We start from the raw sequence: 72,089 nt of genomic DNA, 5'->3' as shown, positions 1-72,089 counted from the left end.
AATCAAAATTACATGTATAAAGCATGAAGTGGTTAAATTCAGTGCACAGCATATAAATGATAAAATAAAATCTAATTTATGTTAAGAGTTGTTGGTCTACAAACAGTTCAGCTGCAAAATGTTTTTTTTGCACTGAACCTTCAATTCAGTTTTATAGTTTAAATGTGACTACAGGTTGCGACTATAGTTGTTGCTTTACACAAGTCAAAACAAATCAAAGAGTGAGTTCAATCTGTCCATCCATCACATTGACATGATATGGCAGTCTAAGAAATCACAAAAAACCTTTAAATAAAGCCAAAAGAGCTGATGAGACTAATAAAAAAAGACCGCAGCGATGATTTTACCTTCAAAAGGCAAAAAAAAACCAATAGGTTCCTTTACATACAATTCAAAGATATAACCTATAAACACTTCAAAAATAATTTAGCTGAATATCTCAATCAGCTGCTGAAAATAGAAGAGAAAGTATGAACACAAGAGCAGTTTTTCAAAAACAAGTAAAGCTCATCATGCATCTACTCACATGTAACCATTTTGTCAGATGTGTTCACAGCATCTTACATTAAAACTTAGTTACTGATGTCTGCATTGAAGTTGTTGACATGTGAGTGAGAAACTCAACACTGAAGGATATGAAGGAAAAAACAAACCTCTCTGAGTTCACGTCTGCTAAATACAGAAGCAAGCAATAAAACTGTCAGTGTCAGTCTTTATTCATGAGGGACTAAAACGCAATGGCAGTCGTTGATTCTGTGTTATTTTTTATTTCAGGGACCTTTTAAAGAATTGTATGGAATATTAAAACCCCAGTAAGACCATCACCAAGGAACAGAAATGTGTTGTTGTTGTTGTTGTTTTTTATAAGTTATAATTAGAATTTTTTTTTAATTTACTTACTCAGCTCCCCAGGTGTTGTCAGTTGGTGGCATTGCAGAGATGAAGTTGTGTTCGTTTTAACTAAGCTTTTATTTATGCGTTCATATCTACTCAGAGTTGACTATTGTTCTGGTTAACAACCTTTCTTTTTATGCTGGTTGAAAAGCAACATGTTGTGCTCAGACTTCCCCTAACATTCCAGGAATATTCCAAGCTGCTGAATCCTGACTCCATCAGAACCCCTTGACTCTGACTATAGGAGGTTAAGACAAAAAATGATGAAAATGGTTTAAAAAAGTCTTTATTATTGATTTACATTGATCTTGACTCATCCTTTGTTTGATTTTTCTGTACTGGTTGTCATGCTGGTGGTGAATAAAATCATTCCTACATGTATTATTGCTAAATATGCTCAAGGAAACGAATTTTAAACTTTTATTTTGTTTCACTAATGAAAAAATTAGTCTTTGACATTGTGGTTAAAACTGACCCCACTTGGTCCTGCATGCAGCATTTCTGTACTTACTTTTAGTTTTTAGGTCTTGATGAGGAATCTTACCATGTAATCCCATGCCTTAACTGATGATTGCTCACAAGTAGTGGTGATAAATGAGCTTCAGTGAATCATGGTTTTACCTTTCACAGCTCTAATTCTTTCTATCCATGCTCTGCACTTCCTCAGGGTTTTCATTTTTGCTTGTGTTATTGCAATAACAAATCTAACATGCCGCCTAGTGATTACAGCCATCATGTGATTTTGTGTTACTGAGCCTAAGCTATGAATAAGCAATGCATTTCATCCTTTTATCAGACTAACAAGCTGTAGACTAGAGGAGAAAAAGACTAAAGCCTTAGAAATCCCTAGATATTGGTCAGTGATTGAATGACCTCATAACAGGTATTCCTGCTTAGAAGCCAATATGCTCCTACCAAGAAAATGAATTACTTTAATACATGTAGTCAGTCTTTGCATCTGACCTGGTCAAATTGCTTTAAGTAAGGCAGCTCAGCTAGCATGTTCTAATAAATCCACAAGTTAGACTCCACATCCCAGCAGATGTCAGAAGGAAGGAGAGTTTTTGTTTGAAGATCACCTACACAGAAAATGACTTTTAGAGCAAACAGCAGAATGGCACCATTGGCAATGGCAAAGAACTTTACCTTCTCTGTCATGTAATGTCCTAGCCATTTAGCAAAGATAAAATGAAATATTGACATTTTTTTTTATCATTATGAATAGGTATCCTCAACAGTTTGCTTTCTGGCCTATCACCCCCCCCACACACACACACTCCCCACTTCCCATACTTTCTCTGTCTTTGCTGCATTCTGCACCACTGGTAGACGTGTTCTTTACAGATGATCTCCTCCGGATTTCCAATTTGCAGCACTTTGACTGCTGCAGGCAGCTGCAGCGCTTCAGCAACACGGTCAAAGCCAAAATGCCCTATCTACTTTGCACAAGTGTGACACCAGCATTCACGCACTTGTCAGTTTGTTGAAAAAGAAGTAGATTAACGCTGTTCAAGGAGCCTTACAGAATCTAATAGAAGCTTCAGAGTCCGGTTTAAATGGTGGTCAGCTGCATCTGTCAGAAGGGAGAAAGAGACAGAGCACCAGTGCAGATAAGCTGCATTTATTGACAGGCTTACCAAACCATGCACTTCAGAATCATAAACCTAATAAGCAGCATCAGAGAAGTCATAGTTGATATGTTTTGGAAATGTAATTCCTCTGGCTGTTTTCTACTGCAAGCTTCCGTTTTGCCTTTTCTTCCCTATGATTTTCCCAGAGAAACCCCACTGGGCAAACCAAGGGGCTGCAAAAATGTACAAAACAAGCTCCCTGCAGGGTTTGAACTACCTTTCTCTGCTTGTAACGTATGTGTCTTTGCTAAGAGAAAGAAAAGAGAAAAAAAAAAAAAGACTGTGACAAGTCGTGATCTTTTAGTCACACAAAAAAAATATGACAAAATCATTGATGCTGTTATCAACACATAATGAGTTTGTTTCTAAAAGGTTCAATCATTCATTTCATTCATCTACTTTGGTTTATTCCCTTTCGGGGTCACAGGGCTGCCGGAGCCACTTGTGGGCGAAGGCAGGGGGCACCCTGGGGTCGCCAGTCTGTCGCAGGTTCTAAAAGGTTTTTAAATAGTTTTCTCTGAAACACAAACCTGTGCAAATGTTTTCTTCCTCAGTTACTGCAAATTGCAAAACAAAAAAAGAAAAAGCATTTCAAATTAAAAGGGTAAAAGTAAACATTTCAATGCTCCTTTTAAATCTTTTGTCCTTTAAACATCTTCAGTCATGAGTCAAATCGTTCCACAAACAGACAGACTGGTTTAACTTGCTATTTCTGGTCACAAATGGGTTCAGACTCCCTTTTCAATCATTTGCATGAAAGAAATGGCATTTGAAGCACAAATAAACAGATTTGACTGTAAAAAAAATGGAAATTTTGAATATATATTTTTTTCTTTTACCAAATTACAATTTACATAGCTATTGGAAAAGGTTACAAAATGGACCAACTGTTTGAGTTTGGCACAAAGAATTTTTGAAGGTTAAAAAAATACCAGTTGTTAGAAAAAAATACAGATGTAAATAGGCATATATATGCCTATTTTGGACTTTTGAGTTCAAAACTCTCGTGTTCACGCAAGTTTCCTTTTCAAGCAAAACGGATGGTGTCCATTTTCTTTAATGGAAGTGCCAACTGTTTGAAAATTGATCATGGAGGAGACTTTATTAATTGTGGGTCAAATTAAATGACATTAAGTCTTTCATACTGGAATAGAGCTGTGAAGGAAAAAGCCTGGAGCAAGATTCACAAGATTTGCACCACTTTGACATTTCGCCCCAGGGCTCTTCCAACTGTAGGCGGTGGACCTGCGCTAGTAGCAAAAGAAAACAAAGAAGCCCCCCCCTGCTTGTCCAGTGCAAACACCATATGCTATTCGTCCCTTGCGACGAATAGCAATGGTGTGAATGTTGCATCAGAGATATGGTGAGAAGCTCAGTCAGCCAGGAGGAGTTCAGAGTCCTTCATATAGGAAGAGGGTACTTAAAATGGTTCGGTCTCGTTGAGAGGCCTACTGAGTGCCTCCCTCAAGAGGGGTTCATGTTCTCCTGGGATGAACTCCTGGGGAGGGACAATCTTTCTCTGCTAGGAGAACCTCAGGGTTTCACTTGCATAACTGAAATGTCTGTGGAGACCAGTGAAATAAAGGGCAGTATAATCTGAAAAAAATCCATATAGCATATATGTAAACATTTAAAAACAAACGTGATTATTATATTCCTCTTACAAATGCATTTTTGTCAAGTCACAAAAACGAAAAACAATCTGCACACCTTTAGCTTCTATCTTTACTTCCCTATATCTTTTTGACCACCACAAAATCTACATTTGTCAATTAAAAATAAAAGGATTTAAAAATAGACACCACAATATGAGTTTATTTTTTGATTATGCAATTTTCTTTACAAACATCTAAGGCCTGAGCCTTCAATATCGTCAAGCCTAAAAAGATTGATAGTGGTTGAGACTTCTGTTCAGCAAGAGGTGAAATGTGACAATAAATATGTATAAGACTTTGCTGCTCTGCAGCAGCCCGTTTGTGTTTGGGCCCTTCTCCTTGATGGTGCACCACATGACCAAGCTATTTATAACCCCATACTCAGAGATTTGTATGGCATCAGTGACAGCTGTGCAAAAATGACTGTTAATCTGTTTCATGAAAAAAAGAAAATCTGTTGCCGAATACATCCTCAATACATTTTTAAAGCTGCAATCTATTTATATGTTGTGTCTATAAATTAAAATGAGATATTTTTATATAATTTTTGTTAAAAAAATTAAACATGTTTTTCTCTTTCTTTGTCACAGTACAATAAAGCATATATTTTTGCTTTATTAACTTCATGTTTTAAAAAATGTCTGAAAAAGAATTTTGCAGATCTCATTCCTAAATTGAAATTTTGTTTTTTGTTTTTTTCTATTAACTTGCTTGCTTTTTAAGGACAGGCACACTGCATGGAACCATTAGAGGTGGTTGTCGTGAAGTTGTGACAGTTCAAGGGTACCAACAATAATATATTCAGAATGGTCATTGTCAAGGTCGATGCTTTACTACCTTGCCCATTGTCTATGCACTGAGGCATACAAGGATGCAGCACATTTCATCAGGGACCTCCAGGGAACAAAATGTAGAGCCATGACTTGTCTAGACGCCTGCTACTCATCCTTTGCATAGCAGCTTTGAAACTCAGTCTGCCTGTGAATTGAAGAACTGCCTAAGTCCTTGCATCCCCCAACTAAGCAATACACCTCATCTGCTTTGTAATGCATGCACTTTACATTGCAAAATGTAGCGCTGGCTCAGGCTTCCCTGATTGACCTGCATTCCACAGCCAGCTCGCTCTTTGCTCACCACACCTGGGGCCTGTGGCTGGTGTGCGGCTGTCACCGGCCATCGCCATGCCATGCGATTGATGACAGCTATTCACTGATGAAGCTGTATTCATCATTCCTGTCCAGGGCTGCACTGACCAGATGGACCCTGACCATCCATCCACTGTCAGGGACACATCTGTTCCCGTTGTTGTTTAGAGTACTAACAAGTCACCTGCTCCCTGAAAGGCTGGTGTCAGCCATATCGGCATGAAGGCGCTACACGACGCCTGTTAGAAAGTGAGAAAAATCCCCAGAATACTGTCTTACTTTCACTCTTGCAGCCATATTTACTCACCATGTTTGATACTTGGTAATTTTACTTTGCTTTGGTTTACTTGTATCAGGCTGTGGACACTTGACCTTGTTGGCGAATATGATGAGCCAAAGGAAAGATGGTCAATGAGTAGACAATTAAAAAGAGGATAAACAATGCAGCAGATTCTTTTGAATCGCACTTTTTTTCCCAAATCCCAACAATTTTCTCATCTAAATATTTTTCAGAATCCAAATATTGTCATTGTATATATTTATACAATGAAATTGTAGCAACCTTGGAGTGGTAAAAATACTTTAAATAATAAAAATATGTACAACAATTAAATACAAGTATGAAAAGAAAATAGAATAAAGTGGAGTGCAATAAAGTGCAGAATAATAAGTATTGTGTGTAGAGGTAGATGAAAAGTCAGTTATTGCACAGAAAGTCACTTAATATTAATATTTTTCTATGTGACTTGTTTACTAATCTTATACAAGTTTCATGGTAGTTTTGTCCCAACCAAGAACTTTCTTCTACTACAGTAAACCAAGGTTTACCTTCATCCACGATTGCTTTTACACCTTTGGATAACTTACTTACAATTTTCCCATAGATTAAAGCAGTTACATAATCGGAAAAGATTACACTCTAATACATCATACATCATAATAACGAACAAAATAGCTTTTCAGGGGGCTGCACGGTGGCACAGTGGTTATTGCTCTTGCCTCACAGCAAGAAGGCCCCTGGTTCAAGCCCCAGCTGGGGGACCTGAAACAAAACATCAGCTGGGGACTCCCCATACACACATGGGCTCTCTCCAGGGTCTCCTTCCTTCCACCATCCAAAAACATGCTTCATAGGTTAATTGGCAACTCTAAATTGTCCATAGGTGTGAATGTGAATGTGAGTGTGAATGGGTGTGTGATTGTGGCCCTGCAACAGACTGGCGACCTGTTCAGGGCGTTCCCTGCCTTTGTCCAGGATAGGCTCCAGCAGCCCCATGACCCCAAAAGGGAACAGACAGAAGAAGATGAATGAATACCTTTTTGGTCCGACAAATTAAACATTGTGTTTATAACAGCAACACACACAATGATTTATGATTCCTAAACTTAATATATTGAAGTTTCTGTTCTTTAAGTAACTTTTATGCCATTTGTGTGTTTAACCTTTTCTGCCACAATTCTGTAATGTGTGCAATAAAAACCTCTAAGTATCGTTTTAATGCTTTATGCTAATCCAAGACAACATTTACTGTATAATGCGTTCCTAATTGCATCTTAAATGTCTTCAATTTAATGAGTCAATGCAGTAATGAATAAAATCTGGCATGAAAAGAAGACTGAATAAAATATCCCAAAATGACTCTGCTTTAAGTTAATATCAGAATATTAGTATTTTCTCCATTTTGCTTTTGAAATCTTTTTAAAATCACGAACATAAAAACGTTCACAGTTCAAGTGGGAGCAGATGTGTTTACACCTGAAGTTATTCAAATGTACGGAGCCTGTGTCCCGACATGAAAAAATTAAATATATCTCATTCCCACAAATTAATATCTTGTTCCCACAAATTAATATTCCGTCCCCACGAAATACTATTCCATTCCCACGAAATACTATTTCGTTCCTTCGAAATAATTAATTTGTGCGAAAGAAATAATTATTCACGTCATAAATCATTCATAAACACGGATTGCTGCTTCGCCTTAGCTCCTAGCTTCATAAACACGGATGTTAGCAATAGTTAGATTTTCAGCAGATACCTACGTCTGTGTGTGTCTCATTACATTGCATGGAAGACACGGATGATGTTTAGAGATCAGATTTATTTATTTTAAAAAGCACAGAAGTATCGGTAATCACGTTTTCATGTCTGGGTTCATTCACATCCTGGTGCGCTCTCCAGCTGCAAAAGCCGTTTTCTGCCGCTGCTTCCGTGTCTCTGTGACCCACGTTTGTTCAAGACGGGGAAGATAAAAACAAGAATGATCGATCTATTATTGTCTCGATGAAAATCAGAAAAATATAATAAGATTTAGGATGCCCAAGCTTGCTCCTTAGCCAAACACTTATGACGTGAATTCGGTCGGCATAAATTAATTAGTTTGTTGGCACTAATTAATTATTTCGAGGGAACTAAATAGTATTTCGTGGGAACAGAATATTATATTGTGGGAACGGAATATTATCTTGTGGGAAAGGAATATTATATCGTGCGAACAAGATATTAATTTGTGAGAACAAGATATTAATCTGTGGGAGCGAGATCTATTTTAGTTTTTTAATGTCAGGACACAGGCTCCGTTCAAATGAGAGCAAATTCTAAAAAAAAAGAACAGACATGGAAAATAAAGTCACAAAATGAATACCTCGCATTCATATCTCTGGACTCAGATAAGTAAATACAGGGACAATGTTTGCTCCTAATACTTTTCGTTTATGTGTTCTATATTTTATGCTGAAAAAAGGTGTTTAACAGCAGCCAATGAAACTTTGTGACTTCAGGCAAGAAGAAAAAACAAACCAAAACAAAAAAGCACAAATGGCTGTCACATCCACCCACACACATACATACAATCTTTGTCAAAAGAAAGTGGACTTTCATACAAAAATCAGCAGATACAGGATCTTCCAATGGGATTGTGTGGGAGGAGTGGGCTTGTTTTTGTGTTTAATTTAACTGTGGTAAAAAAAAAACAATGTTGTAAATTACACTTTATCTGTCTGTTTTATTAAGTTGTTCTGTGAATGACAGCAACATATTTCCAAACTTTCACAAATTGACTAAAATCTACACGATGGAAAGTACACCAATCTAAAAGTAGAAAAGAATTTTAAAATATTTTTTATTTTTATCAGCACAATTTAAAACAAGCTCATCTGAAGGGATTGGAAAGACTTGATTAGCAGGTTCATTAAAACACATGAGAGTAGTCCAAGTGTGGTGAGGGATACTATGACGCTTCTCGTTGTCTAAAGACTCAGTTGTAATCACCCCTTCTCAGCGTGAGCAACAGAAAGCCTCTCTGACTTGATTGAAAGTATTGATCTTTTGGTATGTCTCTTCAGGTGACTTGGAGATGCAAAGTCCCAGCTTTAACTTTCAAAAAATAAAATAAAATCCTTCATCTGCCTTAATCGTCTAGTCAATAACTTGCATCAGGATAGCGGATGTTTTAGACAGACGCAGGGTTGGATAGCTTTCAGCCTCCTGCTGTCTTTGTGTTTCCCACAGGAGAGGAATCTGCTGAGTAAAGCTAATCTGGCGGGCTGGGGCCATAAGGGCAGGGCGGGAGCCTAAACAGCAATGACTTTCAGTTTTACAAGCTCCACCCAGCCAGCTCCGTCAACCCCCGCCGTTTGGTGCCGTGCAAGATCGGCAAGATTTCTGTCACCTTCAGCTGTGGCAAATTGCCAAATGCAGAAGGAACCAAAACTCCTTTTCAGCATGGCAGCTTGAGTTAATCTATTGATAAGTGCAGTTTCAATTAAGCAAAACTCTAAATATATAAAATTCCCATTTAAAGCTGCACTTATCAAAAGATTACCAAGTTTGTATGCATTGATACCTATTATGTATTTGATTTACCCTCAAGGAAAATTGACAAGTGAGAGTAAGTGTTACTCTAAATAAGATCAAATCTTAAAGTCATAACCACAAGTCCTACACTGACTAAAACTGTCAGTGAAGATGGCCTCTGTTCCATTCCCATACAAACTCTAAATTGCCTGTTTCGACTATAATGAGGATAGACTGTCTGTTGTTCTTTGAACTCTTTTGACCAACATTTCTTTTTCTGCTTAGGGACCATTATCAGGTTGCAAAAGACAAAAAAAACAACCCTTTAGCAGCAAATTGATACATTTATTTTGGCCACTGCAACATATTAAAAAAAGTCCATTTTGATCTGTCTTTTGGAAATCTCACTTTAAAAATTGTACAAACAAAGTCAGGATATTATGGAATTTGGGTGCACCTTCATTATGTGGTCTTTGCTTTTGTGTTGTTGCATTTGTTTTCAGAGGAAGACATTAGAAAAATCAATTTCAGCAAAACAACAGTGTGCTGTTTTTAAGGTGTTTTGTTTTCAAACCATTTTTTAAATAATCAGTTTCATTGTCTTTCTTCATAAATCCTTATTGTTTTCACCTACAAACTACAAAAAGCAAGAATTGTAAAAAGAAAAGTAAAACGAATACCTTTCGGTGTGCATGCTGATCCTATTTCCACTATAAATCTTGAAACTGGGTTAGGGGTAGTACTCACAGCATGACTGTGTCATGGCACAATTATTCAAGTGTAGACAAGACATTCCAAAGATTAATCGGCACTTTTGTCTTCTTTTTCTCATCCATGAAAGGCTATATAGGCAGCCCAAGTTGTTGAAGTCAAACATTTTTTTATTTCATACGTAAGTTACATTGAATTTTGTATCTTCTGGAGAAATTTCCTACAAATGATGGGTAGAATAGATGTAATTAGTCATCTGCACATAGAATTTATGGGTCACAACCTGCACTTATGATGAGTCTGCCCACAGGTGCAGCAAACAGCAACTTGGGGGCATAAACTGGAGGATGCACTTAACAAGACTCTTTTACAAAGCATATTAAAAAGCTCACCAACCTGTGGACAATGTCATACCTGGTACCTGTGCCACAGGAAACAAAGCCAGCAAAGGTTAGTGACTGTAGAACCGATTGCACCATCTTAATGAAGAACGGGGACAAGTGGGACGTCTAATTTAAAATTCTTGAAGCCTTTAACCAACTTGGAGCAGGATCTCCTTTAAATTGCACACAGGTAAAAAAACTGGATGAGCATTCATATACTGTACCTAGTACATGGTGTTCACAGCCACATGATCTTGCTGGAGAAAATTTTAGAATCTCGTTCTATGACTTTTCAAATGCAAAAGAAGGAGGCTCGAAAGACTGATAAACTGAGTCGGTTCTGTTCTGGGGGGGTATAGTGAGCTTGCTAGATGTAATGGTGGATCAGAAACCAGCACACAGGCTGACTGCTATAATGAACAATATACAGCCCGCCTTTCACAAAGCACTGAGTAAACAGGAGAGCAGTCTCAGCAAAAGGTTCCTGTCACTGAAGTGATGGACCTTTGTGCGGTGGTCATTAGAATTTTTCATATAATTTTTACTGCTAAAAGTTCCACTTGAATTTGTTTTTGTGTATGCATGGTTTTAATCTATATTTTATCATTTTTATGAATGTACAGTATTCCCTCATTTATTGCATGGGTCACATTCTAAAAATAACCTGCAATAGGTAGATGTTTTAAGGTTGTGAAACTCCTCACTACACACTTTTCTCATTTAGGCATGAACAATTTCATACTTTTTTCTCTTGTTTAAACTCTCAAAGTTCAAACCTTCATGAGCAGCGGTTACATGGACAAAAATAATCGGAATAAACGCCTGATTAGAATAAAACTGTGTCATGTGAACACACCGTTTGGAATACTCTGCCTCGATCAGACTCATTCGGATCAAAATTTCTTTCCGTTCGAGATAGGTGGGTTATGCCGATTTTTGATGCGGTTGAGGTCCATATAAACAGTTTGTCATTACTGTGCTGGCTTTATGTCATGCGTAGTCGAAGGGGCGCTCCAGAGAAGGCTTTGGAGCGCCAACAGGACAGACCATCTGCACCTGCTCTAAAAAGAGCAGCTGGACTTGTAGCTCAGTGTAGCGGGCAGTGGCAGGTGCTTTGGTACGGTGTGCGCTTCAGAGGAGGCTTCGGACCGTAGTCCGTCCGGCTGCTCTGCATGACCAAGCTTCAGAACTCCAAAAAACCATGTCTCCCGACAGAACTGTATCTTCGAGCAGAGGAGCAGCTTTGGAACGGTGTGTGATCTGGCGGAGGCAGCTATAGAGTTGAGAAATGCCACTCCACGTAGTTCTGAAAAACCGTGCAAATAAACAAGTGAACATGTGTTATCAGTCGTGTCCAGACAAAATAAAGGCTGACGTCATTCCCACAGAATGACGTGCAGCCAAGATGCACATTGTGGCATTGACTGCACAGATTTTAAGTTAATCCGAAGAGGTAAATGTTGTTGTTGGCACGTATTGTCCTAATTCTAACCCTTCTTCTGTCGGCCAAAAATAAAGTACTGGCTGCACAGATTTAGAAAATTATGAGCAAACAAGCACTTTATAATAATAATAATGATAATAATAATAAAAGCACAATTAAAATATAATCTAGCTCTATATCGCAGCTCTGTTCGTTTTCAATGGAATTTTCTATTTCTTCTTCTACGGTTATTTCCAGTATTTTAGAGAGTTCTACACATGTCCAAATGCAAAAATATTGCATTTTAAAAAATTCCACATAAAGTAATCTGCAAGACCTCGAAATGTAAACTGCGATATAGCAAAGGATCACTGTACTTTCTGATTGTTTTTTGTTGTAGTGTGCTATCACAGACACAAAACTTCTGGGATAAACAACGTGTTTTCTTCTTTTTCTCAACAACAAACACGGAAAGAATATCCAGTGTATTTTAGGAGTAATTAACACCACTCGAGTTATCATCTACTGAATTCTTGCACACATGTCTTTTTCTCATAATTGCCAAGTTTCACACTGACTTCTGGTTTTCTGCACATTCCACACACACTTTTTTGGCTTTCCAAGTTTCACACTTAATCTTGTTTGGTTCATAATGATCTGATTATCGTTTTGTAATCAATTGAACTTCCATTTCTTAATAGTCTCTTTGTGTTTGTGTTGATCGTAACACAGCTTTACAGACAAGTGGCCACAAACTCGTCAGCTAAGTGCAGGGATATGTAGAAGGTTACAGAATAATTAAGAGTAATTTGAGAGAGAGAGACTGAAAACAAAGACAACACACTGCTATCTTGCGCTCTTGCCCACACAGACAGGAATAATCCATGAACTTGAAAACTAACACAGAAAAGATGATTACGAAGGGAAAAAATGGACAAACAGATTTCTATTATCTAATTTTGCAATCAATTTGTGCTACCAAGGACCAAATACATACCTAGACATTTTAAGAGTCTCTGAAAGGCTTTGTCTTAACTGTTTTTCTACAAAAAAAGTAAAATAAATAGAAGCGTATTGTAGTGGTTTGGATTAATCTGCCCAAAAGCCTTTGTTCCTCATCACCTGCTTGGGATTTGAAGGTGTTGATACTTCCTGATGTGTATCCAGATTCTGAATCACCTCCCCACAGGGCTATTGAGGGCTTTATTGTGAGTTTGCTGATAAGAACAGAGATGATAAAGTGAAGGAATTGCAGCTCTTATAAACCAACCTTCAGTGTTTCACATGGAGAATCTTTCACCTTCAGTTGGTTGTTGCAAAAAAAAAGAAGTGTTTCTGCATTTTGTCAGTATAGCTGCAGTTTTTAAAAAGCTATAAAACTAAAAATGTGTACATGTTATGACATACATTTGTTTTTTTTTTATATTTCTTGCACAAAAAAATCATTTTAAATATACATTTATTGTTGCCATGTTTCTTTCATATTTGTACAAATAACATTAACACAATACATGGCTGAATGGTAAAATAAAAGTATGGATTCAATTTATGTTTTTTGGATTAAGAACAATTAAAATATCTGTATGTGATGTTTTTCCATAGGAAAACATTTAGCATGGTGTCTTTATGTTTGCAGAATTGCTAAGCTTCTGTTACACAGCTTCTCTCAAGGCCACATCTTGTTGGAAATATGCCAATTGTGTTGCACTTGTTGAGTCCATTATAAAGGCAGGCAATAAAACACAGATGCAGTCACCCGAACACACACACAGAGCCGCTCCAGAGACTGCATAGATGACTGCATTTTTGTTTTCATGGAAAGGAAGCCTGTCAAAGAAGTTGTGTGCTTCTGGCTATTTGTTTATTGTTGTTTTTTTTTTTTGCAGTTGCATGAAGAAACTTGTTAGGATCCCAACCAGTGGCAAATTTTTACCAAGCAAAATAAAGAAAATTAAAAAAATCTTATGAAGTCTGCCTATGGAAACAGAGTAAGAAAAAATCGAGTATGTTTAAAACCGTTTTTTTGGTTAATTTTAGAGTTAAAAAAAACAACAAGGATGAATCAGAGCATCTGTTGTTGCATCATTTTAAAGACCCACTCCTATGAAAATTCTGTTTTTGGTGTTTTTAACATGTTCTTGTAGTATTGTTCTCATGATGGAGGACAAATATAAAGAAAAAGAAGATTAAAACTGCATTTCTGAGTATTCAAATTGAGGTGACTCAGGAGCTGACGCAAAAATGCTGTTTGAAAAAGCTTGTAGATCTTACATAAAATCTATAACTAGCAAGCCAGAAGGTTCCTGCTTCACTCCATTCCGATGCATCCACTTGCAGACAAATACAGTAGATCCATGTTTGTTTTCTTCGTATGAGCTGGTATCTGGTTCAAAATTTACGACTGGATGGCTCTGATATTGCTCACCATTTTTGTTGCACCAACAATTTTAGGTGTGAGAGGCTGTAGGCTAGCGGAGAGAGTCTAAACAAAAGGATGATGGGAAATGATGGCAGGCTTAACCCAACGGTCCCGCCAACGGTCCCGCCTACAACTCAGGGGCAAATTTCTGATGAACTCCTGCCGCTCTGCAGAAACTATGTCCTAGAAAACAGGACAGTTTTTTTATTATGTTTTAAGCTAAAAACAGCATCATAATTAAAAGACCACTGGGAATGCTTTTACAATAGAAGATGGCAGGAGTGGGACTTTTACATCAAGCATAAAACTATAATGTATATAAACATACCATGTGTGTTGCCTAAACTGTGTCAGTGTCCATCTGTCAACATGTGGGAGTAGAAGCTTCAAGTACTAGCACTAGGAGCTACAAGCATGAGCTTGAATATATGTTTGCGTGTACGGCTGCTGATGTGTTTTTTGATACCTTGTCTGTGCTCCTCTGCTCATGCACAGGCACTCAAGAGATGCTTGCACTAATGGAAGCTGAAGCTGTCGTCTCCGTATTGATTGCTCAGGCCTGCAGATTATTGCTCTGAAGAGTGACCAACAACAATCCACTGAGGTGGAAAAAAAACTCCTCTGACCAACCAGGGTGCAGCTGCTACCCTAACATGTTTAATTGTTTGCGGTGTTTTCCAGCACCTACTGCTCAGCGCCCTCGGGGAAAAAGGCAAGTCCGGGGCCTGACCTTTCCTTTCCATTGCAAGCTTCATTCACATATAGGCTGGGAAATGTATTAGTGTTCCCTGTCTCAAAATTGCTCCAATTACCAGATACAAACAAAATTGGAGCCCTTATCAACCGATATAAGAACACTGCATCCACTGGAGACCATGAAGCAGAGAAGGCATGAAGTTCCACAAAGATGAGTCAAATCAATAGCATTTTAAGGATTACTCACAATGCATTCTTAGGGAATATAGACCATGTGATCAGACCCAGTCAGTTATGACTATTGTTTATTCATTTATACTTCCCACAAAGGTTTTATGATCTCACTGATTAGAAGTCAGGTTGTGTTACAGAAACCTTCTTAAACACTTACATTGATTGCTGTACAAATGAGGTGAGAGATGCATAAGGAGAGGCAGGCCTGTGTTGGCAACAGCACACACTCCATCAGCATTAATCTCAGTAGATTGCAATTATAATGAATATTAATGACTGTTTTCTCATACATAATATTTTCATTATGACTCTACAAAGTAGAACAGGCCTCCTAAAACAACCATTTATCATAACTATGCACCACAGTGGTATGACTGTCAAACAGTGCGAAAATGAAGCCATCAGAGGGTTTTTTACACCTAAAAGCTGCTGCTTTGATGAAGACATTTTTTTAATGTTTAATCATCGTTTATAGCAAATATTCTGGATTTTTAATAGATCTGCTCTTTGTTAAATCTGATGGCAAAAAATGTTTCTCAACATAAACATCCCTGCCCAACAGACGTGTGTATCATCAGGTAACAAAGTGAAATTCAGAGCTGTATTGTGCTGAAGCAGACCACTTCTTTACTTGCATCAAGAAAACCCATCCCGAGGGCCATTAAAACAGCAGTGGAGCTGGGCTCAAACCACACAGACATTATCTCTGAGCGACTGAACTCTGTTTGGGAATTGGTAAAGTGTGCAAAGAAATAGGCTTGGGAGAGAACACCCTGGTAAATTCCATTTCACATCTGAAGTGGTCTACTTGTGCAAGATCATTTGGGCTGGAGTGAGTAAACAGAGAGGACTCCATCGCTCTCAATGACTTATGTGTGAAAGCAGGGGATTACAGCAGATCAGGAAGTCTTGGAAAAGCATTGCCTTGTAAAATGAATCAAACCAGGCAGTATGTTCAAGCAACTGCTGCTCTCAAATTGCCTGATCTGTGCAAAGCCTGTAAAACTGACGCATCGAAACATCTAGAATTAGAACATGTAAAGTCTATTCAATATTTGTTATCATTTAAAAAAAATGTGTATGAATCAATGTATTAAATATTTTTAAGGTTCTTTTCTCAAATCAATTTTTATATATATACATATATGTATATTTATTTTTATATATATATATATATATATATATATATATATATATATATATATATATATACACACATACATATGTGTGTATATATATATATATATATATATATATATATATATATATATATATATATATATATATATATATATATACACACATACATATGTGTGTGTGTGTGTGTGAGTATATATAAAGAGAGAGAGAGGGAGCTGAGGACAAGCTTATTCCATTAAAGGAGATCATTAAATATAATGATCTGACTCCGCCCACATGAATCTTTCTAACAGGTGACCTGCTTTACCTTCTGTCAACTGTGCAAATCTGACTACTGTGCTTTGTTTTTTTCTAGTGTGGAGACAATTCAGCTATGAATGATTAAATCTTGTAGAAATTATTAAAGCATTCAGGTTTTTCTTACATTGCTTACTTTTTGCAATACCTATGCAGAGCCTGTGCACATGGGATTCGAGTTGTGGTTGGGGTTTGTACTTGTACACTGACAATACTGTTCAGACACTATGTTTTCCAGATGGTTTTTATAGAGCAATGAAACGGACGAAGTGGCATGGCTGAACCTAGGTGTGGTGATAACCGCATCACCGCACGTTTTTTATTTTCAAAAGTTTTTGTTTTTTTTAAAGCTCTGCATATGGTGCGTGATTGGAACTTTTATAAACACATTAAACAGATTCATCTTTGCTGATAATTTACTTTTTCTGCTAGTCCTATGTTCAGACTTCAAGGGCTTCTGGGGGAAACCTTTTATGAGTGTTCTCCTTCACTCCCTGCGCCACGCCTCTCACTCCGTCTTGTGCTGCACACGCTCCCTCTTCTTACACATAAGTGTGCAGTTTCAGCAGCACACACACATCCTCATTCTACACAGAAGTTTCCGTCTCGCAAGCAAATACGACTAATTTACTGCGGTCTAACTATTAATTTCCATTGTATTCATTTCCATTACAAGCTGCATGCGTTCTTGAGTGCGCGACACGGCGGCCCGCCTGAGGATTTTGTGTTGGCGGGGGTTAACTACTGTTCTCCTTTACTCCGTAACACCGAACATGAACGCGCACTGTTAAGGCCCGTACACACCAGGACGAATATTCGCCAGGCGTTATTCGCCAGCGTTTTTCGCCACGTTTTTTGTGTTCACACCCAGGCGATTTTCGCTGACGATGAGTGGAGTGAACATGCAATTTCATTCCCTGACATTAGATGGCGCTTAATGTAAAACAGAAATACTCCTGTACACAAGGTGGCGCTGCGCAACTTTACGCTTCTTAAAGTCGCTTTTCACTCAGAAGAAGAGAGCAAGTATTTACACGCTTGTCAGAATCAAACAAAGAAAACATGAATATTTCAAGCACCAGTAGCTCCAACTGGTGCTTGGTTCGGGGATATTTTAGAATGTCCGTCATTATTGCTTCGCGGCAGTGTAGACGCTACTTGGCGTCTATCTTCTTCGCTGGTATGTGTGCTCAGCAAGGCAGTTTTGTGTTTGAGCGCCCCCAAGTTGTGTTTTACTGTAACTTCAGAAGCTCCAGACACGTGAGCAAAAGCGCCATTCTCATTGGTCGAGTAGATTTCGACGCGACGCGTCGAAAAAAAAAAACGAACCCGAGGTGTTTTTTTTTTTTGACGCTTTAACGCGTGGCGTTTTTTCGCGTTGGTGTGCACACTCTCGTTGGTGCCCTTTGTTTAGTCACGAGGCGTTAAACGTCGGCGAAAATCGCCGGCGAAATTCGTCCCGGTGTGAACAGGCCTTTAGAGTGCGATGAATATCACTACATGTTTTGTTTGGGAACTATTTTGTGCAGCGCAAAGTTACTTGTCTGTAATAAAGGCGGAGCCTCCTACCCCGCGTTCTTCATGGGTATCAGGGTTTAGGGCTTCTGGAAAGGTGACAAAGTGTCTGCAGTCTTGTTTATTACTGGGCAATATATAATATTCTGAGAAGATGTCGGTACCAGAGAGCACAGGTGAAGCCTCGCGTGCTGCTCTAGAGCGGTCAGCTGCAGAAGAATCAACACGCACCCCCAACATACGTGTGTGCGCTCCTTCCTCCTACACACGCACAGGCTGACACACATACACATAGTCATTCTACAACACCTATATAGTTAATTCATTAGTTAGATAGGTAGTTGTTACTGTTATTTGTTAATAAAGAATACTGCGTTGTAATTGTATTCCTTTGCGACGCAGCCGCCGGGGGATTTTGGGTTTGGCGGGGGGGGTAATCACGCCCCCTGCTGGTTCATCACCGCGGTGACCAAAAATCCCACACCGTCACAGCTCTAGGTGAACCCTTCTTTTGGCCGACTGTAGCTCCGGCAACCCAGTGAGTCCAAACAGGAAGTAGCATGCAGGATTGGAAGATGGATGGATAGTTTGTGTAGAGCAGGAGCTGACTTTGGTACAATGACAACAAATTTTGAGTTTACTTGTTAGTGCGTGTTTAAGTTTCATTTATTTTTGCTAATTTAGCCAATTCCTGCACACAATTCCATACACATCAACTTTGGCCAGTTGCTTTTCTTTTGAACAAGTTTCACCAATCAAATGGTCCTCGCCAATCAAGTTTAGAGCGCCCTGTTACCTTTATGAACAGTTTAAGGCTTTAACACAGGAGCTTTAGATCCAGTATTTACATTCTTTCCAGTAGCTTAGCTCTTCAACCGTTTATGCTACTGACATAGTTCGAGCGGATTCCGACGCAGAGAAAAATAGTCTTGTGTTGATATGCAACACTTTACAGTAGTGTTAAGCAATGCGATCAATGTGAAGCAGCTGATTCTGTCATGGAGAAAAGTGGCTTTTCTCAGAGTCAGAATTCTCTGATTCACATTGATCGCATAAATGGTAAAGAGTTATGTTATGTCAAAGCATGTATCTAATATAGGTGTTAAAGGTGTTAACCAATAAACTACACCCTTAATGTCTCCACTTCCATGAAAGTGATGCTAATGGTGGTTATAAAGTCTCACAGTTACCAACAATAATCCCAGGTTGTGCTCGGCAATCTGCAAACATTTATCATTAAAGTGGAGCGTCTTGTGTTGTAACAATCACAAACAGAAATCCCGGCAAGATCAATGAACTATTGGTGTGTGCAAGTAGTGTCTAAAGTGAAGCAGCAGCTGACCACTCCTATATATATCTGAGTCCACTATAGTAAGCACCATACAGGGATATGCAAGGGCATGCTGCACATTTAGAAAGAAATTGCAGATATATAAAGTTACCAAACGGACCAATCACAGTTGCAGTTTGTGTTGCCCTGATTTGTGCACAGTCTCTATTCAATCACAAACTGCAATGATGGTTTGACAAGAAAATATTGATTTCTCAGATTTTTATCTGACTAAACCTTAATGTCAGGAGCTTTTTATACTTATTCAAAAAAATGAAACACACGGAATTTGTTTATCCTACGGATTAATTAAGTCACTTTCACCTCTAACGCTTACCCAGTATACAACCAGATTGATCAAAACACAATCATTTATGACAGAAATTCTTGTGTATAAGATAAATAATATAAGAGATGTTCACCGTTTTGTATTTTAACTTGTATTTTTATTTGCCATTGCTTGAACTATGGTGGTTTATAAACGTTGTGGATGTATGTGCTGCTGTCAGACCTGTGTGTAACAATAAGGACCAGCGCACAGATTTATTACCAAGATTTTTTTCATGTGGGAATTCAAAGAAGAAGGGACTGTGACTGTAGTTTTCATCAACATTATGTTCACATTTAGGTTTAAATTTTGCAAACCCATTTATGTTTTTTATTTTTTATTTTTTTGTAAGTGCAGGTGAAAGTGTGCATGAGACTCCTAAGATATAGGAGTTTTCGTTTTTACCAAGGTAGCCATAATTGGGTTTACTATTCCTGTTTGTTTTATTGTTTTTTTTGTTTTTCTTGCTTTGCGCTTTGTAAACTCAGTCATAAAAGGTTTTTCAACAACAAACTTAAAACATAGGTCACAAAAATTATAATAAAGAACAAAACAACAAACAACTCCCATTTCAAGCAAATACAAACAAGATTATTTTAAAATCAAAAGATCTGACCTCAAACAGGGTTAATTTCTTATTTACAAGAGTTAATATTTTCTGATGTGCAATATTCTCATCCAAGACACTTTGAAGGATCCAACTAACCACAACTTTAACAACATTTGCATTAATAAATAGTTTTAATAGGTTTTTGTTTTTCTTAAAAAAAAATAAAGCTGTATTCTTTTACCAATAAATAATAGGTTAACTAGGTTTAATTTGGCAGCAGGATTTCCATATACTCTGTCTGTGGTTTTACTTTAACCCCATGATGTTGTTTATGTGATCTTTGGTGCCTTTTTGTTTAGTTTTCTGGGTTTTCTTACCTTAAATTATCCTAATTTCTTTAGATACGTTCTGTTTTTTTTAGACTGCATTTCCTCCCAGTCCCATCACACCAGGTCTTCAGTTGTCAATTTCCCACATCTGTTTCTGTTTCTGTTAATTACCCGTGGTATATATTTAAGCCTGTTTTTCAGGGGTCGGGGGTTTCTCAGATCCTTGTGTGTTGTGTCATGCGTCAAGGTTTTATTTTAGCATGCCTTTAAAAAAATAAAAATAAAATAAAACTTAAAAAAGTCTTTGTGCTTCAGTTCCTTGAACATATTTAGTCATTGCTCAACAAAAACTTCTACTGAATAAAGAGTCACAGATGTCTATTATTGACCTAAAAAACAACAGCAATTGTGTGATTATTTTTTTTCATTTATTTTTTATTTTAATCTATATGTCATACTTTCAGGTTAAAAGGTCATAGGCGTTTAAAAATAACAGTAGAAATTCACGGTTAGTCATGCTCTTACTTAAATCTTTCAGATGTTTGTTTGAAATTTGTTTGCAATTTCTTTTAAAGAGAAGACTCTTTAAATGAAAATGTCTTGGTCATCTGCTTTTCAAAGGTTCTCATATTTGATTAAATCATTTGAAATGAACAGATTGCTGATCTGAAGAACTGAACGGAGACAGTCTTGCATGGGACAGAATCAGGTTATTTGTTGGTGAATACCTTGGCTCCTGCTGAGGGCGCACACTGGCTGCTATGGCAGATCCATCAAAGCAGCAGAAGCCGTCTCTCCTGACGTGAACGTCGGCGTGGGCTGCATGCTGGTGAGAGCCGAGGCCAGCTTTGCCTTGCTCACTGGCTTCAAGCCAGAGAAGTCCCACTACCATTGTCCTTCACCTTTTCCATTCTCAACCCCTTTATTTAGTTATGAGACTACGACTTTGTGATGCACGCCACAGCCGTTGAGTCAATGTGGAGGTTTTTTTTTTTAAAGTTAATCTGGAAGCAGAAGTGAGCCTATATGAAAGTGTTTTTGTAAAGCCTGTTGCAGACCATATGACACCATGCTGTACAGTTTGACTTGGACCAGACTTGCAAGCATTCCCTGTATCATCTGGTGTCACATCCACAATTACATTATTGCTGTTTTGCTCACACGAGCCACTGTGTCAGAGCTCTCAAAACCAAGCAGATGGAGCTCGTTGGCAACAGAAGGCATGCAAATCATGGATCATTTGATTGGAGATCTTATTTAATTATTCAACCAAGTGGCCGTCTTGGATACAAATCAATACATGCTCCCCACTGTACAATATGTGTAAGCAACTGTTGCAGTTTTAAACTAATAATTAAAAATTGAAAGATGAAAACTTATTGTCTTTTGTGCTGAAGGATTAAAAAAGAAAAAAGAAAATCTAGAAGATAAAAGACAATTTTTCTGACCATGTAATGTGAACATTTTTCCGAGTTTGAACCAAAACCCATTTCTGTTCAGATTTACTTTTACTTTGTGAAACATAATACTGCAATCATGAGACGAGGAGGAGGGGACGTCATTTTCCAGTGTGGCTCTGTGTGCATATATCAAACGCGGTGTATCCTCAAAGCCACATTCAGATTTGCTGTTCATTTTACACGAGCGTTATAGAAAACCCGGCTTGGAGAAATAACACGCTCACAGTTGTGACAATGAAGCCAAATTACAATCACGTCAAACAAGACAAGGATTTCAAGCAGTGAAGTAAATTAAATGAAAATGTGATGTTGGCCGAACTAGTTTGCAGAAAAACAAAATAAGCTGTATTTAACATTCAGGCGCACTGTTGAAGTGACAATTGCTTATCTCCATGGAGATCAATAATGGCTGCAGGATCATTGTGTAAAGTGTCTGCAGGTTTAATGCAGATAGGATGTCATTATTATTTCTTTCTCCTAATGACCATCATTATGCATGGACACTGATTGAATTCCATTTGTTACCTACGTTTGAGCCTGAGTGGAATAATTACCATTTAAGTATGTCCATTAAAATTCATGCACGGATGTTCATACTCAAACCTTCTTTAAAAATAACTAAAGTATTTTCTGAATGCACAAGATAACAAAAAAACCTTTCTTGCTTTTATATTTCAAGAATAATTACACCTGAGTGGTAAAGCAGGTCTCTTTTTTTGAGTTTGTCCTTTTTTTCCCCATTAATGACGACCAAATAAAAGCAGTTGCTGCTCAGTTGCTATCAATATAAGACGCTCTCTTAATATTTAATTAAAATGGATTGCTGGTAAGTGCGCTCAATATTCTGCACCTTTTTTAAATTGCTTTTTCAGCCTCTTGAGTCATGTAAAAAATAAATATGTTTACATGGCTATATGCATATCTGTTATATTCTGACTTTAAATCCTGGCATGGGTGGTGATTGTTGTTCGGGTGGATATGTGTGAATCTTTTCCTGCTTTTCAAACACAAACCACAGCTTTAAATAAAATGTATTCCCAAAGCAACTCTTTCCAAGGCCTACATGTCTGTTTTTTTTTTTATTCAGCAGTGAATGGACCCAGCTAAAATAGATGCAATTCTCTACTTAAACTTGTGGCCATCCAATATTTTAGTGTGTATACACACAAATAAATATAAGTGGATTTGTTCCTTAAAAAGGCCATCTTTCTGTTGGTACACAGCTCTCTGGTCAAACAAGCCAGCAGAGGAGAAAGGAAGCTCGTCCGCAAACGAATCAATCACTGACAGATTACGGCTATAACCACTTTCATACACATTAGGGAGGACAAATGCAGAATTGCAACTGTACAAGTTCTAGTTTTAAGCCAACAGTGGGACTTCCTGGTGATTTATCAAAGTCAGACGCTGAACAGCATGCATGTGTGATTGTAGTTCACGGCACACAGAAGTGAGGAGCGCCACTGAAAGGAGTGTTTATGCCCTCAGCTGTGGCACTGTCAGCCTTGTGGAGTTTATTGTAAATCACATTGCTTTTATTGCAAGATTTAGTAGCTTATCCTCCTGTGGGCTCGATTCACTTCATGCTTATCCCTATTTGGACTGTAGCCGGGACCTGTACAAGAACCTGGATGCACATTATAGAATATTGTGCAAAATCAAGTCTGTAAATTACTGTTTGCGTATATTTGTCACCATAAAAGCTAACATTCTTGTAGAAAAGTGCTTTATTGGATTTGGTGAGTGTTCACATAAAGATCTCTGTTACTGATGAAAAACCAGAGACTTTAAATGTTTAAAATTTGGGGTTCAGCCTCTCAGCAAAACATGTCACTCCTTCAAAATCTACAAATCAAAACCAACGAGACTACATAGAATTTTTGAAAATGTGAAAGTTTGAAAAAATTATTTTATTATTATAGATTTTAAAAACTGTAAAAATCTGATTTTTTTAATATACCAAATTAATGACAAGTCCTGATCTATAGTGTAAACTATGGCGTTTCATGGTTGCCATTAATTGAACGAGTGCAAAGATAATTGAGCGAGTGTATTAGTGAACTGAGTGAGCGAACCTTACAACTTTGCAGGCACAATGCTGACCGAGTGACCATGAATTTTACAACTGCACGGTTGCAATCCTAACTGAGCGACTGTTTTTAGGAACAGAAAGAGCGTAAAGGCCCGTACACACCGGGACGAATATTCGCCAGGCGTTATTCGCCAGCGTTTTTCGCCACGTTTTTTGTGTTCACACCCAGGCGATTTTCGCTGACGATGAGCCGAGCGAACATGCAATTTCATTCCCTGACGTTAGATGGCGCTTAATGTAAACAGAAATTCTCCTGTACACAAGGTGGCGCTGCGCAACTTTACGCTTCTTAAAGTCACTTTTCACTCAGAAGAAGAGAGCAAGTATTTACGCGATTGTCAGATTCAAACAAAGAAAACATGAATATTTCAAGCACCAGTTGCTCCAACTGGTGCTCAGTTCGGGGATATTTTAGAATGTCCGTCATTATTTCTTCGCGGCAGTGTAGACGCTACTTGGCGTCTATCTTCTTCGCTGGTATGCGTGCTCAGCAAGACAGTTTTGTGTTTGAGCGCCCCCAAGTTGTGTTTTACTGTAACTTCAGAAGCTCCAGACACGTGGGCAAAAGCGCCATTCTCATTGGTCGAGTAGATTTCGACGCGACGCATCGAAAAAAAAAAATGAACCCGAGGCGTTTTTTTTTTGACGCTTTGACGCGTGGCGTTTTTTCGCGTCGGTGTGCACACTCTCATTGGTGCCCTTTGTTTAGTCACGAGGCGTTAAACGTCGGCGAAAATCGCCGGCGAAATTCCTCCCGGTGTGAACAGGCCTTAAAGCTCGGACATTGCGCTCCTGCATGCTAGCTCGGTTTGCGAGCTGTTTTCAGGGGGTGTGTTTGTCACTTGGGGGCGGTAACCATTCTGGTTGATCTAATTGGCTGAAATTTGTCAACTCCGCCGAGGCAGCAGGACGGGACTTTCATTTTTTAGAGCAGGGGTCCCCAAATCCAGGCCTCGAAGGGCCGATGTCCTGCTGGTTTTCCAGAAACCCTACCTGATTTGCTGCCGATTACCTTAATCAGGTGTGTATAGCCAATAAGGGGCTTCAATGGCAGGTTGGTTGGAAAACGTGTAGGACACCGTCCCTCGAGGCCTGGATTTGTTTTAGAGGCTTTAATAGAAAGAAAACGGTGGATGGAACGTGGATTAAAACGTTAACCTATGTCCAAGTATAGCGGGTCTTTCTCATTTGAAAAACCATCTCACAAGATCAGTTATTCAGTGATTAAGGGATTTCAGATGGATTAAAATAAAAAGCAGTTAGAATGGGTCCAGAATTGAGAAAATTTAATCTCAGAAAATACTTGTCTTAAATTAACTAGAGGTACAAAAGAAAATTAAGCAGTAAAACGAAGATTCATTTTATACTACAAGGGTGAGATGCTGCTCCATTGTTAGCATTTTTTAAGCACACATACACATGTTGAACACTGTTTGCTAAATGAGCTAGCGCGCAGGAGCACGGATTGCAACCGTGCAGTTGTAAAATTCATGGTCACTCGGTTAGCCTTGCACTTGCGCAGTTGTAAGTTTCGCTCACTCAGTTCATGAATACACTCACTCAGTTATCTTTTGCGCTCATTCAGTTAACAGCAGCCATGAGATTTTTTATTTCTTGCTCTTCCACATGAGGCTGTTTTTTTCCACAGTCAGTGTTTTATAGCAGAGAAAATATATACCCAGCAACATCTTTGAAGTGATCACACATGACACAAGCGTCTGTAGGCAGAAGGTTAAAAAAAGCCAGTCACATGCTAAGTACAGTAGACCCCTAACCTCATTCCAGGCAGTTTTCACTGGTTGTCTATGGGAGCGTGACAGGCTGGAGAAATCTGGATTTTTGTTTGATTCTTTTTTTTTTTTTGAAAGTGCAGGACTAGTGTATTTATGGAGATTTAAATGGAAAGATCATCACACAAACTGATAACAGACTTTTATTTTTTTATATATAATTTTCTTTCCCTCAGTGTTTTGTCTGCAGGTTTGAAGTGTGAGCTGCTCAGGAGCTGTGGTCTGTGTGCCCGGCTGTCTGTGTGATGTGTGTATTGATGTTCTGTAGCAAGAGTTCAGGGAGGCAGCTGAGCAAAATAATTTAGAATGTCCTGCCTGCTGACACAAGGACAAAGGCACAGACTGAACATGCCCATATGAGGAAAAGACAATGGCCACAGCTACACCTGGAAATGCACCACTGCTGTTTTCCCCATGACCTCCACAAGCCAAACAGATTTTCCCCGACTGCAGTTCCCGCATAAGCTCGGACATTCAATTCTGGTTGAATCATGAACGATATGGTCCTCCATTATGGTCTGAAAATTATTTGATGAGTAATGGCATCCTCAAATGCGCCGCAGCAAAACTGATGCAGCCTGTTTTTCTGTTATTTGTCTTAATGACAAAATTCTCCGCATGGTTTGCTGATGGTGACAACACAAAAGCTGTGAATGCAGCTGAGGTTTATCAAACCTAGTGTCTTTTTTTCATCACAGCCTTGTGATTTCAGATTTCATGCAGTTGGAATTAGCCTGATGCAGTGAAGAAACCTCTAAAAGTGGAATCCATGAGTAGGGTTAGTGTAAAGTGTGGTTTTTGGTGCCGACGCCCCAACGCCTGCAACTAACCTTCTGGTGATAGAGGTCATATGTTAAGTAAATTAGGCTAAAATTTGCATTTGTGTGTATTTCTTTATTCAAATTATTGTGTATCAGGAGCAGACGAAAATAAAGGTATTTGTGACGTAGAATACAGGCCACAAGCTCCCTGCTCTGAGCCCTCAGCAATGGGGACGGGAAAAGGGATGGGGTTGCTCCACGCCAGTGGTCCCGCTCACAACTCAGAAGTGAATTTCTAACGAACCACTGCAGCTCTGCAGAAATTGTCCTATAACGAAAAGTTTTTCGATTTGGGCTAAAAACGACATAGTCATAATTAAAAGACTACTGGGAACGCTTTTACAATAACTCAAAAGATGATCGCAGTGGGTTTTTATAGCTGATGACATTCAGTGAGGTTTCACAGCTATGGACAAAAGTAGAAAGTTTCCTTCTGAGCTTTTAAAAGAAATGTCAAATACCCAGGAATGGATGCCAGCTAATCATTTTATGGTGGCGTGCAGTCAAAATGTACTGCTTTTTTAAGAGCCTCTCCACGACGTTGTTCACACTGGACTGTCACTATCCAATACTAGAGCATGTACCTACAGTTGGAAGAGACTGTGTGAAATGTCAAAGTGGTGCAAATCTCACAAATCTTGCTCTAAACCTTTTCTCACAGTTCTATTCCGATAAATGAAAGACATAGAGTCATAATCCTGGCTGGGCACAAACTAAAATTATGAATTTCACCTTTATTATCAGTTTTCAAATGGTTGTCACTTCTGCAAAAGAAAAGGGACACCATACATATGTCACTACCAAATCAGAGTCCCTGATTGTTCAAAGTTCAACTGGATGAACTTTTAACGCCCATTGAATGGCCGCGCGTTTAGAGCCCAAAATCGGTCGTCGAAACTTGTGTAGCAACACGTGAACGTGAGGGTTATGAAAGCGCAAGCCTGAAACGTGCATTTAGGCGTGTTTAGACCTTTTGGTCACTTGAACTTGCTGACGCCAGTGTGAATGTAGCTTTACAAGTAATGTTTTGTGGTTCATTAAACATGGTAAACTATTAATATTAGATTATAGCTTATAATACTGGAGTTATATTTGTTGCCTTTACAATAATTTGCTCAGACAATGCTTGTTTTAAATGAACTACACAAGTAAAGAGTTCCTTTTTTCATGCATCCGGTAATCTGACTCCAACACACTTGTAAGGTTTTCTCTGCTAAGTGGTGAGTGGGCTTTCTTCCTGGAAATGGTGGGCAAACAGCTGAGAACGTATCTGCAAATGTTGCAAACACTCTTTTTAAAAACCATAAACAAAAAGAAAAGCTGCAAAGTTTTTCTGCAGTGAAACAGAATTCATTAAAACTGTAAACTATGAAGGAAGTGAATATGTTTGAGAGAAGCAGCCACCTGGTAGGCTAAAAGCTGCAGTCAACAGGAGGTGAGTCAGAATCTAAACTATGAGAGAGGACTTTGTCCATAAAATCTATAACCGTGAGACATCGTTTGTTAAAAATTGGTAACTTGGTTCAAAGTGTGATCCATGCAAATAGCTATCAGCAGAGTTAACAAGCCTGATAGTTGGAGTTTCAGAAGATATGGACTCATGATTCAAACCTTTAAAAAAAAAACTTTAACCTGCCCCAGCAGCTTTACATTTTAAGATTTATAACAACATCTTTGTTTCTCTTATGCTGTTTGAACATAAGTATCCATTTTAATAATATAATGACCTGATTTTATTGTGGTGTAGATAAAGATAATAATGAAATTATGGCTCCATCGTTCAAGTTCTAAACTGACATAATGGTTGCAGCACCTAACAAGTATATAAAACAATGCCTGAAAAAGTCATGCCAAAATGTATTTATTTTTTAATTAATTTGCCAAAATAGTGTTATTTTATGGGTGAAAAAAAAAGAAATCTAAAGGCACTTTGCTTGGTTCTCCAGTGGAAACGAATCTTTCTAAAAAAATAGAAAATTGTCTCCACACGTGTAAAATTTTATTTTATGTGCTATTGTGTTAAAGGTGACCAATACAAAAGCAGCTCAATAGTTTTTTTTTTTTTTGTAGGTATATGTATGGAGACTTAAAAGGCGTTTAGAAAATCATCAATAAAATGTTGAGGAATCACAGTTCCAGAGTGCCATCAAGGAACCCCAGAGGTACACGTAACCATATTTGGCAAAACACCAACTTGAGGTGCACATAAATAGACTTCTGCTTTTAGGGATAAAGCTGTTTTGGAGGAGAATGAAAGTAAAAGCGCGCTCAGACAGAAGGATTATAGCTTTAATGCGTCAAATAGCTAAAAGCGCAGAGTTTCCAGTGAGGTTACGCGCTGCTCAGTAGGAAAGGCTGGCTTTGAATTTGGCTCTAGCCAGAGAGAACATGCGCAGTGAGCAGCGTGCTGCCTTCAGTCGGCGGAGCAGCTGTCCAAGGTTTGGAATTCCAACATGGCAGAGGCTGTGGTCAGTCTTCCGCTCACTTACTTGGATTGGTTTCAAATCGCGAGCAGCCACGCTTGACCACAGCAGGCCGTTCAGCTCCGCTCTGGCCGGATCGATGCCGCTATAAGCCCTGTCGCTGCCCTGTCACCTACACAGGTAAGCCCCAATCTGTCTATCAGTGATGCGAGGAATGAAAGAAGGACGGTGGAAACGCTCGCGCGAGACAGTCCAGCGCGCATCACGCAGCCGCAGCGCTGTTCGTCGTCTGTTTGCGCACGGCTACTCTCTGCTGCGTCTTTTCCCACTTGTCACGCAGTAAATTCACGCGTGGAAAAATCAGACCGACTTTCTTAATCCAGTCTGATGTGACCGCAGCCTGAGGAGGAAGCGTTACGAACGGCTGGATCCGGTCTGCCCCGCAACTTTCCCGTAACGAGAAGTTTTTGCATGTCATTCTGGATAAACTTGCAGCTAAACTAACCCGAAGTGCAAAGCAGAGGTGAGCGTGCGCACGGGCTCGTGTTTGCGCACAGACTGGGGGCAGCTGTTGACAAGTAATCTATTAAGAAAATAAAGGGAGGGGGCACCGCGCTCGTTTTGCCTCTTCCTCTAATGGGCGGCTTGAAGAATGTGTGTTTTATGTCATCAACAGCCTCTCACATGCTTCCTATTCACTCCAACTGGCGCAAGAAGTGACAGACAGGCTCCTGTCGTTCCCTTTATGGCTTTCCGCGCCTCCGTCCACAGCTTTTCATTTAATTCCATCTATTTCAACCTGACATGCAAGCTCCGATTTTTTTTATTCCGTCTAAATAATTCTCGATGATCTTCAGGAGGAAGAAGGAAATGAGATGTGCGTCTCTCTTTTTTTTTTGTTCAAAGTTATGAATCGCTGAAGACAGAAGTGGCTGTAATGAGAAGCAACCTTTGGAATTCCTCCTCGTGAAAATTCCGATTCTGCTGCTTTTTTTCTTCCCCTCTGTTTTTAGGCTCGAAGACATGATCACTAGCACCAGTATTTATGGTAGGCTCTTGTTTAACTTCTACCTATCTTCATGTATTTGTCACATTTTGAACCAAAACACTTTTTTTGCAGCTTTTTATTTTCTTGTTTTGTGCATGCATGTTTCATTTTCTAAAGTGATCATTAATTGATCACAGAAAGATGCATCTGTTGCAAAGTGTGTTTAATTTTATGTAAATGACATGAGTTAAAAAAGTGGAAGTAGTTAAAGTCACATTTTCTTTTTGTTTTTTGTCCGATTTTCTTTATTTCTTTTTTATTTACTTGAACCTTTTTCATTGTTTTGCATGCATAACTGTTGCGGTTTAACTTTGTTTACATATTGGCCATAAATATTACAATTTTTTTTAAAGAGTGCACTTATGGGTAAAATTGCAAATATTAACAATAACATTTACTAAGAGTTTTATGTAAAGATTTGCAGACTTACTACAATTCAGATTAATGTGGGAATATCAGTTGTGTTGAAAGACACTAAGTCTGTCAGGAGTGGGAATCGAACCCTTAACTGAATGAGGGGGGCTCAGTTAACTCCAAATTCTTCACAATTTCTTTTGCAGTGACTTGAAAAATTACCTTCAGTATGTGTGGAAAGGATGTTGCTTAAGGTATCATTTGCCAAAAGTAGCACATACGTCTCTCTTGGTTTTGAATTATGAATTTTGAAAGATTATTGTCAGAAAAAATGCAACTTATATTGTATTTTTTTGTTATAATAACAGTATTTATGTCAAACACTGAATGCAGATGTTCAGTCGTTGCTTATACATAAAAGATGATCACATAAATACTAACAAATTAGTTCAAAAGCAGGAAAACAGTCGTTCTTGTTCCTGGCAATTATTTGTACGTAAACAGACGCAGTCAGGAGAAGTAACAAGTAGTGGGCTGCCTCTCTGCTGCAAACACTCTGTCCTCTGTGAACCTATTCTACTTCTGTCCAACAATTTACTTAATTGTGTTCATTTCATTTGCATGTTTTGCTCTGAGAGGAAATTAACATCATCAGCGGTGAGCTGAAGTGTTTTTGCTCCTCTTGAAAAATAACAGCATCCAAGCGTCCGTCACTCAAAAATGGACATTACCACGCTGATCAGTATTTTTGCGTGTTCGCTTGTAATGTTTTTTTTTTCTATTGGTGAAATCTGAATATTTTCCTGATTTATTGCCTCACACACGCATGGAGTTTGTTTTTTAGGGTAATTTTGATCACTTCATTCTACTTGAGATGCACAGGCATGATGGGGATTTATTTGAGCAATTAATTAATTACATTTTTTTTTACTTATGCCATATTTTGAGGATTTAAAAAAAGTCAGAGTGCATGTTTATTTTATTTCTGTGTTGCATTTTTTAACTCTAGTGGAAGCCAACCTTTTTTAAACGATTCAGGATAACAGGATAAATCATTTTGTAGCCATCAAATTGTTTTTCCATGATGCCAAATAATTATGAAGAGTTCCGTGAGCATATTCATCACATGAATGTGCAGCACGTGTGAGCTCCTGCTGTGTGTCAGGCGACTCATGCAGATCCTTACTTAACCCCAGACACCTCGGCTCAGTGAATGGAAAGTAGCTGACAGCCCTGTTTATTTCTGATAGCACCTGCGATAGCAATATGAACTGTGTATAAATCTCTGAGCAGCATTTGTCATCTAATGTTGACATTTGTTTGTTCTACTTAAATTTGAGTCGCGCATGTTAAAAAGACTAGTAGTAAATAATAAATTGGTACACTGTGCACAAAATCATAAAAGAACCTGAGTTTTTCTTTCTTTCTTTTTTTATATATAGTGGGAAATAAAGGCTTCTTTTGCTGAAAGTGGCAATAACACATTTCTTTTCCACTGGGTAGTGTCACATAGATTACCTGAAATATTAAACTGCCAAAGTCATTTTTCACAATAAACACCTTTTTTTTGTTCTTGTTTCAGAGCAGCTTTACAACATGGCACTATTTTTATTTTTTGTGTGTGCTCACTGCTCCACATTTTTGTATTACTTTTTTAAAAAGATGTAGCATTTTCGTAATGTGTTGTAGGGAACATTTGAACTCCAAATAATTACAGAAATGCATTTATATGTATACTATCAAATAATTGCTTGACGTTTCTTTAAAATGCAGCATAAAATTTTGACAAAAAATTACTAAAGATAAGTCAATGCCTTAGACTAATGCTTAAATTTCAAATGGTTAATGGCTGGTATACAGCATAAACTGTGAGGACTTTATGCAAACACCCCCTGAGATGTCTGCAAAGCTTTTTGTAAATGGATGAAATATTAATCTTTAAACATGAATCTGTTTTGACTGTAACTACAAGAACCCCTTGACTATATTAAACAAGATCAGAGTAGCATTGTTATCGTGAAGCAAACATGTTAAGCAGTGTCTCATCTATTTTTCATGGAAAAAAAAGCGAAGGAGTCCCCACAGGACTCGGATTCAAGCAAACAGGAAGGAAAAAGTCCAGTCTTTTAACATGTTCCCCCCTCCCGCTTCTCTCTTTGTTTCTGTCTGTTTGTCTCACCCTCCCTTGTATCTCAGTTGTTTCCCTCATGGCAGCTTGCTATGTTATCTTTGTGTGCTTCCCTCTGCACTGACAATTCTTGCAGTGATTTAAGTTGGGCTGCATTAGAAGGTGGAGCCAGCTGTCTGTGGCTATACAGAGGGACACATTTGCTCTCCTGCAAAGATGAAGGACCGTGAATCCTTGACATCCTCCCGTTTTTTTTTCTTTCCTCCTCCACCTCCTACCATCTCATTTAGACTCACTGACTGTCTGCTCAAAGTTGTTTTTATTTTCTTCTTGAGTGACAGCATATGGCAAAGACATTTTCTGCAATGCATCTTTCTAACATTGGCTGCTTGTCCAGCTTGCACGTATCTTAGCAATGAGACATTTTCTTCATCATGACAAAATCAAACCAGTCACAGAATAATTTGGTTCCACTATAGACACTTAACATTTGTTTTAAAGAAGATCTATTCCGGCTTGTTGGATATATACATATTGCATTTAAATATGTATATACGATAGTTTATCTTTGACTTTCTGTATCATTTCCTCATAATGTTCAAGTTTCTTTATCTTACTAAAACTCGATCCAAACGAAAAGTCTTGCTATTTTTCAGTTCAAATCTGAATGGATTAGATAAACCTTTGTTTATAAAATTGATCTTTAAACCATTTTTACTTATTTAAAAAAGTTTTTTTTTAGAAAGTCCCGTTCCTTAAATGAAACTCTCCTAATTGGTCTAATTCAGAACTAAATCATGTCCAGCATGATATTTACAAAGGATAAAACATTAGTTGTCTTAAACTCCTTCTTCTTCTCAATTCCGGCACTTATATGTGGTGCTTTTGTTTCATCTCCTTCACATAAGAGGTCTTTGCACTCAGACAAGAGCCTGCTGGGGATTGGCTAGAATAGACAATCCCCAGGTGTACTAAACTAGGTTTAGCAGTCAGGCTTTTAATCTGGACTTGTAGGATATTCATGTGCATTCATAGGTTTGCCGCTGTAATTATCATACCCCCTGTGGCAGCCGGAGAGACGTTTGCCTACATCGCTGATGTTCTCATTACACTGTTTACATTTTAATTAGACGTGCAGAACCCCAGGTTCTTCTTCAACTGACCAAAAGGATTTTATTTTGTCAATCAATATTTATTGGAGTATAAATGTGAGATTCTATTTTATCAAAAGTCTTCTGCAGCTTTTTTTTTTTTTTACACCTCTTTAAAATGTTTCCAGCAGATTAATATACAATATATATAAAGATTTGCGGGATGCTGCGGCGTACACTGAGTGGGAGAGTTGCCAACTACTCCGGAGGACAGCATCCCGTTTATATTACAGCATCATGTCCTCATGAAAGAATTGGCTTCACTTCATTGAATTTATTTCTTTAAACCAGATAATCTATTGTCACTTTAAGGCTCTGCGCCCCCAGCGCTCAAAGAGTGTGGCTTAACAAAATGTAAAATCTGTCAGAGTGCTGTTGCTTATCATTGAATAACCTTGGTGAGGATGTTTTTTCATGTCCTTCATCCAAGGTGTTTCTTTTTAGTTTTTTTTAGTTTTTTTTAAGGCGTTTTTTTCTACGTGCTTTTGCAGTTTCACATTACAAAAAAGCAGTGAGCATTTCACAAGACTATAAAAGAAATGAGTGTTCTCTCTGCATTGAAACTCCTCTTGTCTTTTCACATGAAACAGCCTTATTAATCATGTAATCAAGGCCACTGAAGATAGAAAGAAATCTGTATGCAACTACAAAATATATTTGAAAACTATATTTTATCATAAAACTCTATTTGTTTGCGATGTTATAACTCAGACATAACCTTTGGAAGTGACATTTCCTTTAAGAAATCACAACTCCAAGAAAACAATGACACCTGATTGACTGTAGACGTTTCATCAGAACTTCTCTGCTTTGCAGTTAGAACTCACATTTTTGAATTTATGCTTGTTCAAACTTTCACATTTCTATCCAGAAGTTTGCTGTAGACATTTTGTCTTCCTTTCATTTATCATACCTCATGCTAATTGTCTTAAAGATCAATTTGAGACAATTAGTTGCAGAGATGATCCGATGAGATGTGAGCTGTCTGTGCGTTTCTCCGAGTTCTCGGCGAGTCATTCGTCCTCCGGCGTCGGGTGGCTGACAGGTTGGCCCGGTGCCAGGTGGTAGCAGGGGGAGCTTTGGGAGCGAGGGAAGACGGGTCGAGGGTTTGCCGGCTGGTGGGGAGAGAAGGGGTGAGAAGGAGGGAAGGAGAGGATGGAGGGGTGTCTTGCTGTCATGGAGGTTTAAGGTGTCAGGGTGTATTGAGGCAGCAGGCGTCTGCTCTGACACGTCCACAGCGATCTGTGCTGATTTGAATCAGGGAGGCTTGTTATTTGAATAAACAAACTTATAAATTATTTAAATAAGTCAAATTTACTTTTAAAATCCTCAAAATCTTAGCAAATGCGCAACCTATTTGACATAGCCCTTACATTTCTTTTTACAAATATTACAATTAACATTTTGCATTGAAAAATAAAAACAAGTTGCAAGCAACAAAAGGCTCCAGAGATCAGCATCATCGCTCTGCTTTGCCAAGGGTTGACATTTCCTTTGTGTTCATTATCAGGGAATCACCTCAGGGATTTGCATTGACTTTGCATGCGCTATAAAGCTGTAACACTGGTCAGCCCCCATGCTTCATTGCATTTTCAGCATCAAGGGAGAACAGGTGAAACAGCACAAAGTAAAGCTTGTGCTGACGAGATAACCGCAGTTGAAACTCCCAGTTTGCAGAGGAAATCAAGCCGTTTGTGCTGTCGCTCATCCTGTCATGTGACACAAGTTGAACAAAAGCTTTTGTTCTGTTTGATTCCAGCGTGTAATTAATATTATATCTGCAGAGTACAGAGACATGTCATTGCTGTTAGCTGTTGTTGCTGTGATGTGTCCAGCTCACTAAGCCCACACAATTTTTTTCCCTAAAGTGACAAAAACTAGCTCATTTTTGTAGCTTTTCTATGATATTTTCAGGATTTTTTTTAAGGGCAGAAGTGTTGATATTCTATCTTTTGTGGCATTACTAGAGTTGCAGAGTTTCTGTAAGACCTAAGAATGGTAGATTTATTCATTTTCATTTGTGTCCCAAATTCTGACTGCATGTAGTCATATTTACACAGAAAACAAGGGTCAACATTTGTTTCCAAACTACCATATAGTCCGACACTAACCAGGCAAAATTCGTTTCAGGAAAATGAAGAAAAGTGTCACTTTATGCAAAGTAAGCTCTGTGCTGGGAGTCTGTGGCGCTGTACTGTGTGTGTTCTGCCTTTGCGAGTGTGTGCTCCTGTCAGCATGTCAGTTATGCCTAATGTGACTCCCAAGAGGTACCTGGGGGAGACCCATCTAGCACCCAGTCAGCCTCCACTGGCGGCCAAGTGGTGACAACGGGCTCCCACAGAGAGAGAAAGTGTCATAGTATGTATGTAAACTAGTGACAGATGACTGGAGACATGTGGCCTGTAGACACTGGGCCTGAAAGCAAAGCAGTGCTGCCTCTGTGGGTTCTCCTTTTACTTCCCCGTTGAGACTTCAGGGAGCGGGCGTCGGGCTACACCGGCTCTACAGAGAGCAGTGACAACAAGTCAAAAGATCTGAATAAAACGGATGCAAATCATTCAGCATGAAAAGTCACACACCGCGCAAAGGTTTTTGTTTGCTTTTGAAAAGGAGAGAAGTTTGTTTTCTTTCTTTTGCGAGCAGAGCTCCAGGCAGCTTTTCTAGGCCACAGGTCATGTGGGTCAGTGTTACACTCCCTGCAGCCTTACTTCAACCCTCAGTCTGGAAATAGAACATGCAACGTCACCCAGCCAGGAGGGAGGTAGATTCCAGACTTCAGCGGCCACAGGCTGCACATGTGGAATCTGCTTGTATAGTTGACCCCAAGTGTTTGAAACCCAGAACACTCCCACCAGGATGATGTTGTTTCTTGCATACTCAAATGAGCAAGGGGCTGCAGGAATCGCTTCATACAAAGTGGACCGGTATACTTTCTGTTCAGCGCTGGCGGAGTGCAATTCATCAAGGGAGCTCGCACTTGCCAGAGGCAGATTTCTTCAGCAGTGTGTGCATAACCTGTAAGAGGGAGTTAAACGTAGCAAATAAGCAGAATAATAAATGTTTTGTATTTCTGTCGCTTGGCCGTGTGCCCACTTTCCCCTTGTAAGCATTTGCTTTAATGGGTGGAGGGCTGGCACAAGGAGGATGAGGATATCTTAAAGCAAGTTTACTATTGTGCTTTTTTTGTTGATCTGAGCACAAAAAAACGAACGGTAATCCTTTAGATATTTCCCATTTTTGATTCATATTACGTAGCATTGAATGTCAGCGACACTCTGCACAATTTACCACAATTGATCTGATTTATTTTAGGAACAATAGCTCTAGGCATGATTGCAATTACAACATTAATCGGTATCCGTCTCTTAATAAAAGTCTCCCTCAATAGTGACCGTGAGAGAGGGATCTGTACGTCCAAGCGACAGCTCAGCTTTCTATCCAGGGAAGTAAAATCTATCAGCTTTGATGGGTTCATGCTCTGGTGAACATAGGCATGCCAAACTGTTTATTGTGAGCTCCAGTAGTGCTATTGTGCTATTCTGTAGTCTGTGGGGCGCAGGAGCCAATTCGCATTTGAGCAATGGCTGACCCTTGCTTGTTTATATTGATGACTGGGATTTGTTTCTTAATAGAATTCTGTCTAATTAATTAGCTTTCAATTTGTTGAACTCTGAACATGCAAATGCTGCATAGTGTGGAGCTAATGCATCTTTAAAGTGTACCAATGGGGGGGGTGCTTTTGTTAATTCTTGAATTTTGCATTGAAAGGGAAACTTCCAGTTGTGCCCCGAGGGATTCGTAGAGAAAACCTAAAGGTGTTTTTTTTAAAAAGAAAGAAAGAAAAGGAGAGAGATTTGAAATCACTGCATTTCAATTCTATTAATTATCTCATTTATTTTCCACAATTGCTACGTGACACAAATTGACCTTTTTCCCGTCATTTCATAATCTATTAAGGGATGTGCTGGAATCGTTTTCGATGCACGGCCCTCACTTGTGTAGAAGAGCTGAACTCTCTGAAGGCTCCCATCTCCTGATCCGCCTGGTTCACAGTGGTTCCGTTTATGTGACCGGACACCATCTTCTTTTATATCTGGGCGAACTCTGACAGCGTCTGAGCTGCACGCAAAGATGTTAGAATAGTTTGAGCTGTGCAAAATATATTATTTGGGGGGTTTCTGTATTTTATTTGCAGGTCAATCCTTCACATAAAATAACTAAACAATGTATATTATAGTACATTTCTGTGTCTTTGTCACACTGTTTTAAATTTAATTCATGTTTTTATTTTGTTTTATTTCAAATGGCTTTTGATTTGAAAAGTTGAAAATCATATTTGCTCACTAATTAGAAAAAGAGATTTGACTAAAAGTGTTTAGCAATTTGATGATTTGAAATAGTTGGAAAAGAAAACGCATAAAACGTTTGTGGTTAATTCTTTTCTATTTTGCAGAAGGAAAATGTTTAGATTTTTTTTCCTTTTTTAACCTGTGTATTCAAGTCGAAAAAAAACATAATAAAGGGAAAATATAATTTTACTTTTATTTTCCCATTTATGAGGAATTTTGGATGATTCCATTGAAAGTGGACGGCTCCACATGAATGTGTTCCCAGTCCAACTGCCGTTAAAATGCCTCTTCACTGAGCGCGCGTGATTCCTTCTCAATTTTCTGCTCTGAAGCCACACAGTCAGCTGAGAAACACACAACACAGCACGTCTACTGATGTAAAATCAAATGCAGTTTACAAGCTAAAGTGTATCATTATCTGGACAGGAACGTGTATTCCAATTCTTTTTTTTTGTTTGTTTTTGTTGTTTTTCTTTTTTTTAATGAGCTCAGCTAGATGTGATAAAATGAAAACAGGAGAAGAAAATATTCAATATGATGCTGCAAAGCTCTCCTAAAAGCAGTAACCGCTGAGTATTTTTGCTTTTTCTTATTTTAAAGCAGTTTGCAATGAAAAAGGTCAAAAGACAGGGGAAAAGACACATGTTCACAATAAACAGCAAATGAACCAGCTTTAACATTTCCATGGGCACTTTGGGCCTATTGTGCACGCACACCTTTTCCATATGGACAAAAGATTTATCTGAACAAAGATGTGGCCATAAAACATTTAGCAAACTGAGAAAACTATTCAGTTTTTGCAGGTTTGGACTAGAAGGCTTGAGCTGACATGATTTCACATTCTCTTTTATTACAGAATTGGAATCTTTTAGGGTTAAAATATGTTAGAAATTATACAACTGACATTAAAAGCTAAAAGTAAAACGGAATCAAGAAAACAAGTTTCATTTTGGCAATTCAACATGTGGTCTCTTTTAAATGCTCTCTTACTGTTGAGAAACCAATAGTCATCATTTTTGCATCAAGTGGTCTGTTTCAAAATCAAATACAAACTGTTTTTGATGAAATCAGACATGAAGGCAAATTCAGTATTGGAAGCACACACACCCAAATGTTTTTATTTACTTTTTCAAAGATCTGGTTTCAGAAAAGCTAAACATAAAACATAACAAATGTACTTAAACCAGAACAGAATTTTGTAAGAGCTGAAACTGTTGTAAGTTACCAAAAGCTTAACCCTTGTGCTATCCTATGACCCCACCCTTACTTTGACGTGTTATTCCTACCATGACAAAGGTGGATAAAGGTGGAAAGATTTCATGTAATCCATGGACACCAGTGAGGTTCACAAATCATTGAAGAAAAAAGGTTCAGAGCACTGTCTAGTGGGTCTAGATGACCCAACTCCCAATGTTAAAGTGCCTAGGATAGCACAAGGGTTACAAGAAGATTTATGAAAATGGCGTGATTTAAATCTGCATGGGTTCTAGAAGCTGATCTGTTGGGAATGACTCCAGAACAGAATCCAGAAAAAAGGAGAGTTTGAGTTCGGTCAGAACCAAGTCGCCCACCCTGTGTTCCAGAATTTGGCGCAAACCAGGTAGTACCACATGTTGCAAGTCCACAAAAGACCATTGGGGGCTGGTGTCAGAAGAGAACATTTTCCTGTTGACTCATAAGTAAAAAAAAATCACCATTAAGCAAATGTTTGAACATTTATTTGTTTTGTATACTGCTTTATGACCTGACCTGTAATCATGACAACTCTGAGAATTTTCCTTTTGAAACCAATCACTTTGATTTTATTATAGATCAAATGTGTGCATCATTAGGGGCATAGTTTTTGATTGCGGGGGGTGGATCAGTAGTTGGACCAAACAAAGTTTAACATTTACAGTCCTCCCTCGTCTATCCCAAGGGTTATACTAAAACATTAACCTGGATGAAATCCATGAAATAGGATTACAAATGTTTTAGGGCTATGAAACCCTTCACTACACACTTTAAACACGTTTCTCAGTCAGACATTAAACAGAAGACAAAGTGTGAAAATGTTTAACTCTCAAAGTTCAAACCTTCATAGAAAATAAGTCAGGCATTATAGAATAAAGTACAAAGATCTGATTACGATCAAAGATTTATATAGATTTGATGGGCCGAGTGCATTTGGTACAGGAGTAGGGATAGAGAAGATTGAGAACCAATCAGAATGCAGAACTGTGCTGTATCACACAGAAGTGTGCTGTATCAAAAGGAAAATAAAGAAGCATGCAAAAATACAATGAAAAAAACTCAAAACAGCAAGACAACGAAAGGGGAACTACAACACTACATTTTTTCCACTCTGTTGGCCATTTTAATTGGGTGGTTTAAAGGTGGGAGGAGGAAATTCCTCTTACCATGCCTGTCCCACTTTAGACTTCATATCCTCCCTATTCAGAATTGCATGGGTCACTTTGGAAACTGTCCACCTAGTGTATAAAAGTTTATCATCAGAACCCTAATGCTACACTTACACTGGCCTAAGCAACGTACGTTCAAGTAACCACTTCCAATGAAAGGTCCATGCATATGCAGGTAAATATCAGGCTTCTGCATTCAAAACTATTGCGTCCACACACTGCTCCACACACTGCTACAGGCGTTTTTAAGTATGTTTTAAGGCTCTACGTACGTAAGATTCTACGTCCTTAAGGGGGAGGATCAGGAAAAAAATCGGAAATCGAATTAAAATATATAAAATATGAGATTTTATTTTTAGGCTATATCGCCCAGCCCAAGAAGAAATTCATAATCGTAAATGATGACACCAAGAATGACACCAGAATTATGACACTAAGTCTTTCATATAATGGAATTGAGTTGTGAAAGAAAAAGCCTGCACCACTTTGACATTCAGCATAAAGCCTGTTCCAACTGAATCTTACTAGTATCTGGTAGTGACAGTCTATTGGAAACACCGTATGCTAAGAGCGTTCTTGAGCGTAGCATTAGGAAAAACTCACCACTTTTTTCCGCTGCTCAAGAGTAGATTTTTGGACAGCATAAAGTTTGAGACCCCTTTTTTCTTTTTTTATATTCTAAATCTGCAACCAGCAGTTATGCTTTTTTGTCGGAAAATCAACTATTATTGGCTGAAGAACACATTTTCTTTTAAAAAAGCTGATTTTGAGCTAAAATAATCAGATGGAAAATACACAGGAGCATTTTTGTTTTCATGCCAAAAGTTTTATAGACATGTGGGAGATTTTTGTGCTAAAGTCTTGTTTAAGTGTTGGTTAGGGTTTCTGTCCCATTCTTCTTGCCGGAGTCAAAATCGGTGATTTTTATTCTTACTTTAGGATTAAATAAAAAGAATAAGAAAGAAAACAAACTTCTGAACAAAAAAGTTCAGCAGAACAGACAACTTTTAAATAAAAATTATAATAATTTTCTCTATTAAAAGTTGTCTGTTCTGCTGAACTTTTTGTAAAGTAAAAGCTTGCGTTCCCTTCTGTGCCAGCTCAGTCATTTGGAGGCATTGTTTACCAGTGGGCGAACCAATCTCCTCAGCGGCTCTTTCCTTGTAAAAGTTCCCCTTCATGGCTTCACTACTTCACTCCAGTAACTTTATTACAGTATAGCTGAGAGATTTCTATTTCATATTGACCTAAGATTGCTTCAGTTGTCTCATTTCACCTTTTGTCTGGCCTGTGTTGGAGAAGTGACCTTCTTTGAGACTTGCAGTCGATACCACAGAATGCTTCAGATAGTCTTTGACAGCAGTTACAGGCAAACATCCTTTTGCTGCACACTCGGCTATTTTCAATTAAAGTTCAATTGAAAACTTTTAATCGCTTTAATACACTTTAAAAACGAAACGGGACAATTAACGGCCTTGACGCTCCTTGTTTATGCATTCAAAAAAATCTGTTATTGAATGCCATATGGTTTGCTGCATTTATTTGTTTGTTGCACCACTGAATACCTTTTAGGTAAACTCAGACATGGTGCCTTTTTAGCACACTGAAACATCTCTTATAAGAGGCTGACTCAAAAATCTCAAATGTTCCTTTATGTTATCAGTATTGTTTTTCATGTCAGAAGTCTTGGATCTAGTGTTCTGTCTTTGTTTTTAGTTCTTTTAGTTATCTGTAGTGTTTAAGATTAATGACTTGAGTAATTCTGTAAAGAGTTATTTAGTAAATGTTAGCATGTTATTTGTGGGAGGTTTTTAAAAAACGTACTTTTCTTCTTTTTGAGACTAGATGCATGTGTTCAATATGCAGCAGCTTTTGGTACTTGACTGGGGAAAAAACTTGAGCCGGCTTGAAAAAAATAAACTTTTCTTTTTCTGGTGCTGCTCAAAACTGGTACCAATTTAAAGTTACATTCCTTATGTAGGGCTCCAAATAATCACATTTTCAGTGAAACGGTATCATTAGAAAGACTAGACTAGAAAGACAAGAAATTAAAATTAAATTCATTTCGGCTTCTCAATTTCTTTTTTGAGATTTTTTTTTTTCAAATGAGCTCCTAACAGTTTACTGTTCACATTTTGTCAATTATTTACACATAATGTAAGCATTAATGAGTAAAAAGAGCAGATTTTCTGAACATTTAATGTTTAATGGCATAGGTTCTTTTGAGCTTTTTATCTTTTTAAGTGATGCACTTGAAATAAAAAGGTGACAGAATAAAAAAATAATGTGTTTTAGTCTTTTAGCCCATTTCCTATAGAAAAAACTGCAAACAGTTCATGAGGACTTCAACAGAGACACCACCATGATTTAACATCAATTCTGACAAATAAAAAACATTTAATCCCATTTGGTAATAATGCACAAAACACTTATTTCACATGAGTGCATAAAACAAAATCTCTCAACCATTTGCTTTAGCCTGAATTGGCCATCGAGGGGTTATGTTTTTTTTTTGTTAAACTGAATGTTCTCAAGCTTTTTTAGTAAAAATTCACATCTTTATTTTTTATACATTTTCTTTTCTAATCTCCATTATACCATATTGCACCTTATTTCTTAATGATGCTGTTTTCTACTTTTACTGTACAGAACTTGTAACTATTGTTGGGAGTAGCACTAAATATATGTTAATTTGTTAGAAATTTTTATTTTACACCTGTTTGTTTAGCAGTATGTATTACTACTTAAAAAGGGTTTTAGAAAATATTGAATTGCCGATGCAAACTGTGACAAATATTTATTTATATACCATCAAATTGGACTGAAGCACTGAAGTTATTTAGGGTTTAAATACTGTTAGAATATTTAATTTTTCTAATAAAACATTAGTAACTAAGATTCGTGTTAGTTAACTTGACTATCATGGTTTGAAATCAAATAGTGTAGTTTTTGTGTGGATAAACCTCTAACCTTATGCTTTTCGTGCTGCAAGAACAACAAGATTTGTTTCTTTTCAAACACAAAAAAAGAAGAAAAAAGTTTTACCTGATTCTTAAGTTTTTATATTTTAAGAAACCCCCAAGTCTAATCCTCAGGTTTAGTCAATATTGTTCATTAGACGGGGAAAAAATCAATGTTCCAGCCTAAGATTTTTGGTGGTATGTTCCTTCACTATTTGACTAGAATATTAAAAAAATTGGTTAACAGACCAACTCTGATTAAATAAAGGATTATTTCAACATGTTTCTTGTGACCTTTTTCTGAGGATGGAAGACATACATTGAGAAAATTAAAGTTAAAATAGCAAGTATTTCTTTATTCAGTTGTTTTGAATCAGGAGCAACTGAAACAAATGCAGTTTGAAAAAGATTGTATTTGTAACGTACAAATATGCTGGGTTAGCCAAACACTCCATGCTCTGCTCCATTCTGATGCATCCGCTTGCAGACAACTACATCCATGTACGTCTTCAATTTCCTCATCCGTGCTGGTATCCGGTTTTAAAGTGTACGGCTGGATAGCTCCGATATTGCTCGCCATTTTTGTTCCACCGGTACTGTTAGTTTTGGCGTATGACAGGCTGTAAGCTAGCGGTAGGACGCATAAACGGCAAGCTCTCAACAACAGGGAGGGGAAGGGGAGGCGGGATTGCTCCGTGCCAACCATCCCACCCACTACTTAGATGTGAATTCCTAATAAATTACTGCTGCTCTGCAGAAAATATGTCCTGAAAAAGGACACATGATTTTTAATTTTGGCTAAAATGGCATCATTATTATGAGACCATTAAGAATGCTTTTACAATAAGCCAAAAGATAATGGCGGTGGGTCTTTAATCATTAAGACTGGCTCAAATTCACGCTGCTGGTCAGCCACTGAAAAAAACTGTTTGCCCCACAGTACTCCTTTTTCCATACTTTCCACTTTGCATTCACAACCACTCACAGAACAGTTCTGTACCAAGAAACAAAACGGTTCTGCTGAGGAAATGTTGTGGAAAAATCTGCAAGAACTCTAAAACCATGGTTGTAAAAAAAAAAAAAAAAACTCTTGCAGAGTTTGAACAAGCCTTCACAGTAAAAGCCGAGGCATGCCTGCTGTGCTTGGGGTATCTGAACTTTGAGGAAAGAATATGTTAGAGAGTACACCTTTTGGATGAGCCCTCTTGCAGCAGGGTCAAAGCGTGCTTCTCCTCTCCTGAAGTGTGTAAGTGATCCCTAAGAGGGAAAGCATGCACATTGATAGAGGCTGGAAAAATCATTGGTCTAATGCAGTATTTCCCAACCCGGGTCCTTGGGGACCGCTGTCCTGCATGTTTTCTGTCCTGGCCGGTGAAAACACACCTGGCTTTAATGGCTGTCAGTGTAAGGTCACTTACACTCGTTCAATGTTAAGAAAACTCCACTCTGTGAGTTGGGTAAAAGCTGGTCTTTTAAGTAATAAGCCATTTGAGTATTGGTCAGAATTTTGCTCTGCAGAACACTGCTGTTGTTGGTTTTTATCCTCGTTGAAGTGTGCAGACTTAGCCGTACTTAAGGCAGTAATGGAAGATTTGCCTCCAGGGCCTCTGAGCAAGAATGGTGGCATTTTAAACTGCATCAGAGGGACAAAGAAGTGACAGCTCAATCTCAAATTTTACTGGATTACTGAGATGTAGCATGAGAAATACATCTGGCCCGGAAAACTGTCATTTTTTTAAGAGCTAAATGGTCAAAAGTTTGCGAGAAGAAGAAAAAAAGGACATCAAATGCAAATGAATGTGTTCATGTGTTTAGCAAAATGCACAAGTTGCACTTGTTTGTTTTTTGCTTCAAAGTAATAGGCATGCTTTTGTTTTTAATGTTTTTCGCTTTTAAAAATGCTTTTTTTATATTTGAGTAGTAATTGTAGGGATATTTAGTTTTATTGATTTTTTATCTATGTTTGAAAATGTGAATTTATGTTTGAAAAAGTGCAGGCAGGGGGGAACAATTCTGTGTTTTTAAAAATAAAAGGAAATATAAAAAAGAGTTCAGATCAAATCTGCCAAAAATTCAAAATTGAATTAGCTTTGATTGGTAAGAAGATACATATGTAGCTTTTGTTAACTGTTCTTACATCAATCATCAAACATCAATTCAAAGTTGCCTAAAATTCTTAATAAAAACTTTTTCATAAGGTCATGGACTTTCTTTATGGGTTTATAGCAACATCATTAATTTTGGCAGAAGCTACCATCTCGATATAGATCCTGAACATTATGCCCGGCTTAGTGAAAGTAACAACTTTGTTAAATGTTAAATTCGAAATAGAAAAAAATCTATTTTTTTATAATTATTTAAATTGAAACATAACAGTAAATTTATTTTATGGTGATACAGAAGAAAAGATGTGGTTCTATATTCGAAAAATGTGACCATCAAGAAGTATTCTTAAACTTCAGTTAGTAGAACTTCAAAGTAATCCCTTAAAAATATTGAAAAGGACTGTATAATTATAATAAATGACACTTTTTATGTCTTAAGGATGTGTAGCAGTTAGGTTTTGCTAATACAATAGATTATAGTGAAAGGCAAATATTTGACAACTGATTAAATCTTATGAAAACATAATTAGAAACATATTTTAAAAAATGATTACGGTGGATGTGAAAATTATTTATTTTTTAGAATCAAGCATTATCAAATTCCCCAACATCTAGAAGGAATTGCAAAAACATATGAAATATTTTTTTAAAACATGGCTCAAAGGTTAATGAGACCAAAATAAATTTGATTGTGTACAATAAATTGTATTTTGTAAAATAAATTGTGTAAAAATAAATAAAAACTAACACATAGCGTAAATCGCAAATATTTTTAAAACTAACTAAATAATTTTTTTAGTACTACATCTTTATCAGTTAACAGTAGCTAACACTTAAAGTTACAAAAACAAAAAGTAGAGGATGTGTTGAAAGACCAGGATTCAAGGTAAGATTACTAAACACGTCGTTATTAACATAAATAAAAAGACCAAACTATTTCAACAGGAAAGTAATCAACCACCTACCAGAGACAATATCTTCATTTTCCGTCAATCACTAAAATCTCCTCAGCATCAGGATATCTAAAGCACATTTTCATACCACAAAGTTTTTGGCAAATTTGGGGATTTTTTTTCCTCAAGAAATAAAATTACAGATGCCTTTTTCCAGACATGATTTTAATTGGTTCAAAGTTTAGGAATTTTAGGTCACTGTTCACAATTTCCTTGCATTGTTTTTTTCCAAACTGAAATTTCAACAAAAAAGATAGAAGCAGGGAAGCTGCAGTGGTTAAAAAAAAATAAAAAAATCAACAACAAAAAATAGTAGGGGTCAGTTTTGCAGAGCATGGTCACAATGATCAAGCTTGCGTTTTCCAACAAGTTTATAATAAAGTGTGGTTGTTTTTGTTTGCCCTTCAAAAATACATGGTATGAATTTACTAAAGAAATTACACATTGTCCTCAAAATTCTCTTTCTCCTTGGCAGAGTCCACTTTATGCTCTCATTGACTCTTAAGTTCTCCCTCAATGTCAACCATATCTCCCAAACTCACTGAAGCCTTTCAACAAATTATAAAACATAGAGACAGATTTGTTTTTTTTGTTTTTTGTCTTGTTTCTCAAAAATGAAGAGATATTCTTTCATGCTGATTTTACAAATTCATTCCCATTATGACTTTTAATTCTACAATTTTTTGTCAACATTTCTCCACGTCTTTGCTTCTGATCGCTGTGTTGCACATACACTGCCTGCTGCAGCTGCTGCCTGCAGTCTTTTGACATAGCTTTGGCTCCGGTAGTAAACATAAATAGACAAGAAGTGACCACTTGACATTTCAGACTAAAAGTTACTTATAAAAAAAAAATTATGTTGGCAGCTACTTTATGTGTGCTATGTCTGCGACATATTTTACTGCACATATACTGGAATGTGGCTGAACGATTGTAGCTGAGCTGAAGAAGTAAGCTTGATAATTAAATCCTCATGCTCTGATTTCTATTTTTTTTGCAAAGTTGAAAAACAAAATTGGAACTTGAAATCGCTCAAAGGTGCTAAGCTGTGAATAAAATACAACTTTAATTAAATGCTTCAAACCATTAACCTTAGCATGGGGGACAACCTTGACATTCCACACATGCCGCTCAGTTGGAGCTGTCAGATTTGGTGAGAAATACCAAAAAAGTTTCCCAAAAATCTTTTTATTTTTGTGTGGTTTGCTTAATAATTATTTCATTATTAAACATGAAAATGAACTGTAGAATACAACTGGAAGATCTAAAAAAGGTACAAATATATTTTAGTTAAAAAAAAATTGGTATTAGTAAAAATACATTTTTACAGCTTTTATTTTCTCATGTTTTTGGTAAAAAGCTTTAAATTCAACTGTTCCCAGTGAGAGAGTGACTGTCTTTGAAGCTGTATACACTCATCTGGCACTTCATTACAAGCACCTTTTTGACTGTCTGTTGACACATCGAATCAATCAGCCTGAAAAGAAAAACAGATCCCATTCAGATGGGCAGTTTTCAAATGCGTTTGTCGGTTTGACCGACACCAATAACCTGACTCTGACAAAGTCACTTCAGTCACAGTCCTCTCCTGATCGGAGATGAAATTCAGCAGGTCGTCTCAGCCACAACTTACGGGCTAAATGCACAGAGCTGTGTCCCTGTGATCTACACAACAAACATTTGTGATTGTGTATCTAAAAAAATGTGGAATTTTAAGTCAGGAAAGTGAGGAAACAAGGATAGTTTTTATTCTTCTCAAGTTTTAAGTGTAATATTAAAAAAAATGTATCGTTTTTATACATTTAAATCTAAATCCTTTTTTGTTTTCTGTTGCTGACAGGTTGTTCCCACACATATGACTTACAGTCATCTTGTTATTTCAAAGTAAAAGCTCCCACAAATCAACAAATTGATGTTGTTGGCTTAGCGATTACGTATTGTTCTTGTTCTTTTTCCAGCTGCAACAGAGTAAGAAGCAGGCCCACCATGTGGGGAACCACAATGGAATTTCCAGCAGAGGTTATAGGAACTAAATAAGAATTTTTTTTAATTGAATTTAAAACTAACTATTAGTGAAAAAATGTATGCTTATAAAAGCAGACATTTCCAGAGGTACACAACATACACATTGACTTAGACGATAGCTAACCCTACATTCTGTTGTGAAGGCAGTTTGAATGAGTACCTGCAAACAGAAGAGTAAAAAAAAAAAAACACAAGCAGGCCCAAACCAAACGGACAAATAAAACTAAAAAGTCCAAAATGACAATTATTATATTATTATATTTCCCGATATCATAAGCCACTGAAATTATTCATGTGCAGTGACATCAACGGTACGCTCTGAGAAGAACAAGTTGGCGTGTATAACATCTATAAATGAATTAAACAAACTTCCAACAATGCACAAATTTGAGCTTTTAGGAACGTGGTCATTAAAATACTGCAATGTTTATTTTTAGTGTCAAGTTGGACTTTGTAAGACAAAAATGAATGTGGAATTACCCCCTTCTGAAACTATCCTCCTGTGGTCATTTGAGAAATGTCAACATTTGGTTGTGAAGGTTGGCTTTGAATTCAGGAACAGAAAAAAGTGCTTTTTTTCCCAAACTTGTCAGACCTTATTTTGGGAAAGTCTTCTTCCAAATGAGCAGCTGTGGTAATAGCACAATGCTTAAAAGCGTCTTCTTTTGTTTGTTTTTTTTCCGATCAAGTGTGAATCGAACCAAGGTGCGGGTATTTTTGGCGTTTTCCACCCGTTTAAAATGAATCTGCTCCTAAGTAAAGCGTCCTAAGTAAAACATGACAGTGCAGTGTTAAAGTACTTAAATTAGCCATAGTATATTACTTTGAATAGCCTGGCTGATTTGAGGACCTTAACCAAAATCATATTTCTATCTGTATCCAATCAAAGCTCATTTATTCTAGTCGTTTGGTTAAAAAAACATTTCTAAATAAGATGTTATTAAAATGTATCCCATGTAATTGGTTAAAACATTTTCCACAAAAATTTAAACCTTTTGTATGTTTTGTTGCTGAAGAGTAATAATATTATCATGTAATCCTATTCATATAAATTGTGTGCAGGTAGCATACACGCATCGGGCATGTGGTGCACGTTCAATAATATGCTGTGGTTCTTGAATGCACTTTTAACAGATGTTCTCGAAGAGGCTTGGTGCAAAATGAGAAAGCAGCTCAAATTCCTTAATAGCTCTATTTCAATATACAAAAGAATTGGTATATAATTCCAGCCGGCACAACCGCAATTATTAATTTCTCCTCTATGATCAATTTTCTAATGGTTGGTAATTTCATGAATTAAAAGGATCCATACGTCCTTACCAAATCTTACTCCCTGATTGGTCAATCTTCAACTGGTTTAACTTTCAACACATGTTCAGTGGTGGCACGTATTATAGTAGAGCCCGTAAACAGACTCAAAAATGCGCATAGCAATGCATGAACACGAGAGTGTTGACTGTGGAAACCAGATACGTCCATTTACGCAAATTTACTTGGACTTTTTACTGAAAGTGGCCGCTTGAATGCATGTCTCTGAGCCCGATGTGAACGTAGCATTAAAGATCTGCTTTGATGTCCAACTTGTAGCTGAAGTGACTCTCGTTCTGCTGCAATTGCTCACTTCTTCTTGTGAGGAAAATATTGTGATTATAGGTCTTTTGCTAGCCTGACAGGTAAACTACTGTGAACTCACTTCAAGTGTACATTCGTCATCTTCCATTGCTAAACAGACAAGTTTGTCTGATTGTGATCATACTGACACATTTGGTAATTTGTCGTCTCAGTAACCCTGACAGACATCACAGTAACTCTGGAAAAAGACACTGATTACGACAGCTTTTTTTGTTGTTTTTTTCTAAAAATTTAAACGGCTTCCTAAAATCAAAGCTTGGACTTCAAACCACATGAAGCTATAAAAAGAGTTCTAACTTCATATGAGACTTACTGGTAATTACTAGTAAAAAAAAAAAAAAAAGATCTCTCAGCACACTCCCTCATTTATCCGGATGAATTTGGACACGAATACAGCCTTGTTTTTATTTATATGCATAATTACTGTCTGTCGGGTATATTTGCACGCCTGTCAAGTAAAGAGCTCTGTGTGTGCAGAATAAAAGCAAATACTCTCATAATTATGTTTACGTCTAGCGATGGAAATCCCAGGGTTGTAATGATCAGTAATTGTAAATACTTTTCAGTATGCCCACTGCCTCAGCTGGGACTATTGTGTGGTGGAAAGTGTTTAATTATGACATTGTGCATGGTTAAATGTAGCAGTCTGTTGCAGCTTTGCAAAACACTTTCAGTGTGTAATCACGCTCAAGTCTGACTTTAAAGAGCTCATTATAGTTAGTTTTCTAAGGAGCGGCTTATTAAACACAGTTACCTAATAAGCATCTTTGGTGGTGCAAATTGGTTAAGATGGAAATGAGTCTGATTAGGCCGCGTTTCAATTACGACAGCTTTCCCTTCCCTCCCCCAGTTTTATCCACCCACTTTTCCATCCCCCTCAAACAAAAATATAAATAAGTAAGGGGAGAAAGAAAGTCCGACTGTTTTTTGCTTTGGGGACCTCCTACAAGAGTTTTATTTATTTATTTTTTTACATCGACTCCATCTCTCGCTTCCTCCCTCAAACACACATGCTCCGAAAAGGGGAAAGAAAACCACTCCGCCACCTCTGTTTCCTTTCAGCAGCACTGTAATGAATAGAGAATTGTGCAAGCGGTGGTCCAATTTACGCACTAGGAAATTGGATGGACAGAGTGGAGGCCCCACTCTTGCTTGCTTAAAAACATCCCAGGCTACCAGATTAATGGTTTCCAAAAAGGTCAGCATCTGTGTTTCATCGATGGTGATCACTGAACCAGAAATTAAAACATCGCGTGGCAGAATAACACCACCGTAACATCGCATGTCAAATCCTTTTTTTTTCTCTCCTTTAAAAATTGACGTTAAATTACAATAATTACATCAATGGCCCAACACCTTTTCTAGTTAAGAAGCTTATTTTTGAGAGTAATACGTTTTTGTTTTTGATCTAGCAAAGAATCATTTGGATAAACATCCTTCAATTAGACAGGAAATTTAAAATTGCAGAGATTCTGAAAGAAAAGCCCCCCTCTTTTGGACAGCTCAGTTTGAAATATACCCCGGGGGCTTATTTAAACCTATGAATTGACAAACAAAACTAGAACAGAGGCCTTTTTTATTGTTGGCCCATCAGTGGAATTTGAGCTCATATCCTGAGGGCATCTGAAAACATTCCTCTTCTAGAATCCTCTGTAATTATACCATTAGAAAAGACAGATAAATGAAGATGTGAGTGTTGTTTTTTAAGTTTAAAGAGCGGGTTTGTAGCGCAAAACTAAAGTATCAGATCATGGTGATAATCCAGTGCAAGCTTTTGTTTGGTGTACTTTAATTTGGGCGTTTTGTGCATTTGACTCCATCTGTTTACTATTATACTGCTTCTTAAGATGGGAAAATCACCACTAATCACTAAATGAAATCTCATTCTTGTAAAGTTTATATAAGCTTTGAAAATGAGTTTAAATAGAAACTTTAGATACAATTTTGCAAGTTTTAGAAATGCGTAGGTTATATATTTTTTTACATCTACAGATTTCAACAAAAAATGTATTGTGATTGGATGCATTTCCAATATGAAGCATGTTCTTACTTTATGAAGAGTTTTGAGACTGTGCTGCATTGTCATCACTTCAGTGAATTTAAGCACTCTTTACAAGCTTTTCTTTGAATGTCCTAAATGGCACATTGCAGTAAGAGTACAATCTCTCATTGTTATCTGTGTACAATGTATGTCATTGACTAACTGGGTCTTGAGTGTTAAGGAGCTCTTCATTTTTATTTTTTTTTACAAAAGCAATAATCCAGCTTCTTCCACTCTCAGTAATGGCTCTGATTCTTGGCAGATATTCAAAAGCCAGTTGCTGTTTCCCAGGCCGTGTTTTGAGTATAGGAAGATTTTAGTTGTTGTTGTTTTGTGCAAATTTGGCACAGGAAATCTCCCACTTCTAGAGCAAAACCTGTTTACATGGCTTTAAAAAACACAGTTCACACAAAATATAATATTTATTTTATTTTCACCCCCACCAGTTCCAACTGCTTTTGTTCATCCAATGTCCGTACCTTCATTTTTTTTTACTCAGGTTTTTCCTTTTTTTTTTTTTTTTTTTTAATCATTAGCCTGGACAGTTGACAACTACGCAAGCTATAGCATTGATCGCTTTGACTAAAACCATGTAAATTAGCACAATTAGTGAAGCATCATCCTGCTAATTAGCTGCTGGTGTCTCGGGTGGCAGGTTGGTAATGGCTGAAACAGAGGCAGAAGAAAAGCTGAAGACAAACGCTGGATGTGTAATCGCCCCGGACAGTAGCTGCTTTTGTTTAAATTGTGATATGGGCTTAGACCTGCTCAAATGTAAACAATGCCGTGCCAGAACTTATTAGGCCAAAAACTTTATTTAACAGGTGTAAAATTATATGTTTGATGCATCTCGTTTGGTCAAATTAGTGTTGCTAAAAGATGCACAAAAAATGTACACTAAACCTGTTTTATAGTTTTTTATGCTTAGTTCTGAATGTTTATGAGATCTTCTCTAATAACCCCAGAGTAAAAGATGACAGCTCGAGGAAAAGCTTTTATTTATAGATGGACTTTAGGATTTAACTTGATTACTTTTGTCATTCAAACCCCTTACGGCTGCATGGAGAGGCTGAGAGAGGCTGCAAAGAAAAACAGAAGTGAGCCATGTTCTTTTTTCCTCACTCTTGTGACGGGGAAGCAGTAGGCAGACTCGATGTGGATGTAATTCATGCTGGGCTGAGGGCTTTGTGTGATGAAAGCAACAGTGCGCTGCCAAGGAAGATTGCTTTGCTGCTCTCCTCCAAGCAGATTTGAAACTGTCTGAGAAATGCCTCAGATGAGTGTTGAATTATAGACTGACCAGCAGTGCCTGTGTCTTTCTGCGCTGTTGTTTGTGGATTACGCCATGGTTACTATAGGTGCTAGAGCCTGCATTTTCAAACTGGCCTTAATGTGTGTCCAGTTATTGCAACACATCCAAACCACTGCTTACAGGAGTTTTACATATTTTCTTTTTTCATTTTCATCTTGTCTTCACCTAAGCAAGCACAGAAATATGTATTTATTTTGTTGTTTGCTTAATTTTTTTTCTTCTTTTTGTTATATAAAAACATGCAAAAACATTTCATTTTAAATCATTATGAATCATCTTAATAATACTTATTTTTCTCTGGATATCTAGGTCTAAAGATGCAGTGGACCCCCGAGCACACACAATGGGCAGAGCAGCACTTTGACATCTCATCCACTACCCGCTCTCCAGCACACAAAGTGGAGGCCTACCGGGGGCACTTACAGCGAACATACCAGTATGCGTGGGCAAACGATGACATCTCTGCATTGACTGCCTCCAATCTGCTCAAGAAATATGCAGAGAAGTACTCCGGGATCCTAGAAGGCCCAAATGAAAGAGGTCTGCTGTGCTCGTACTCTGACAGCACCAGTGGACTCATGAATGGACGAAAGTCGGAGAATGAGTCATGGCAGGAGGGGATTTACCCAATGAACTGTGCTCCAGATGTTATACCTGTGAGCAAAGCTGGAATGACAGCAGCCCTACCCCCAGCAGATGTCTCGGCTAGCATAGGCAGCTCCCCAGGGTTGGCCAGCAGCTTGTCCGAGCCTAGCTACTCCAGCAGTAACTGTGGGAGCCACCCAGCCACCACCCTCCACTCGGGCATCCCCTCTCAGGAATATACTGCCAGCTACAACGGCTCCTACCTGCACTCTAGCTATAGTGGCCAGAATACCCCAGGCCTCCCCTCCCCACACCCTTCTCCTTTACATAGTGCCGGACTGTTGCAACCACCCCCTCCACTTCCTCCACCTACTTTAGTGCCGAGCTACAATGCCGGCTCTCCAAACATTCCCAACTACAGTTACCCTCCAACAGGGTATGCTTCACAGACTGCCGTGGGCCCTGGTTACAGTTCTGGGGGAGCACCTCCGCCTTCTGCATACTTGCCATCCGGTATCGCAGCTCCTACACCAATACCCCCTACCACGCTGCCCAGCTACACCTATCAGTCGCACAACCAGACACCAATTGCACCAACACCTTTGAACAGCAGCACATCCAACTCCTTAAAGCGAAAGGCTTTCTACATGAGCGGACATGGGGACATGGACCCAGGCTATGAAAATTTTAACTACAACCAGCCCCGCTCCTCGCAGAGCCCGATGTACAGAGTAGCAGACAGCAGCATATCAGACTCAAGCAGGGGCAGTGGTTTTGAAAGAAATCCCAATGCATCTTCTTTAGCTTTTAAGTCCACTAAACCCCAGATGTCCTCTGATCAGCAAAGGAAGTTTAATTTGCACTCTGGCAGAGCACTAAGTCCTCCATCCTATGGATCAACCAAAAGCTCAGTGGGGGAACTCAGAACTGGTGAGCCGTACAGCAAATTTGGATCTCCTATTATGAGTGAGCAAACTGAAGAGCACAGACAGCATCTGTCCCACTCCATAACAGGGCCTGACATTGGTTCAGCTACCTCGTCTATTCATGCTGCAGAAGAACAGCTAAAAAACAGTGACTCAAATTTGGTGGAGATGGTGACAACAGAAATCCTTCAGCAAGGCTCTGCTGTGGACTGGAGTGACATTGCAGGTCTTGAAATGGCCAAAGCAGCTATTAAGGAGGAAATACTGTGGCCGATTTTAAGGCCTGATATGTTTAGTGGACTAGCATCAATACCCCGCAGCCTCCTCTTGTTTGGTCCTCAGGGAACGGGGAGATCACTGTTGGCACGCTGCATGGCCACCCACCTGGGAGCTGCTTTTTTCAGACTAAGCAGCTCCACGCTGGTGACCAAGTGGCTGGGAGAAGGGGACAAGATCATCCAGGCTGCGTTCCTTGTAGCTCGGTGTCGTCAGCCAGCAGTAGTTTTCATCAGTGATGTGGATCTGCTGCTTTCAGCTCAGCTCAGCGAAGACAGCCCAGTGAATCACCTGAAGTCTGAGCTCCTGATACAACTTGACAGTATTCTTACCTCAGCTGAGGACCAAGTTCTTGTGGTCTGCTCCACCAGTAATCCAGAAAAGATCCCCGACTCCCTGCGGAGGTACTTTACAAAGCGATTACTCATCCCGTTGCCTGATGGAACGGCACGCCATCAAATAATCAGTCAGTTTCTCTCACAGCACAACTATTGTCTTAGTGACAAAGAAATGTCACTGCTGGTTCAGAGGACAGAGGGACTTTCAGGACTAGATGTGGCTCAGCTGTGTCAGGAGGCTCTGATTGGTCCTCTCCACGGCATGCCTGGTGCCGAGCTGTCAGGCATCCACCCAAGTCAGATGAGGCCGGTCTCATACCAAGATTTTGACAATGTATTTTGCAAATTCCAGCCAAGCATATCACAAAAAGAACTTGACATGTACAACGAGTGGAATAAAATGTTTGGTTGCAGTCAATGAAAGAAAACCATCAAACACAATTTCAATGAACTATGAGCATTCAAATACGTTAACCTGAAATAGAGAATAGAAAATCCTCCTGCAGGCTTCAGCCAGATGGTGAAAACGGTCTAAACTCCTAAAGTTAAATTAAAATGCTCAATGAATAAAAAAAAGATGCTCTCATTTTTTTGTACATAAATATATATATGATATTTATACATATATCAATATACTGCTAATCTTGAGATTTAGTTGCTGTCAAGTGCCTGACATGGTGCTGTTTAAGCGTTTTGTTTTTCCCTTATCTTCACACAGTTTTCATTTGTGGCATGTGCTAATAGAAAAAAAAAGCTTTACAGTGTGACATAAAAAAGTTGTTTTTCATTGGAAGAGTGTTTTTTCAGCTGTGTCTGTTATGTGCTCTCTGTGAACCGTTGTGGTTAATTTGAGCTAAATTAAATCTATTGGCATCATTTCAGTTGGGCTCCATCGCCTCGCACTGGTTTCATGTGTGCGTAATCATTTAATTACAAGAACACTGACACACTTGTGTTGAAACAGTCAGATCTGTTCCGTAGAAAACATGTTGGAGTTGGTCGTGTTGTAGCTTTTCCCTGTAACTGAGAACAAGTACTAATTTTCCTTTTTTTTCAGTTCAGTTTGAGTTAAAAAACAAAAAGCATTTTGGTAAAAAAATAAATATATATTATGGAAGGTAATTAAAATGTTTTTTCTTTCTTTTGCTATCTTTATAAAAACTCAGGAATGTATAGTACCTCAAGAGCTTGTACGCAAGTGGGCTTGCATTTGAAGTTTAAGTATCAAAACACACAAGTCTTTAATACCTCAAAAGGCTCAAAGTGTGAAGGCTCTTAAAGTGAATGTATGAAGGTAATGGTTGATTATTTGTGAGATTTTTCTGATGAGGATTTCATGTCGTTTGAGTTTGTTTTATAGAAAACTGACAGCCACTGTGGGATTTTGGTTATACTCCCACATGCATTTTTGCTTTAACATTTTTTTTCTGTTAGCTGGAAAAAATATCTGTTTAGTCCCTTGTTTTGAGAGATACGGCTGTTCAAGGGCAGTTTGGGGCAGCACTGAGAGAAATTCAAAATACAAACCTTTTGGGTTGAGAAGGAAAAATGCCCTAAGCTTTTTTTTTGTTTGTTTTCTTTTGGCACTATCTTCTGCTGCTGTTTTATCATTAGGATTATGTACAGCCTAATTTCATTTTCTACCTCAGTGTTTATCTCTAAAAACAAATTCAAAAAAGGCAGCAAAGAGACAGCACCTCTGCTTTACTGATGAGTAAAACCTATGAAATTCCCAAACCGCAATTTCCTGTGTGAAACATCTATCAGCTTTGCCTTTTGATAACACTTTTTTTTTCATCGTGTAATCCATCCATTGCCTTTAGCTAATTTGGTCTTTATCAACCCACTGGTACATCCACAGTTGCATCATGTTTGTTTTAGACAGCTGAGTCTGTGATGTGAAAAGCAAAATTAAAGGTCTTTCTGATACAGATTTTCTTTCTTTTTTTTTTTTCGGGAAGCATCGTGAAGCATCCACAAATTTGCTGATATTACATTTATGGTGATTCTTCAATTTGAGCAGCTCTATTTACTGTAGACTCCCTTACAAGAAAAATAAACGACATGAAGCGCTAGTTTAATGAGATCAGGAAAAAAAGTAAAAACCATAAAGCAGAAAAGAAAACGAGAAAGGTAGCACTGCGGGTATTAAGGAAAAGAACTGCAGAGGTGCTCAGGTTTAAGGTATTTTTATGCAGTATTTTGCTGAAGGTTTTACTTATTTTACCTTCAGGCATATAATCATTATCATGATCCCTGCCGTCTGATTTGCCATCACCTCGTCATCTCATGGTTTTCATCGGTAGGCATCAGAATCAGAAGCACAGCATCTCGCTGCATTAAGAAAAGCAGTTAGCCTCATCAACAGACGTACTTTGTCAGGCTTTTAAATTATGCAGGATTTAAAGGATGATCTTAAAAACATACACACAACTCACATTAAATGAGTTGATCATTATTCTAAAGTAGATTATCTGAACATTGTTGGGTAACAGTACTCAGAATGGAAAACTAAATTAGATTATTCAAGCAAAAAAATTAATATATGAAAAAAGATTCCATCTTTGCTACAGTTGCATTTTTATTAAAAATTATATGAGTGATCCTTTGTCTTTGTTTTTAACTGAAACACATTATTTGTAGAAGGTTTTCTCAAAAGAATTGCATTTTGGTATTTTGGATTTTTCCTGAAACCAAAGTAAATCCCTTTTTTTAAGTGATAAACAGGATTTAATAGAATTTGTGAGTTTCAGTGCTCTGCCATAAACCACACAGTTTTCCTTGAAGGTTTTTTCCATCGTCAGTGGAAGTTATAGTTTTTTTCCTGATAGTTTGTGTGAAATTTAAGAGAAACAAGACCTCTATTCTTAACAGATCCACACTGTCATTGTTGCGACACTAAACATGGTATTTCTTTGTAGTTGAGGTCTAAAAAAAAGCGTAAACATGGCAGAGAGTCAAACTGCCTTTTGTCCCACTACAACACAAGTTCACAACACATTTCCTTTTTTTTCTATTTTTAAGGGGGTGTTTGAAGTCCTAAGTTGCATTGATAAGGACAGATTCAGCAGAGTTTTATATATGCGAATATAGGAACGCTCAAACGAAGCAGTACTAATTGTCTCCTAGACAACAGAAAGTCTTGTCATGTACTCTGTGTTGTTCCCGTCTGTCTTTCAGACATAAGTGGAGTTACATTTTTATGATTGTTTTAACTGTCACAACAACTGGAGCGTAGGAAGACGTACGGCCAAAACTGTTTCACACCCATCAAGACAATTGTTGATATTTTAGAGGCTATAAGTTATAATAACTTGATAAGACCCAAAGCTTTTATTTATAAGCATACCAGTTTTCACAGTGGCACCAAGTTAGAAATTTACATCTCTTTTTTCTTTTTTTGCTGTATTTATGTAATTACTCTTACGGTCGAAATATGGATTCCATTCCAGTTTTGAAAATCTGCTGAACTTTATGACCATTTCTACCTCATTGCTTCATATGTACTGTTGTTAATGTTTTTTGTCATTTTGAATGTCATTCATTTATGGATTCCTTGAAGTTAGTTTTTTTTTTCTTTATTTATTATTTTTTTATTAAAGCGGTGACATAGGGAAAAAAAGATTCTGCTTAAGTCTGAGGAATCTACAAAGGAGGCTGATTTTATACTGTCAAAGAACAGAAGGAAAAAGGCACCTTGAGGCTAAAGATGAAGTTAACCTGCACAACCCGATCTACGGTTTATTTACAATGACAAACTGCAATCTCTTCAAGGTCTTTGATAAAAAAGTATTTTCCTTGGAGAAAAAGTGGAACTGCTTTAAACCTCTGTGCATTGTTGTAATTCTATGTAATTTGTGCGATTACAATTCAACAGTCAAGTATGAGGGACAAACCTTTTGTTATGAGTATTTAGAATTTTTACTCTGCTTAGACATGTACAGAAATCCAACTTGCACATAGCTGTATGTATTGTACATTTGCTATTGGTTTACAGCAAACATACAAAAATGCACCACATACATGTTTATATGTGTGTATGTATTGCCATATTTACAGTACAGTCAGTTTTCTTTGTATTATCATTTCAAAGGTTATTGAAATACTGAATAAAGGCGGTTTGCTTTTCAAAATGCCTTGTTTTTTTATCCTTACTACTATGTTGTTGAAAAAACATAACAGTAAAATGATGGAATGGAATAGAATTGTTTTCCATAGTTTTGAGCTTTTTTTCACTTTAACAGCAATACTGACAAATTCACTTTCATTAAATCATTGAGTTGTAGGAGGTACTTGCGTGGGAAGTTTCTGTACAATTAGCATTAATGAGAACAGATGGAGCATTCTTTGTAAGTAGGAACAGATTTTTATAAAAGCGAATATGTTTCATTGATCCGTAATATGGGCTCTTGGAAAATACACTTGCATAATGTCATGTATGAGTTATTTCAGATCCAAATGACTTACACTAAGCCCAGAAAACTTGACATAAGAGGTTTTATGTGGCAGTTTTAAATGAAGATTGTGATTGCATGTGATTTAACATAGAAGGATAATTTTTTTAACTGTATAAGATCAAAACAGAACCTTATAAGGACTAAATTGCTATGATCAAAGGTAAGAATGTTTATCAAACTCCATCGTGTAAATATACTACAAATAAATAGATGTTTCTTTTCAAAAAAGTCAAGAAAAAACTGAATTCTCATTCAGCTGCTCATATAAATGCACATTCAACATTTTGCTCTCTGCCGCAGCACAACATCCTTTTTATTATATTATCAGGGTCTGAAATTTCTCAAACACACTCATCTTGCATTCCATGATTCTCTTCACAAGGGCCATTTGAGCAAAAGTGGAAAAAAAACATCAACAAGGAGACAAATAAAGTTGAGTCAAACGAATTACTCTCCAGTTATTAGTGGCTATTTTGTAAATATCAAAGATCCACGTGTCCCAGTGTTCTGAGCTTCATTTGCATTCTGATGAAACTGAAGTGGATGTGTGTGAACTCGGGGGTTATCTGTGGAGCTGCAGCAGCGAGCTGCCGAATCAGACAGCTCCGAAGCGGCGTGGCTCAAGAGGATGAGCCGCAGACCTCTCTAACATCACTTCCTTCATAACAATTAAAATATGCAAACTGATAATTTTCCTTAAGTAGCCCTAAATGTGCAATCTATTTAAATATGAGGAGCTTGCAGTGCCGGTTTTGTGTGGTGCTGGAGGAGGGGGATAAATTATGCAAATAACAGAAAGGACTCTTGAAAGCCTAATTTTTCTGTAATAAGCATACTGTTTCATTTAATTTTTTGCCTGTTATTAAAAGTGACAGTTCTTTTGCTCTGTCTGATGGCTGTATCTGACACAAGCCCATGAAACTGACTGCTAGACTAATGGCAAAGCATTTTTGTCGCTTTTAGATGATGGTTACATTCACAAAGTAATTATGCACTAGAGAGTCCAGAAATAAGGTTTAATTACACAGTAATCGCTTCTGATGGACACTAGGAAGTGCGAGCACTGCCAGACTGCAATCCATCAATGACAAACCTCTGGCCAGTTTTAATTCCTCCTCATTTGCATCATAACCTCGGCACCAAGTTGCATAAATGCTGTTAAACGTTAATAGGACCTGTCTCTCCACTCAGAATGAACACTTAAGCCATTTGGATTCTCTTTTCACTATATCTCTTTCTTTCACTGCGCCATCATATCGCAGACACACATACAGACACACACACCCATCACACACAGTCCATATCTCCTCTCTTTCGCCTCAATTCTCACGTGCTCATGAGTCTTCACATAAATAGATCCTCTTCAGACGGGAAGCCGAGCACAAGAGACAGTGCACGGTCACTGCTGTGCTAATTGGGAGCAACATGTAAAGTTTTATCTCTCGAGTGCGAGCAAATCATACAGGGAAGTGTAAATTCTTACTTTGCGTGTCTGTATGTGTGTATGTCTGTGGGTACAATTGAAAGTGCAGCTGTGCACACTGTGCACACTTGCAGAGCACGTAGAAGTGTTCAAACTATGCAGGCGAAAGGCAATCAACTTGTCCTGGTCCTTAGAGACAGGAAGAAATTATGTTTTTTATTAATTGAAAACTGTTGTTGGTGTGTCAATCTATCTATTTTTCTCTGCAGACTTTTATAAGGTTGATTAAAGTCAAGATGAGTGACTGTCTTGCAATGTGAGAAAAATCTTAGAATAGTCCTGTTATACCTGGGGCATCCCATCCCAACTATCATCCCAGAAAATGTTAGATTGTCAGAAGTAGACATTTGACCCAATAAGTTATTTGTGCATTGGGCTGTTTTTTATTTATTGTGGCAGCATGGAAAATTGCATATTTTGTGTTTCAACAGTCCCTCTGTGGCATGAAACATTAAACTCACTGTATACTTTTAGATTATTATGATATAACCTCCATAATCCCCAAGCTGCCAAGGCAATTTTTCCTCAATACAAGAAAATAATTAGGTGTATGTATACAAATGCACAAAAAAACACTCAACCCCTTTGCAAATTGGTTCATTGGCAAACTTTTGTTTGAAATCAAAAAGAACAGTTTAATAGCTCAAATACTTGGAAATATGCAGCAAACACATGCTAGTTTAATTAGGTCTACAATCGTAGAGGGATTAAACCTTTTGATGAATGTGATGCAAACCAGCTTCAGTAAGATCTGCTGAAAATGTGAATATTTGTTGACATCACCAATGATTTATTTTCAGTTTGGATCATTGCCTGTACATGAGAACTGGACTGAGTGACCCTGCCCCCATCACATTCCAAACAGGAAGTACCCACTGGCTCCCAAAATCACATGGGTTGTGTCCCAATTCCCTTACTACTCACTATGTAGTGCGTTCACCATTTTATAGTGCTGTCCAAATCTACAATTCGAAAGGAATAGTGCCCTAGAAACTACCGAGAAGGCTCTGCGAAAAACCAGTGTACATCAATGCTCACTAGATTGGCGAATATAGACCACAATGCATTGCCTCGGAACACTTTTTGCCAAAAAATTGTATTTAAATGTATTTTTTAATAAACCATCAAAGTGTTTATCTTTTGAAGACAGTGGACTCATAAATGATCATTGCAAAATGCTCATATCAATTTGATTTTAACTTTGTGAAATTGATGTCGTCATATCCGCCGTTTAGAAAAAAAAGTAGTAAGCATGGTGTCCAAATTGCTTTTAAAATCCAGGACACTACATAGTCTATATAGTTTTTTAGAAGTTACAGGTTAGGGTGGGAACTTGGACATAGCCATAGACTTCAACAGCGAAAGAAACAGCTATTCCTCCTTCTGTTTGTCAGACAAAACATTCATACTCTGATACCTTTTTCTACCATGTTCTCTATGATCCTATTTTTTTTATTTTATCATATTTTTCTTTAGTGCAAGTTATAAACTAACCAATCAGATGCTTCAAATAAAGTATGTTTATTCCTTTTGTTTAATAGTAAATAAATGTAACGCAAAACAGGAATGCAATTCCTTACGTTCATAATTCTTGTTATTATGAAGGAAGAACCATTCTAGATAAAAGTGAGGTACCCCTTTTATCAGCTTTTCTACTTGCTGGGTGCTAATTAACCTTTTATACCTCAAAGGACAAAGTTATTTATGTAATTCAACTTATCAGTGTTATACTCCATCAATAAATATATGCTTTTTTATCATTGAAACATCCATATAACATATGAAATCCTGCTAATGTAGCTGTTATATCCATTCCTTGGGCAACATTTCCAAAACTTTCTTTTGCTTTTTAACTGGTTAGATTGGGAGATTGGTTGATCTCTTTAGCCTGTCTTAACCCTTGACTGGGAACAAGAGGACCTAATGGGGAGCAAAGACAGAAGAGTACATGTCCAATAGTCACACATCCCCCTGTCAAGGCAATCATGGGAAACACAGAACGTCACTCTTTCAATTTCATATTTTTTTCCACTGAGCAAGTCGCCCTCCATAACGTCATTATCTCCGGCAGATCTGCAGGGTCTTCTGACAGGGCCATGTTATCCAGGCGCTGGGGAAATGCAAATTGATTCCATATCAGCCTTGGCATTTTTAAAACCTCAACATTTTACACAGACTGTCATTTCAGGCAAAGATATGAAAATCAGAGGGAAATGTCAAACTGTATTATTTGAAATGCGTTGTTTACTCTGATCACTGGATCGTGAAACAAGATACTTCTTAATGCCACATTGTCAGTTTACAATTCAAGAGGGCTCTATTATGCTTTGACTCGAACAAAAGTGGACGTATTTTTCACATCAATGTAACAATGATGGCACTAAAAGGCATCCAAACACTTGGTGGAACCCAACAGCAGTTAGATGACACCTGATATGTGTAGCATTTTACATGCAAGCTAAGCCGTGGAGTCAAGTGAAACCAGTTTTCATGAATAAATAGTTTGAAACATAAATTAATGTTAGATTGTTTTTTAAAAAGGTCTTCAAATAAAAAAAAGAAATTACAAACTATTGACAGTTTGAATTCAAAATAGGATAGTAACTTTGCAAGGAGCTGAGTTGGTACAGTGGGATGTTTGTCAGAAAGAGAAAAAATATTAAGTTCATTAACACTGAAGTTACTAAATATGGTGAAAGTATTTAAGTACTTGATGTATGTTCATTTAGATTTAGAATTTGCTAAAAGTACTGGTTTTTGATGGAAAATGAATTTAAAAATCTCTGATTTAAAACAGTTTTCATTAGTATGTTTTACAGAGCCATTGAGCTAAATTTGTCTTTTATTCAACACTGCTTTGCAAAATAAAATAAAAAAAGTTTTTTTTTCTAGTTTATGTTTGCTGAGTTACTGGCAACTGCATTTCAAACATCCCCAAATGCAGATTTTTAACATCTCACCTTCAGAATGAAGTAAGGAATATTTTCTGTGTTTTTAGAGGAAAGTTAAGACACTGCAATGAATCTAACTTAAAATATCCATTAATTAATCTACTAGGAATTTAAACTACTTTATGATCTTGAATATTAAATATTTCGTTCAAAACTTGTTTTAAAACCTTAATCAATGTGAGACTTTTCTAGACAGGGTAAGGAGGCTATAAACCTGGAATTTAAGCCAAAAAAGAGTATCCTCCATTATTTATTGGTGGTCTATAAAACAAGAAACAGTGGCTTGGAACTGTTTTTCCACATGCTATAAAACTTCGCAGCATCTCTCAAGAGTGTCAGAGTTGAGTCAAGAGTATCAACAGCATCAGCTCATTGGCAAAGAAATGATAAATAAATAAAAAACTCGCTTATGATCCCCCTGCTTTAGGAAACTCAAGAAATAGTGTTTCAGATGATGATCAAACTCACTTCTGTTGGTTACCACCACTACCCACCAACCAGACTGTCCATATTGCGCCTAGGCTTTGGTGATGTGGACCTTCGATCTATCTACTTTAACATGCCACACAAGTAATCCAGTGTTGATCCAATGGTTCCACGCAGAACCCCAGTGCAATGTCCTGGACCTTAAAAATTGGAAAAAAGACAAGAAAATTGTTCACAGGTTCTAAAACCTCTCTGCATCGCCTATGACACTTGAGTGAGAGTTATAGTTTGAGTCTAGAATCCAAATCTCTGTCTCTGTTACTGCGATCTACATGCAAAGTCCTCACTGGTGGTGACTTGTGGTAATACTCAAAACTATACAAGAAAAAAAAAAACTAATCTCTGGGCCTGCACAAAAAATCACAAATTTATCGTTATCGCGATATCAAGGAATATGCTTATCACAAAAGTCGGCAAAAATTGAAATAAATGGTTACCTTAAATGTGTTTAAAACAATCTTATGGCAGCTTGAAGTATTTAACAAATCAAATAAATCCATTTATACTTTTGACCAATCGGATGCAGCCTTTTTATGTAAGATGTTCGCCTCCTGTGTAGACTTAGGTCATTTGGAGAATAACTTAAAATGCTATTTGTTCATGTATCGTAAGTTATGTTTTCATCGCAATATTTATTATTAATATTGCATATCGCAAGTTTTTCTCAGATTTCTGCAGCCCTACTAACTTTAAACAACCGGAATCTTGAAAAACACCAGGGCATGAAGATGGGGGGGGGGCACCCCCTCCCCACCCCCAACTTTTGAGTTAATTTTAGTATCATTATTGACAAAGATTAAGAAATCATCAATATATGCTTCATTTAGCACTAGTCATAGCACCTCAGCTAAAATAATTGCCGTTTTAATATTAATAGCCGTAGCAATAATAGAAAAGTTTGAAATGCATTATTTCTGATCTTTTCATTTGTAATGGTCTTCCACTCCACTGTTCTCATTTGCCACTCCTCTAAAGACTTCTGTCCTCCTTCCACCTCCCATATAAAGTGTTCTAGCTCTGACGAACACTCAAACCCAAAATGTACTAAACAGGTTTATCTGTGGTTTTCTCAGTCATTATTTGGTTCTCTTCTGTTTTAATTATATGCTAATGCTAAAAGTTGTGTATGTTTATTGGTTTATGAGTTGTTGTTTTTTTGTTTGTTTGTTTTTTGGGAGGTGTGGCATTTTTACAAAATGGTGACATTCTTAAGTGTTTTGCCCTAAAGAAAATCTAGTGGTATTCCTCCACTATCACAGTTCTTTTCTAATCACAGGTTGTGAAAATCTGAGTCACACTCAGTGTAAACACATGGTGTAGTGATTTTGTTAGCCGTGGCTTCAGTCCCAAGATCTGGGTGGCTATTTCAACTGTCTGCCTCTGCTTGCTAAAGGCACATGGCAGCCTGCTCTGTGGATTTTGAAGGCCTCTGGCAGATTTAATGGAACCTGACAACACAAGCAATCTGTAACACGATTGGATAAAAAATCCACCCAAATATGAAACACTGTTAGCAGTTGGAGCAAGTGGATATAAAGGAATTCGGCCATGGAAATTTTTAATTGTTCTTTGTAGAAAAAAATATAACTATGGATTTCATTATGTAGGCCTTGTTAGCTCACCGCAGCTGTTAATGAATATTGGCTGTACTACTGAGTTGCTTGAGGTAAATTTTTCTCAAATTTCTTCCTCTCAAATCCTTTTCATTTCCTCTAAAGTCTCAATTCACTTTAGGTGATATTTTTTTCATAGTGGTCATAGTGTTTTAAGGAATGGCGGCACAGTGGAGGAGTGGTTAGCTCTCTCACCTTACAGCTAAGTCCCTGGTTCAAATCCAAGCTGAGACCTTTCTGTGTGGAGTTTGCATGTTCTCTCAATGAATATGTGAGTTTTCTCCAGGCACTCCTGCTTCCTCCCACAGTCCAAAAACATGCTTCATAGGTTTATTGATGACTTTAAGTTGTCCCACAGTGTGACTGTGGGTGATTGTGGCCCTGTGACATACTGGCAACCTGTCTACCTTCACCCACCTGTAGCTGGGATAGGCCCCAGCAACCATGTGACTCCAAAGGGCATTAAGAGTGTTATAAAAATAAATGTATTATGTTTAAAGGAAGAGACTTATAGTACAGTCATTTTAGGATTCAGGCTTATCCATCCCTGGTCCATGGACATTTAGCACTTTCCTATTTTTTTTGTCTAAACCTGTAGTCACTTTTAATCAACTTAATAAAATACTTAATAAAATGGTTCTGGGTTTTTACTAACTGCACACACCTAATTCTGGTAACCAGAGGTAAGTAGAGCTGGAAGAACTTGAAAAAGGCAAAGGTGTAAATCTTAAGTACTAAAGTTAGGATTTTTTTTTTGTTTGTTTTTTTTGCTATCTTACTATTGGTTGGAAATTGAACTGAAGTGTAACATAAATAGAGGTATTTAGAATGTAACATGAATTAGTCCTCAGTCTGTGAATAATGGATCTTAGATCAGATCTTGTGTACTGAATGAATTATTTGTTTTTAATAAAAATGATCCATTTTCAAGTTAAGTCAAATATAGTCCATCTGAGCTAAAAATAAGAAAATGAGAAATAAACTTTGTGATATTCATGTGACAACTGAAAAGGTAAAGGAATCTGTTGGGTCCATAGTTTAAGGAACAAAAATGATGTGACTGGTGTCTTAACAAACATATAGTAAACTTTACTATCATGGTACTGACAGAAAGAATCAGCACTCCACGTTCACATCTCACAGAGTTTTGGTAAAATCTTTGTTAATCATTCAGCATTGATGCTCTTTTTTCCTAAGTGGTCTTTCTTTTATTTTTCTTGATTGGTGAATAAAAAAAGTTTACAAATGACATTTTACTGAGCTTAAAAACACAGATTTTCTCAGTTTTTATAAATTGTCCAAACAGTCTTTAAAATCCTCTGAATTCACTTTTTTTCCTGCAGATCTACAGATGTTACTGGTGTCCCTGTTTTCACGCAGTAATTTCCCTCGGCAGTCAAGTGGAAATACTGAAAATAGACTAAGGAGGAGGAGAAGGAAACCGACGACTAAAGATGAGGGTCAAAAGAATTTGAGAAGTTTGTCAAAATGTGATGACAAATGCAACTTGTAAGCCACTATTACACCCAACCAGAGAGTCGTGTTAGAATAAAAAAAAATGTTAAAAACTACAGTTGCCAGCACACTGCCACAAATGATTGCTTGGAGTGTTTTTTTTTTCTTTTTCTTTCTTTCTTTGATTGACCCCCTCCCCTCCATATCATTTTTTCTTCTATATGCATGGCTGCCTTTCATATTTGAAGAGTTGCAAATCTGGATTTAATGATACTCCAAATGGCCATCTTTACCCTCATTAATGACTCAGTTTGGATTGGTGTAAGACTGTCAGGGTTTCATCTTTACTAAAAGAACTGCCTGTCATCCAGCATTGACTCATGACTTTCAGGCAGTGATGAGGCTTGTTTTCTCTGTCAAATGATGTGTCTTGTTGGCAGTTCTCTGATCAGATAACGCGCATGAACACTCCACAGCATCAACCATCACAGTAGGAGCAGTACAAAACCTAAATGGCTCTGGTTAAAGTTTGAAATCTACATGACAATTTTTTATCTTTGAAAGCACACATTTTCTAAAAGTCAACCAAGACGGCCACATTTTTACAGATTTATTTTATAGAAATATATTTTGTGATGTGTTGCTTTTACAGGTTAAAAAAGGCTTATATATTTTTAGGGACAGTATTGTCCTGCACTGTTGTTTGGCAAACCAGCAGCCTTTAAGGCAATTTAACTTTCATCATGTTTTGATTTGATTTCCACCATTGGTTTGTTTTTAAAGCACAATACAACAAGTAATCACACAGATGTATCAAACTAATTTCCAAAATGAATTATTGTATTAACTAAAAAAATAGAAATGACAAAAATGTGAGAAGATGATGCCATCCTCTTAGCAATGCAATTACTCATGATCATAAGGATTTTTGCAGTAATGCATGCAGTACACACATGAGTCACATTAGACTCATTAAATATAATGATTATCAACTAAATTTAAATAGTTACATTTATTACTTGAAATGGAGTAGGAAGAAGCAAACCTATATGACTTATTAATCCCGACCCATTTAGTTATTTATTTTCGTATTTCTGCATAGTTGTCTTAATCCGATATATCATAGCAAAGGAATCTGAGCAAATTTTTGTTTTTAAAGCAGATGAGTGCCACCTTCTTTGTTAGATATGCATTGTTTTTACATTTTGCAGTAAGACTTAGTTAGCTCAAACTGGAAAAAAACATTGAGGTATTTGTGTCTACTGTTTGTGTTTACCGTTTTAGCTATGTCAAACAACACATAAAAAGTGATGATTGATTCCCTATTTTTAAGTAATTCTTTAACTGGTGAACAAAAACTGTGCAGTAAATAACTTTTCTGTAATTCTGCTTGAAGTGATCGTAGTCATTTAATATTCATGTGCCGCTTTAAAGCAACAAGAAAGCCAAAAGCAAAGGTATTTGCAAAACAAATGCACATTAGGTTAAATGTTTACACATCTATTCATACTCTTTGTGTCACAAATGACTGTATATGTGCTTGCTTCCATGTTATTGCCCTTACAGTGTTCCTCTGATGACAACACAAAGAAACTTTGCTAATATGAGAGTGTGAGAAAACCTGTAGTCTGCAGATGCTGCTTCCATTCATTTCTCTAACATCAGGCAGCTCAAGGTTGGCACCATTCAAAGCTTTTTTTCCTTTGATTTTTCCCCCGGCAGACCCTCAAATTAAGCTCACTCCTGTTTGACCAAAGATGAGACGAGCACTGAAGTAAGACAGCTTTCCCTCCTTTTTTTTTTTTCAAAAGAGTTTGCAATCTACCCCTCAGAACTCCACAGACGTATAAATCTCCCAAAAATCTCTCTTCATTGTCAGCCTGCTTCCAAGAGGCATATGGAAAATTCTTTCAGCTCAGATTGCAGCCTGACTGCAAAGAACGCAGTTTTGCTGGAAAATGTGCAGAAGCACAAATTAATTTTACTTTTAAAATGTGTTTTATTTGCTTTTGAAATCGCACTAACTGTAAATGGAAACCATCAAAAACAGAAAAAAAGAACATTACTTGTCAAAAAATATTTTCATGGTGTGCTTAGTAATGAATTTATGACATGTTAATCAATAAATGTAAAGCAGCCCCCTGCCTCATTTGTAATGATAATATATTGTTTGGATAAAACCCTATTTCCAAGATGAAGAAAAAAATCTTTATACAGGGATGAGTAGATTTCATTGATTTTGGATCACAAGGCTTGAAAAAAAATTGAATTTTAAATAGTGAATCGAAATTATGTGGACATTTGTGTATTTCTGTTTATATTTGTGTAATAAATAAATATAGAAATAACATAGTGAAAAATCTAGTGGCAAGCAATCACTTTAGATAGGATTCCTCCCCTCCAGAAAGATCCACAAGGAAAGATTATCTGAATCTATGCCGAGCACATTTAAAAGCAAGGGACCATGATCTCCTGCGGTGAGTTCATTACTATTCTCAGGTTATTCCTGGTCCCCTGAAATCTGGATCGCAAATGAATTAGTGTGTATTAAGAAGTCTCTGTGCGCTGAAACCTCTCCAAATCTCCTCCAAGATGAAAGGTCCATCGTGGTGGCTTATGCAGATCTGTACAAACCCAGCCTAAAGGCAGCCTTACGTCCCCACCGTTCACCAGAAATAAAAGTGAGACGGTACAGGCAAGGCACCTAATGTCTCCATGTCTACAGGTTTTGTCATGTGGGAGAAGTTGAGCAGGACTGCGAGACTGAGGCGGCTGTTGCTGGCGATTAATTACAATGCTGGGGTGCTGGCACTTCAGCATGGTTGATCCTTCTGCAGGCAGCGCCCCCTCTCATCCCCCCTCAGTAGCCTTCAAAAGGCTCTGCTGCATCCAAGACAGAATTAAAGCTGCTAAAGAAAGGTACCGTATCTTTGTTAGACTGTGGCTGTTTAAACATATCAATACTTTAGTTATTATTTCTGAGTCTTTGTGGTTATTTTTGGTTGAAACAAGGCAAAAACTGTTTCTACTTTTTCTAAAATGAAATAAAAATCACAATTTAACATAGTAATTTCATGAAAATAATTAAGAACACATATTTTCTCTCATGTTGAATCCATATGGATTTTTTGCATATGCAATGGTTTGCTTGTGCTTAATATTTTCTCCTCCCTCCCCACCCTTCAGACCAAGCCTTTGTAACAGACTGCAGACTGCCTCTCTCCCTCAGCTCATTCAGCATCACAACCTGCCCTTGTGCTGGACATCAAATGACCAGCTCACCCCCTGAGGAGCTCTCAAGTTTCTTCATTTCTGCATCCGCCTGGCTCTCCCCTGGTCAGCAGCCGGCCACGCAGAGAGAGGGGACATCTGCCTGTCTGAGGATAAGGGACAGGCTGGCTCACTATCCGTCTGTCAGCCCCTCAAACTGGACCCTGCACGTCACCACTCCACTCCCTTCTTGTTATTCTGGAGAGAACGCTTGGATCTGATATGTGGCATTGTTTGTGCCATACTGGTCTAGAATCCCAGGCAGCTGGGGCTAATACACTGTTTGCAAAGGAAAATATCTGTATTTGCCTCAAAAACACCACAACAGCATTGCAGCAGCAATATTGCCCATTAAATCTGTGTAATAATGGGATTTTCATAAAACTAAAACAAAAAAGAAAAAAACAACTCCAAACTAAATAGCCCAAGAATCAGAAAGTGAGTTTTTGCATTCAAGCAGATAATCTTGCTCTGCTGATGTAAACGAGGTTCGTTAATGATTATTTTGTAACGATCGCTTCAATCTCATTACATGCAGTTTTCTCCATCAAGGCGGGCGCAGTGATCGATACACATATTTGCATGAAAATCTATTTGGCCTCAACTGAGGGATCACACCAGAGCTGTCTGGATAAAGATGCCTTCGGCCTTCTCACCCATGTAACCTGCACAGTAATTTGTTTACCTTCTAAATGTAATATTTAGTCTCTTCCCGCGCTGATTTGGA

General features: G+C 37.7%; 1 protein-coding gene across 3 annotated transcripts; it reads left to right on the top strand.

Moving 5' to 3' along the window:
• Positions 1–29,018: 29,018 nt before the first annotated feature.
• Positions 29,019–59,780, top strand: fign (fidgetin). Of its 3 annotated transcripts, XM_004081733.5 has the most exons (3): positions 29,019–29,242; positions 30,076–30,110; positions 53,832–59,780. In XM_004081733.5, exons 2-3 carry the CDS (start codon positions 30,086–30,088, stop codon positions 56,066–56,068), a joined length of 2,262 nt encoding a protein of 753 aa, XP_004081781.1. In that variant the 5' UTR covers positions 29,019–29,242; positions 30,076–30,085; the 3' UTR covers positions 56,069–59,780. The 3 variants fall into 3 exon arrangements, with proteins under 3 accessions (XP_004081781.1, XP_011488041.1, XP_078795413.1); XM_011489739.4 differs by lacking the exon at positions 30,076–30,110 and having other exon boundaries at positions 29,025–29,242; XM_078939287.1 differs by lacking the exons at positions 29,019–29,242; positions 30,076–30,110 and adding an exon at positions 52,974–53,307.
• The last annotated feature ends 12,309 nt before the right edge of the window (positions 59,781–72,089 follow it).

This window comes from Oryzias latipes, chromosome 21, assembly GCF_053564925.1.
Source record: "Oryzias latipes strain Hd-rR chromosome 21, Olatipes_Hd-rR_3.1".
Lineage (NCBI taxonomy): Eukaryota > Metazoa > Chordata > Actinopteri > Beloniformes > Adrianichthyidae > Oryzias > Oryzias latipes.
The sequence above is the reverse complement of the archived record's forward strand: the minus strand, read 5'-3'. Positions and strand labels throughout refer to the sequence as shown.

Bases quoted from the DNA above. Each gene is read 5' to 3' on its own strand.
- fign (XM_078939287.1), top strand. From the start codon at position 53,184: ATGACAGCTCGAGGAAAAGCTTTTATTTATAGATGGACTTTAGGATTT. The intron at 53,308-53,831 runs GTGAGCCATGTT...CTGGATATCTAG, and splicing joins GGCTGCAAAGAAAAACAGAA to GTCTAAAGATGCAGTGGACC.